Here is a 57,933-nt window from a genome sequence, read left to right on the forward strand (position 1 = left end):
AAATGAATGGCGATTGGATCTCCATGACTGCTATTTATCTTTTCTGGAGTATTCAAAATATACTGTGTTCATGTGGTATTTACTCCCCAAATCAGTACTGTATCCCAAGCTAATTGAAATAATAAACTGCTTAAACAGAAATATATTTTATTTATAACATAATACTGTAGGAAAAATGAAAGAGCCATTTTATAAACGAGAACATTAAACATACCTTTGAGGAGAGGTAAAATAGTTAATGCAGTTGTCTATGCTATTATCCCCTAGATATTTTGGGCTATAATTCTTACTATGTTGATCAAAAATAAAGATCTGGAGACTACTATGCTAAGTTGAGTTACTCAGACTCAGTGAGAAAAGCATCAAAGATTTGTTTCAGTTGTTCCTCAGGCAACTTGTTGAACTGGAAATCTGTAAATCCCAACCTAGATTTAGTTACAATTTTGAGATAATAAACTTGAAAAAAATATGGATAAATAGCCAAGAAACAGTACAGGAGCTAATGTAAGTTGGTATCCTGTTCCAAATTTATATCTGTAAAGACAGGGATTATATAGTTAATTGATTAGTCCTTCCCACCTTCATTAGGGCTTAAGAAATATCCTAAATCCACTAGGATGTTACTTTACAAATACTTAATATCAACAGGCCAAAATATTTTAAAATAGCAAAATAAACCTTCTGTAGCATAATCTTAAGCATTTCTTAAAATGTGGAAGTGAGACCCACTATGTTCTTCAAGACCTATTTCCAGATAGATTAGCATAAAATTGCAGCAGTTACATATTATAATCCCTATTTTGGCAGATGGAATTCTGAACCTGGACATTTATTCTGTAAATGCCAGAGTGATCACGTTCATTATATTCCAGTTACAATATATCAAAAAGTAAATCTGTTAGAATTTCTTCTGCTTCCTTTCTGGATTAGAAAAATATAAATGGGTGAATGTTTTGAACTGTTTGGCTTTCCAGATTCTGTATTCTACTTGTTTATGCTCAGTCTAGTTATAGCTGTCCACTATTTTCTGTAGTGTGTTGGGATTCTGCTAGAATGTTAGTATCTATATACATTAGAGAGGGTAAGTTCATAGGGAAACATTCATTCAGGCGTGTGCTGAAATGGAAGAAAAATGAACTAATAGAGGAAAAATGGGAACAGTGAGAACTATTATTTGCATTCAGAGTAGGAGTCTGAGTTTAAGTAACTTTTGATTTAAAAGATAAAAATAAAAACTTAAGTGCAATAAGTGTACTTTGAAATTTAAAGCTGTGAATGGTTAAAGAAATCCACCTCATTCCTTCCAGATTGTTTTTTCCTTTTGTTTTCTGTGATTAAAGTGGCAGTGATCAATATTATTTAGGATCATTCTCTCCCTTCTGGCTTTGAGGAGAGTTCATACATTCATGACAACCAAACTCCTTGGCTCACCTGTAATCCTTGCTTTTTACTTTTTTTATAAAACCAGTTTCTGTATGATAGCACCTATAGTCCCAAATAATTGCTATATTGTAAAGCTGACGTTGCCTGTTGGTTGTCAAGAATGTGCTGAACACCTAATTTTTACAGAATAAAATTGAGCTTATTGTATTCCTAAGTAGTGATGCTCTATATTTCAGTACAGAGCATATGAGGATATATTGTGACCGAATTACGTAGTCATTGAGACTGAGCACTAGATGCCCAACTACTGGACTGCAATAGCTCTTCTAACCTAAGCAGAGGAAGTTTGCTTTTGTAACCAGCACCTCTTTGGGTTATTAGGGACCAGTGATGGGTAAAAAGATAGTTTCTAAGTTGCTGAAAATCATAAATTCCCTGATTTTCTGTTGTATCTGGAATACAAAAAAGGCTTTATCTTCTTTACACTATTTTCCTAAAATAATTTATATAAACTGTTAAGTGCTTGATATGGGTTGACTTTTTTCCCTTTTCAACTGTGCTGCTTCTCTTCAATTAGGTAGGGAGAATTTCATTCCAATGACTTCTTACCACATGCACTAAATGTTACTCTCTGTGTATTAATCATCACTTCAGGGATTTGCAATCATAGAGAACAATAGAGTTGTTCATGATTAGGACTCTGTTGTATTGATAGGAAATGTCTATAAAGGAGTGTGGAGATGGTATAGATACTAAGTTCTTTCCATAGGCTTTCCCTTACAACCTTTAAAGTGATGAGCAGGGAACCTTTGTGTAGAATTTGTCCAGCCTAAAACACTGTAAAGTTAGATCCTATGGAAGTGACTGCAAAGATGAATCAAAAAAAAAAAAAAAAATGCTGAATAAGGTTATTCTAGCATTGTACTGAAATGGAAAAAATGTGCTTAATTAGTGCAGTGAAAATTTATTTCATCGTTGTATTCAAGATTTTTTCCCCCACAAATATTTCACCCTCCAAAACTCTGCAATTTTGACTCTTCCTCTTTAAGAGACAATATTTTTTTAAAAAAGTAACAGTTAAAAAGATGTTTATAAGGACTGCATTTATTTTTAATTCACAGGAAAATATATTTTCAACTTTGTTTTATTGATCACTGCGTTTTCCCATCACCCAGCCTTTCCTTTTCTCCAGTTGTTGACTGTAAAAGCTTATACAGATTTCAGTTAAAATCCTCTAGCATAAATTCCTTTCATTTGTATTTTGAGCTTTTTTCTCTCATGTAAATTTGTACAGTGGGAAATATTGTCCAGTTTGGTTTAGCGAGCATGGAGACATACAATTTAAAAAAAAAAAAGACAGCTGAAAATTAAGACTGAAGAACTATTTGTGTAAAGTTATTTAAAGAACTCTGTATTATAAAAGGTTAAAAGTTATATGTATTTGATGTGAATATTGCTATAATAAAGATTGACTGCATGGAGAACACTTTGCATGAAATCATTAATAAGAGTTATATTTGCAGCTACGTTACATGCTCTGCAGCTTCAGAGCATGGATCAGATTTGGAGAGATATTATTCAGCAGGTAAATGAGGAAATCCAGAGCTAGCAATTCTAGCAAACAACTGTCAGACTTTTTCTTGAAGAGCTCCAGCAATGAAATATTTTCTGCTATCCGTTTTAGGTGGCTGATTACACTACCAAATCAATCTTAGCTTTTACTGCCACCTGTAACTGAAACCTCTCTGACTTAATTCTGGTTTTTTAGAACATGAAATTTGTTTTTTGTTTTTAAATAATCTGGTTATCATGTAAGAAAGGGCAGAAACATTCTCATTTTTTTCCAGGGGTAAATGTACCCTGCTTCTGATTTGAAACCCCTTCCACTTTGTTAATATTCTTCATCACAAGTGCTACAGACCTTTTTTTTTTTTTTTAAGGATAAGAACTGTTTGCTGGGTTTCCATTATAAATAAAGCACAAATTCTCTCTTATTGCCACGAGTTTTGTCCCAAAGCCAGAATATTTCATTTGTGTACAGATCCTGGAAAATAACGTACTCATGTAACCTGGAAAAATGAGCAAACAAAGCTTGAAGAAGTTTGGCAATGCAGTTTGGTATAAGACTTTACTCAGCAATAAAAAAATGTGCTTTTTAAATTTTAATTTAATTTAAATTTTAAATTAAAGTCTTATACCAAACTGCATTGCCTTAACAAACAACAATTGAAGATAAACAGCTTGACAGTTCTTACTTGAATGTCTGTGGCAGTTTTTATTCCTCTTTTGTAAGAACTTGGCATAGAATTCTAGCAAACAGACCTCAGAGGGAAAAAAAACCCAGTCTGGATAACGATAGACTCATGTTCTGGTTTCTCCATAAGGAAAGCAAACAAAAGATGAAGCAAGCACATGGGAGGGGGAAGTTCCTGCTTTTAAAAGAAACGAAAGTGTTTCCCTGAAACCCTTCAGGCCTGATGACAGAGCCAGGACTTGAGGGACCTCGCAACATGCTTTGAAACAGTAAGATGCATAATGAACAGAAAAACAAGATATTAAAGTATAATGAGTGCATCTTAATTATTCTTAGGAATATTTATAATAGAGAAGCTACCACTATGTCCCCTTAGGGGAGGGGCAGGCAACCCTGGCTCTTTTATGACTCGTGGACTTCAACTCCCAGAATTCCTGGCTGGCTCAGGAATTCTGGGAGTTGAAGTCCACGAGTCATAAAAGAGCCAAGGTTGCCTACCCCGCCTTAGGGAATATGTCACTATAAATAAAATAAAAACTACAAAACTGAATTTGAAGAAATAGAGACTAGTTCTGAAGAACTAGTGAGACCAGAGTTATATACTGTAACTAATTTGAACAGCAAATATAAGAACCACCAGACTGAAAGATGACGGAGTTTTAGAACTAGAAACCAACACGCTAAAAAATTAAAATATGCCAACGACTCCACACTACTAAAATAAGCAACCCTTTGAAAAGCGTATTCACGTAAAAAAAGCAAAAAAAACCCTAGTTAAGAATATTAATATCAATTAGCACAATGACTTAATTTAATAAGGTAGGTTTTTTTCCTTCCTTGGGCTCAAGAATAAAGATAGTATGAGATTACCCATATGAAAGAATGATAAATTTAGTGAAGTTCATAACAGATGTTTCTATGACGAGACCCAAAGAGTTAAAACTGTTTTTACCAGTCATAATACATACACCTATGAAAGCTGTCCATAGAGAAAAACAGATCATCTTCACATTATGCTTATGCATTTGTAGATCACCTCTAACAGTACTGTAGTCTGCAAAGAGAACTGAGTATTTCATGAAAAACTAAGCTGTTGACCCAAGTAAAAATGAGTACACAAAGAGTAAAAAAACAGTAATTTATACAGTGAATGAATGGAAGAAATCTCTGGTCTGTAATTGAAAGAATTAGTTATAGTATTAAAGCCAAGGCAAGGCAAACATAGGAGGATAATATCTAATTACAGTAGTGGCCAAAATTGTGGAAACCTTTTGGGAAAAGTGTACAGTAGAAATGCCACCTTTGGTTAAGTTTCCACCAATTTTTCTTCTAATTTCTTTATAACTGTAGCATTGTTCACTTAATGATACTATTTTACATTGCTTTCTGGGCAACCAGTCAAGTCTTTGCACCATTACTTTAATTTTATTATGTTTTACAAGCTCACTAAATGAAAGGGGAAAAAAACCCAACCAACTTGATAGTGATCACATAACACACTGATAAATGTCCTCCTCTCAGCTTCAATACAGGACATCACTAACTGAATCCTACTGTGATCTGATCGACTCATTGCCAAAACAAGATGATACCTGATTGGCTCTCTAAACACTCATGCTCATTGGCTACAATCAGATGAAGGAAGGCTACCTGATACCAACCTAAGCAAGTTGTGCTTCCTTTTTCTGATTATTTGGCTATACCTTTTCATAGAATACAGTACAGATAATTGAACAAACTATGTTGCACTACATTCTTGATTAAATTTTCTTTCCATTGATATATAATTTTATGGCACTATTCCAAAAAAACCCTCAAAAATACACTTTTCCCAAAAGGTTTCCACAATTTTGGTCACTACTGTATATCAATGAAACAGTTCTTAAGCAGGAACTGGATGTATAACCAGAGACTTGTTGACCTCCAAGGTTCCTTCCAACATTATTATTATTATTATTATTATTATTATTATTATTATTACTAGCTCTGAATGTTTGTTTTTAAATGCAACACAGTGAAATATTGGGAAAACGTAGAGTGTAAAATAAAACACGTGATCTGTCTTTATAATTTATTAGTTAAAATTCATATTCTTATGTAAAGCAAAATATTTTCTATGTATATCCTTCCAGAAGTCTATAAGCAATGAATACAAATAATTTAGTTGAATCTGCTGTTTAAGCACATTTAAATAACTATTCAAACTACATTTGAACAAGACACGCAGTCTACCGTAACACATTTCCATCCTTGAGACCAAATTCTAAATACTGCTTCAAGTGCTTTTTTTAAGTCTACTTACTGTTATTTAATTTTTAAAAAATGTTGATGTTCCACATCTGAATAATTCCTACTATTATTAGGAAAATAAATAGGCTGAAACAAAATACAAGGTGAAACAGGATGGTGAAATATGCCCCTATAAGTGGGTAATAAGAAATAGCACTGCAGACATTTCTGGTGTAGTTCAATTTTAATGTGATATTCCTTGTTTTGCAACAGTAGAGCTTAATTAATGCTTTCTTATTAAGCAAATAACCTATTTTAAGAGTCACTTTGAAATCACATGTTTAATCTGGAGGAATTCCTAGCTCTTCATCTGTCCACAAAGAAGGATCTGGGTAAGGAAAGTGACCCTGTTAGGGAAAAATAGAAAGTTGAACATTTTAGGTTATTTTCCAAACAGAAAATTGTTTCACAGCCTCGAGTCAAGCACTTCTGCAAGCAGACAAAATCAGATAATCCCAGCTTTGGAGCAGAGCTGTAATCCAATAATACTTCAGGGACACATAAAAGTTTATATACAGCTTTCCTCCCCTTCCAAATTCAGCCTCCCAACGTTGATTTTTTTTTTTTTTTTTTTTAGAAACTGTCAAAAGCAGATCATTCAGTATGACAGAATTGGTGTTTTGAGAAAAAATAAAATAAATCTGAGTAGAATTTTGCATTCCAATTTTAGGATACCAAATAATCTTAAAAAGCCATATTCAGCATTATTAGAAGTATAACAATTCTCTAATTTGTCTTTAATTAAGAGTTCTCTCATTAACTATCTTCTTTAGTCAGTCTTGGTCTGAACAGGCTACATTACATACATTCTATGAAATGGGATTTTTGGCTGATTCCAATTAATCAATACTGCAAGTGTCTGAATATAGGATTACAAACAATTATTTAAATGTTCAAGTCTCTGAATCCTATCTGCTGAATTCTCCCATCAATAAAGATTAGCAAACACAATCCAAGCCATATTTAACAAACACCACAGAAGAAGCTAGAAGCCATCACTGTAGCAGATAGGAAGAATAAAACAAAATACTGGCTGGCATGGGAATAATAGTAAGAGGACATGCTGTGCAAGAGTTGGAAACATGCTTTGTCCAAGCTTTGGTATCTTGTACAAATTCCCAAAGAAGCAAGAAATAACCATGTATAATCAAGGACAAGAATTCTCTTTTCCTAAATCTAATACTGTTGGTAATACAATATGCAGGAAAAAGTAATCTTATGTGCACAAATCAATGTAATAAATTACTTGTTTGCCATCTCTAAGAGAACAGGTACAAAGCACTCTTCAGCTGGTTGGGATTTTTTTTCTATATACTCCAGGTCACTGTTTCTTCTACTCTTATGTGTACTACATAAGTGATCCACATTTAATGACCACTCATTCAGTGACCATTCAAATTTAAGATGGCGCTGAACATGTAGTAGTTATGACTGTACCTTGTACAGGTAGTTCTTGATTTATAACAGTTCATTTAGTGACTGTTCAAAGTTACAACAGCACTGAAAAACTTATGACCGTTTTTCATACTTAACCACTGCAGTATCCTCGTGCTCATGTGATCAAAATTTGGATGCTTGGCAACTGCCTCATACTTATGACAGTTGCAGTGTACAGGGTCAGGTGATCACCTTTTGTGACCTTCTTCTAAGAAAATTAACGGGGAGGCCAGATTCACTGAACAACTACATTACTAACATTTCAGTTAAAATAACCTTTCTCTGTTTGACTTCCAGAATTTTTGACAGACAAATAACAAGTCTTCAATACTGACAATCCTGGTTGAAGCTGACGACACTTGAATAGAACATCTAGATGGTTTAAGTTGGGGTAAACCTCACTAGACAGTCACTTGTCTGAAACGGTATAGGTTCTCCTGCTCGAGCAGGGGGCTGGACTAGAAAACCTCCAAGGTCCCTTCCAGCTCTATTCTATTCTATTCACCAGAAAATTGTCTTTAATGCCCTAAAAGTCCTCCTAAGAAAGACTGTTAATGAGGAATATATGGGATTAGGTTGGAGGTGCATAGGGATGATGGTTATTAGCTTGATGCTCCAGATAAGGTTAAATAGACATTGTGTTGCACTAAGTGAACTCTTAGTCTGGGCTGCAGGATTCTACAAAGCTCTTGCATCTTGAGAGATAGAACATGCTCCTGTGGTTCATGTGTTTTAAAATAAATATGTGACACAAGTGAAACAGAATGGCCTTTCACCAAGCTGTTGTATCACAATATATTCTGTGTTAAGAAAGCTATTGCTTTGCAGTAGTTTCCAATTTAACAGCTCTTACCAGCACTTCATCTGAGTCATGCCAGAAGCGCCACAAAATCCAGAACCACATGAAACTACTGGCTGCTTCACCAATTATTACTGAGAACTGTGGTGGTGGTACAAATTGGCGGTAGTGACTATTAACATGTACATCTTCACTTGCCCTGCAAGACAAATACAAAGCAGTGAGCAGTCCTTTAATTTCAGTTGTGTATGTTTAGCAGAATAACAAGGAAATTGCAAAATAAGGTACTGAATGCAGGATTTTACTAAATGGGAATCCCCACTGTACTGCTTCATGGGACAGATGAGAAAACAGAGTGGCATAAAGTAGCTTTCTGTGACAGATTTGACTGGAATTAAACAATTTCAAAACAACATATTCTGTATTTTGCCATTTATAAGCATACACCCAAAACACAATGCCACATTTCTAAAATGCTTTAGAGCAGGGGTTCTCAACCTTGGCAACTTTAAGACTTGTGGACTTCAACTGGCTGAGGAATTCTGGGAGTTGAAGTCCACAAGTCTTAAAGTTGCCAAGGTTGAGAACCCCTGTTTTAGAGCATTCAGTACATCATACATTAGCTAACTAATCTTTGCTACCACTTACAGATGGATTTGTATTTTTACTATGATGGAAGAAAGAGGAGAAAAAGGAGAGAATTTAGAGAAGAAGAAAGAATTATTTTACAAGTATTTACTTCTGCAAAAGGCACCAAAATAAACTTCTGTAAAGTAGGAATATCCATTCCCATTTCACTGAGGCAGTATAATGTTTCAGAACCTACTAAGCCTCACTTCCTTGTACAAACCAAGATCTTTCTTTTACTTTGTGGCTACCTTGGATGCATATAACTAGGCTTGATTGTTATTATCTGTGTGATAGGCAGGTATATTTTCCTCTATAACTTTGGCAGAGAAACAATTACCATGTATCTGACACCCAATACGTTTATGCCTTTTAATATTCTTAATGAATGTATTTGTGTATGTGCACCTTCAAGTCCAATTTTGATTCCTGCCAATTGCCTGGACTAGTTCCTGAAGACTTTTTGGTAAGGTTTTGCAGAAGTGGCTTGCCACTGCAGGCTCCATAGAGCTGAGAGAGTGACTGGCTAAGGTCAACCAGCCGGCCTCACGTCTAAGACAGGTTCTAGCTTGGTGCCTTAAACATGCACAAAACATGCACAAAGCTTGTTCATAGGAGAGTAAAAGTTTCCCTTCTTTCCAAGTTTGCATGTTTGCCGTCTACAATATATGTTTGGAATCTATGCTGTTGCTTTTTCCTTTCCCATCGGAAGTGTTAAAAATTAATCTCTTCAAATGCTTGCAAGAAACAAAAGAACACATAAAGCAGCACACTGATCTCTAGTATCATTGTGTATAACTCTAGGCCTAGTATGTATGTGTTTGAATTTATTTATTTGAATTCATTAACTGTCACCTCCCTTTTTCAACAGGGCTGGGCTCAATGTGTATTTATCTAGAGTCACTTCAGTGGGATAAACAGCATAGAAGCTTAATAAATTTATCTAAATTTATTAGCTGCCCAACTACAAGGGACTCAGGGTGGCATCTCCTTAACAGTCTTAGGAAATTTAAAAAAATAGTAGCAAAATTTATTGAAAGTGGGAAACAAGATATTTGAAATATTGGGTGTGTATAGAATGGGGATGAAAGCAAGCTTGCTGAAATTTTGCTCTGAGAAAACCACGAGGGCTTTTCTCAAAATTGTAGGTGGGAAGCCATGTTAGTCTATGGTGACAAAAATAATAATAATCAGGAGTCTACTAGCACCTTTCCCAGTGAGTTTCTTAATAGAAAGTTTTAAAGATGCCTTTTAATATTCCTTAGTGAAAGCCTTTATGCTTTACAAAATTTTAGAACAGAATAGAATAACAGAGTTGGAAGGGACCTTGGAGGTTTTCTAGTCCAGGGGTCCCCAACCCTCGGTCTGTGGACCTGCACCGGTCCACAGCATGCCAGCAACTGGGCTGCACAAACAAGCAATGCTCCATCCTTGGGATGCAGGGAGTATTCAAAACCACACCCCATCTGGTCCACAGAAAAACCTTTCTCCATGGCACCGGTCCCTGGTATCCAAAAGGTTGGGGACCTCTGCTATAGTCCAACCCCTGCTTAGGCAGAAAACCCTATGTCATTTCACACAAATGGCTGTCCAGTCTCTTCTTTAAAACTTCCAGTGTTGGAACATTCACAGCTTCTGGAGGCAGGTTGTTCCATTGATTAATTGTTCTCACTGTCAGGAAATTTCTCCTTAGTTCTAAGTTGCTTCTCTCCTTGATTAGTTTCCATCGCTTCTTGTCCTGCCTTCAGGTGCTTTGGAGAATAGCTTGCCTCCCTATTCTTTGTGGCAGCCCCTGAGATATTGGAACGCTATCATGTCCCCCCTAGTCCTTCTCTTCGTTAAACTAGACATACCCAATCCCAGCAACCGGTCCTTATAAGTTTTAGCCTACAGTCCCCTAATCATCTTTGTTGCTCTTCTCTGTACTCTTTCTAGAGCAGGGGGTCTTCAAACTTGGCCCTTTTATGACTTGTGGACTTCAACTCCCAGAATTCCTCGGCCAGCGTGCCTGGCTGAGGAATTCTGGGAGCTGAAGTCCACAAGTCATAAAAGGGCCAAGTTTGAAGACCCCTGCCTTAGTTAATTGTGATTCTGCCTTTGCGCCTCAGGAAAGTTTATTATGCCTTTGATGAAGTGTGCTCGCTGGGAAAGGGGCTACCAGAATCCCGATTTTTCCCTACAGCAGAAAGATGAGCTCAGGCAACTCCACGTTCCACCCCAAGCAACTCACCCTGACACGCCCGGGCCCAGCCTTTTCCCTTCTCCCACCTGCCCCAACCCGCCGGCTCGCCAAACTGCCTCACTCACCGCCGCACTCCCGGGCGTGGGCCCAGCTTGCCTCCGGGGCGCAGGAATCGACTCAGCAAACTCAGCCCTCCCGCCGTTCGGCACAAAGGCCCGGCCATCCCGGAGGCCGCTGAGACCGCCACCAAGGTTATTTACGGTTACCGGGTTGGCGGAAGCTCCCGGTAACCCGCGCTCTGATTGGCTGGAAGGTTTGCCTGTCTTTAGCGCGCTCCAATGGGAGCCCCGGAATAGTTCCTCTGACGGAACTGGGCACGGGTTCTTTTAGAGTCTGGTCCAGGAAAAAAAGAAGGTCGTGTTTGGTTATCGCTCTCAAGTTATCCGCGGAGTGGAACCGGAACGTTAACTGATAAAAAGTAAAGCAAAATTCTTCCAAGCTGGGCTGGATTCCTGGAACTGCAAGGACACAAAACTCCCATGAAGTCTACACCAAAGTCCAAGTAGTTTTATTGTAAATAATTTTTTTAAAGCCACCTCCTATCATTTTTTAAAAAATACAATTTCAGTTTAGCCCTGGTACTTCCTCCCATCCCACCACTAACTCAGTCCTATTCTGCTTTGCTCTTTTGCGATCCGCCGAGGCTGACTGCTGCGGGCGGGACATGTTGCAAACATGCAGCAGAGGGTTGTCCTCCCCAATAGAGGTGGCTAGAAATGGTTTAGTCCAGGGTAGGCAACCTCGCTCTTTTACGACTCGTGGCTGGCTCAGGAATTCTGGGAGTTGAAGTCCATGAGTCATAAAAGAGCCGAGGTTGCCTATCCCTAGTTTAGTCTGTGGTGCCTGGTGGTTGCTAGGCAGCGAGGTGGTGATTTGGATTCCGGTGAGTTAGGAGACAGGCAGAGGAAAGGGGTGACCGGGAGTAGCAGCCTACAAGAAGGTGGGAGGCCTGTGCAAATATGATGGGTGAACAGTAAGTACAGCAGAACAAGATACTGCTCTGTTTCTTAGAAATTAAAAAGACAAGAGATATATCATTGTTATGGATAGGGAAACCTCCCAGTAGAAACTTCCCATTAGTATTATCATTTGTTTTGGGGTTTTTTTTGTATTTTTGTGTTTATATGGTTAGTCTGGAGGAAGAAACATGCAGGAACTGGGTATTATCTAGGACTCTAACAAGAGTACTTTAACCAAGAGAAGGACTAGGACTACTTGAGAGCAGTCTTCCAATATTTGAGGAGCTGTCACAGACAGGAGGAGGTTGCCCTATTCTCCAAAATGCCTGAGGGCAAGACAAGAAGTACCAGATGGAAACTTATTTAGGAGAGTTCCAATCTAGAATTAAGGAGAAATTTCCTGACAGTGAGAATAGTTAAACAATGGAATGGTTTGCCTCCAGATATTGTGGGTGCTCCCACCGCTGGAGGTTTTCAAGAAGATATTGGACAGCCATTTGTCTGGAATGGTGGTATAAGGCTGGTGGTAGAAGGATCTTGTTTTAGCAGAGAGTTGGAGCAGAAGACCTCCAGGGTCCCTTCCAATTCTGTTATACGGTTACTGACTTAGTTAGCTAGTTAGTTGGCATGTTTGTATATTTTGAAATTATTTTTGGTGGCTTTTCAAAAATTGATGTCTAACTGTTTTTATCTTTAAATGGAAGTTACTTTGGGTAATCTACTTATAGGCCCTGATTTCCTTGTGGAAGAGATGGTTATGGATTATGGCATCGGTAGCACCCAGGACCATCAATGACTACTCTGTAGTGATTCTAAAAACATCCAGACAGGTGCCTTTAGATTAGAAGCTTTTAAACAAGACATGATAATGAAATATGAGCCCATGTTATTGACTCACAGCAGTCGTGCCCCTGACTCTAAGGTTCCACATTTGATTGATGGTGGTTGATTGATGAATGGAGCAGTCCTAACAAAGAATCAAGTGACAGATTCAGAAACAGTGGTGGCGAACCTATGGCAAGGGTGCCAGAGGTGGCACTCAGAGCCCTTTCTGTGGGCACGCGCACCGTCACCCCAGTCCTAGGCCTTCAGCTGGGTTTTATAAAACCTTTTTGCTTTAGGCCTCCGCTGCCGTGTACAAAAAAAAAAAGTTCAATCAGTCAATTTCAACTTCTCGCAGGAAAAAAAAAGATCTTGCAAAGTTGGAATTGATTGATTGAACTTTTTAGTCCCACCCAGTCTGCCGTTACCACTGCAGCCACGCCCACCCAATGGGCCACACCCTGCCAATGGGCCACACCCACCCAGCACCCAACGATGCATAAGTGTGTTTTGGGTTGCAGTTTGGGCACTTGGTCTCTAAAAGGTTTGCCATCACTAGCCTATGAGCTTCAGCTGCTCAGGACAAGAATTTCCAAACACAAGGAAATTAATTATAATAGTTTCAGAGAATGTGTAGAGGTGCACAGTTCTGGTCTCCCTCTTTAGGACCAGCAGATTCAAGGCTGACTTCATCCATGTTTCAGCATTTACCAATGGCAAGAAGCTTTATATCTGTGTTACATGAATGCACCAGATTTAAACCAATAGCCTTCTGTTCTGGCTCCCTAACTTGAAAATAAAACAGTATATAAAATCTTAGTGTCTTGTGGCAACGGATTTCAAAAGTTTATTTTATCATTCCATGATTCATAATTTATATAGATTAATCCAAAAAAGACAATTGTTTATCACTATTGGTATTACAAGTTACCTAACTTTTTTGATATTCAAAATGCTTTATAGGAATTCTTTCTTTTTTGGAAGAAGAAAACAAAAGCATGTGAATGCCCTTTACATTTGTAGAGAAATTATTTGGGGAAATTGGGAGAGTTTATACTAATATAAATAGATAGGAAATTTAGGAAAATCAGAAAGCAGTGATTTGGATTTAATCTTAAATTAAGCAGAGAGAAATGTGTCGGAACTAAGTTACATTTAAGTTAAATTCCACGAATTTCAACAGCTCTTGACTAAGCCTGGATTCATCCCACTGTTGAAAGCAAAAACATTGTGCAACTACTTAAAGCATTGATGAAATGTTTATGCATTTACAAATTTGTCATTAATTGTTATTTTGTGTGATTAATGTTTGTGATCTAGGATGTCTCATCTCTGTCACACTATTGTACCATTATTGGCTGGCATTCATGAACACAATGTGATTTTTGTCATGTATACCTCAGAATGTAATCCTTCCAATCCACATATCATGAAAGAACTTCTGATAAAAACTCTATATTCCCTGGGTAGCAGACTAATGGATTCCATGTTCAATATCATCTGGTGTTCCAGCAAGGTAATGAAAAAATTATGAAAGGGAACAAAAGAGCTATTTCACTCTAGAGTGCTTCCACATAATGAAGTTTGTGTTGATTGTTGTTGTTAATTGCGAAGTCATGTCCAACCCATCGCAACCCCATGGACAACATTCCTCCAGGTCTTCCTGTCCTCTACCATTTTCTGGACTTTATTTAAGTTCACACCTACTGCTTCAGTGACTCCATCCAGCCATTTCATTCTCTGTCGCCCCATTCTTCTATTGCCCTCAATCTTTCCCAGCATTAGGCTCTTCTCCAATGAGTCTTTCCTTCTCATTAAGTGGCCAAAGTATTTGAGTTTCAATTGTGTTGATTAGCACTCCAAATTAAAGCAATGCTATTTGTTAGTGCAGGGAGAAGGGGCCTCCGTTTAAAAAAGATTTTCAAAATATAGCAACATTTATTCAATGGAGTAATGTTTGAAAGATGCAATGTTATAATTGCATTTCTATTTTGATCCAATGAAGAGACAACCCATTTCTTCTCCAGGTGTTAAAATGGCAGAATGAATTGGTAGAATGTTCCCTCACCAACATCATGGATGCAGCTTCTTGGATCAGAACTCTGCAAATGAATAGCAAGGCGAAAGCCAATGCTTGGAATGCCATTGAAGAAGCAATAAAGGATCCCAGCTGCCAAGCAATATACCTGTTCACCAGCGGTTTGCCCGAAGGCAGAGTGGAAGAAATCTGTAGCCGCCTGAAAGAGACAAAGCAATTGTGTCCAGTGCATATTGTGCAATTGGTAGAAAATGGAGAGGACAATAAAATTAGCTGTCAAAAGCTATTGGTGAACATAGCCAAGATGTCTGGTGGTACTTTCCAAGCTATTGATGGAGCTTCCTGTGAGGTAAAATGACAAATGTCATTTTGAATCTGACCACTTGATTTGAGGGATAACTACTGTGACTCTTTGGTTAGCTAAAGAAAAGTAGTCTGACTTTGTTAAACTATATTCATTTGATCGCATGAACATTCAGTCTGTTAAGTTACTTTTACAAAGGCTCATTTTTTTCCTTCATTGATTTATTTTAATGCCTTTATGAGGCATCCATCTCGCAGCAGTTTTAAAGAACAAAAATAACCATTATTAAAGTAGAAAATAAAATCATAATTAATGAAACATTGTAAAAGCTATAAAATTCATATTTAATAAAAACATAATGTGTATATTAAAAGGTAGAAGGAAAAGAGGAGGACAAAACTGGTAATACTGTAGGAAGGTCTGGTTGAAGAAGTAAGTCTATGAATCATGATAGAAAATTCTTCATAAGCATCAGGGAGTTAATGGAGAGCATTCAGACATACTGAAAAGAAGAATTGTCTTGCCATTCATAGTATGACACTTTGATATTATTAATCATGAAGAAATGAACAATCTGTAAATCAACACATGAAATCAAATTGTTGGAAAGGACCCAAATACTATTTAGCTTTACCAGTCTAAATTTCCAGAAGAATGTCAAATTATTGCTCTCTAATTTCTTCCATCCTTTTAGGATAAGACTGACTGTAATTTAGGTTTTCATCATGCTGGTAGCATCGGCAATCATCTCAGCTTCCCTCCACTGACAGATCATTGCACAAAACAGTAAGTTTAGGCACCAATGGGTTTTAATGTTATTATTAATCATTTTACCAATGTTGGAATAAAGATGCAAGTGCCAATAAGGTTGATACTTATTATTAATCCATTTATATCAGTAATCCCAATTCTCTGGTGAGCGATCTTGTACTTCCTAATGCCTGTTGGTTTCTTCTCTTACAGGTTTCCTTTGGGAACATGGAGTCCAGATACTTGTAACACGTGTTTAAGAAGTTCCATGCAAGAGAATTTAGGAGACTGTTCCACAAACAGCCATCATTTGCTGAGAGGGATTCGAGTCCTTGCCAGAAAACAAACAGATGGGTATTACTATCTCAGTCATATTGTCCAAAAGGTGAAGGTAAGCTTTTTTGCCTGAATTAGTAATTTTTCACTAATCATCTCAATATATAATGGGTTGAGGATCTATAGATGTTGCTCTATTGCAGGGGTAGTCAACCTTGGCTCTTTTATGACTCGTGGACTTCAAATCCCAGAATTCCTGAGCCAGCTAAGCTGGCTCAGGAATTCTGAGAATTGAAGTCCACAAGTCATAAAAGAGCCAAGGTTGACTACCTCTGCTCTATTGACTTCTTCCACCATTGGTTTTGTATGTGCTGTTGGGCTGAAACAGGTAGATTGTGTGGGTTTCATCACATCTGATTTTTTAAAAAGACTGGGAAATTTTCCCATGTCAGCCAGACTTGATGGTTCATTTGGGTTGTGTCTTATACAAGAGTACCATTTTATAGATGTCTCTTTGAACCAGGGTGGTGTGATTTTGAAGGTCATGAATTAGCCATTATCTTACGGCATAACTTTCCTCATAGGGCTGTCCCTATGGAAATCAAATTGGAAATGGGAGTGCTGAGTGTACAGTCTGGACCATACAAATACATATTATAAAAGTTTTGGGGGACTGTATTTGTATTAAAGGCCAGGCTAAACAAAGCTTCTGCTACTATGGAGGAAGGTGCAGCAGGAAAGTTGCACATTGTCTCTTCCTCAAGCTGCCATGGGCCACTCATGAGAAGTAATCTGTCTGAAAAGACTGCAGGATAAAGTTATTTGCCAAGGCTCTGATGAAATGTCATCTATGGTACTCTGTTTACATTTATTCAGTTTGATGGTTCTGTTGTGCTATGGAAACCACTTTAAGAATAATTTACTGTAAAGAACAAGACAAACTTAGTGTCTTTGAAATGGAAATATAGACTTTTCTATATATTGGAGATGTGTGGTTCAAAATGAAGATGGTGAATATAAGATGACTCTATACAGATTTATGGGGCACAATGGCTCAGCGGTTAAAGATGCTGGAAAGCTGACAGCCTGGGTTCGAGACCCGAGTGCTGCATGACAGGGTGATCTCCCATTACTTGCCCCAGCTTCTGCCTCCCTAGCAGTTCGAAAGCATGCAAATGTAAGTGGATAAATAGGTGCCATTTCAGTGGGAAGGTAACCATGTTCTTTGTGCCTCAGCTTATAGTCATGCTGGCCACATGACCATGAAAGTGACAATGCTAAGAAAGGCTAAGAAAGGAGATGAGCATTGCCCCCTAGAGTTGGACATGACTGGACAGGTGAAACCTTTACCTTTATACAGGTTTACAGGGCAGGATTTCTGGCTTCATTTCACAGGATTCCAATGAACATGTTCTAGTTGAGTTTGAAAGATGCCAGCGATTACGGAAAGGTAAGCCTCCATTTCGAAGGCAAGAAGTGCCTCTGTATGACATCATCCATTACGATGATGCCAGGTGGCAGCCATTATCTGCAGGAGATGGGACCCTTGCTCCATGGGAGAAGAACGGCAGACGATATGGCCCAGGCATCGTTCTCCAAGTAGCAGAAACCAGGTCAGATTATTCAGGTATGGCTTAATTTGCTCTCTGTCCATCAAACATCTATTGCATTTTTACAATCTTTGCTCAGAAGACAAAGGGATACCACACTTGCCTCTTTTCAAAAGGGTAGGGGTGAGCTTGGAAAAATAAAGTAGAGGGAGGAGGGGAAATGGGGCTGCAACTACTACTTTCCCTCCTTTTAATCTTCCACGCAGCCATCCAAAATGCATTAGGTTTATAAGGGCATTCACAAAAAGATGGTGGTGTTTCTTTGCAAATATTACATGGATTTTAGAATAGTCAGCTGACTTTTCTTATTATTATTATTATTATTACATGTAATTAAGCATGTAATTATAAAAAATATCCTTAAATAGAAAATACCAGTGTTAACAACAATTATGCTCTAAAATAGTGGCAGATAGTCTCCCCCACCAGGGCAAAACTACTCAGCTGTATCTTGTTGGGGAGAAGGAGTTAGCAAGTTAATGACTAAAACGGTTGACTTAAAACTTGTGAAAACTTAATCAGTTCTGAAGACCACCCCCCCTTCCCTCCAAATTGCCCATTTATTCTAGGTGACACAATTTTGGGTAGAAAAAAAAATGTTGCAGTACAAGACAGTTGCCTATGCCTGGTTGCCTATCCTTGCTTTAAAAGACTTCCACAGAGGAGCAATATCTATTGATAGTGGTGGCTGGAGCCACCCCTAGCATAGCAATGAGACAGATGTTGTTTCCTTTTGAAATATGGCTCCCTTTGTGTTTCCCTTTACAGCTTTTCAAAATAGCAAAGTGCTGATTAACTTCTGGAATGGTCAGACCAAGACAATATCAGCAGATGTTGCTGTGAGGATCCCTCTTTTGTTGTATGAACGCATTGTTCTTGAGCTTCAGATGCCATTGACAGCCAGGCAGCTGTTGGTGGAGCAGAATCCAGATTATCCTTCTGTTGTGCCACCTGGATACCGAGCTTCTGAACCTTGCAGGCAAAACCATTTACCTTGGATGCCTTGGCCTCAGACTCCAAAGATCCATTGTATTGGTGTCTGTGGTAGCAATACCCATTTTTCTCCTTGGTCTTTCTGCTGTCCACTACAGAATCATAGTATATCTCCAATAAGTTCAACATGGGCAGATGATGCTTTGATACCAAGAGTCAGCCCATCAAAAGAGGAGTTGAGCAAGAAATTAGAAGACCAATTTTCAAAAGGCACACCTCCCACTTTGGAAAATGATAAGAATGCAAAAGAAGATAGCAGCAAACAAAAGACGGAAACAAATTTAGCAGATGCAAAATCTTGGGAAGAGAAGGAAATCAAAGTTGTAGAACCCAGTAAGGTACAAGATTATGTTGATTAGCTTATAGCTCACATCTCTGGCAAGAAATCTCCCCACGCCCTATTCCCCAAAGCAATTAGAAGCTATTGCCAAATGTTAAAATTTTTTCCTAAGCTGAACATCATAGGATAGTTAAGTATTTCCATCCTTATCATCTTTACTGTATTCAGTGGGGCTTTTTTCTTGATTTTTGGTAGGACCAGAAAGCGATGGATTCGGAAGATACAATGAACAATACTGGCACCATGGTTGATATAGCGACCAATACAGGCAAATGGACAACTCAACAAAAACAGAACTGTGTGTAACTCTATTTTTTTTTTTTTTTTTTTATTAAAAGTTTTATAAATTTTACAAAAAAAAACAAGAACAATACAGAACAAAAAACAACATATACAAAAGAAAAAAAAATTAAACAATACATATAAAAAAAAACCCCCCACCCCACACCCCTCCCAAAAACCCTCCCTTCCCCCCCCCTGAGCTTCCCAGAGCAGAATATAGGCTTAAGAAATAATAATAAAAAAATAAAAATAAAAATAAAAATTAAATTAAAAACTTTATATTTATATATATAAAAAAGATATCTATAATATATATAAAAATAAAACTTATGAAAAAGCTATATAATATTTTTGTATACCCAATCTAAATTGTATAAATTTTATCCATTTGTCCCAGATAGCAAAAAACTTCTCTTGCGTTTGTTGCTTTAAGAAAGCCGAAATCTTTGCCATTTCTGCCAGATAAGCTACTTTAAAAAACCATTCCTGCAATGTAGGCAAAGATTCCTTCTTCCAATATTGTCCAATTAACAGCCTCGCGGCTGTGATCAAGTTTAACATCAATACAACCTCCTTTGTATCACAATCTGTAACAATACCTAACAAAAATAATTGCGGAGTAAATTTTACCCTCCTTCTAAAAATTCTCTGGATATTCCACCATATTTTGATCCAAAATGCTTTTATCTCTCTACATGACCACCAAATATGATAATAGGAAGCCTCCTTATAACCACATCTCCAACATTTAGGTTGCACGTCAGGGTACATGTAAGACATTTTTTGTGGATCAAGGTGCCATCTATAAAACATTTTATAAAAATTCTCCCTTAGATTCTGTGCTTGAGTAAATTTGACATTTCTCACCCAAATAGTTTCCCAGGTGTCCAATGAAACTGGCTCACCAAAGTTCTGCGCCCATCTAATCATACAATCTTTAATTAGTTCCGTTTCTGAGTCCAATTCAACTAAAACCCCATAAATTCTCTTAATGTGGGTTTGTCTTTGATCCTTCAGTTGCTTAATAAGATTTTCATCTTCTCTAAGAAAACCCACCTTACAATCCATCTTCCATCTATCTAGTAGTTGCCTATATTGGAACCAAGAATAAGTAAAATTTTCTTGTGCTAATTCTTCCCGTGATTTTAATTGCCAGTTTTGTCCATCCCATTTAAGTAACTGTCTGTAAGACACCATATCCATTTTAACCCCTCTTTTTATTCCTTCTATCGCATGCCAAGGTATAGCCCATAATGGTACTTTAAAATCACTTTTATAATATTTTCTCCAAATCCTAAGTAAAGAAATTCTTAAAATATGAGATTTAAAAGCCCAATCTATTTTTTTATTAAATATTAAATAGGCATGCCACCCATAAAGTAAATCCCATCCCTCTAGATAAAGTATCTCAGAATTTGTCAAATTTACCCAGTCACTAATTAATGTTAAAACCACCGCATCATAATATAATTTCAAATTTGGTACCTTGAGTCCGCCCCTCTCACGGAAGTCTTGCATAATTTTGAACTTAACCCTTGGTTTTTTCCCTGCCCAAATAAATTTATTGAGACCCTTCTGCCACTCATTTAAATTAATCTCATTTTTCAAAATTGGTAACATTTGAAACAAAAAAAGAAACTTGGGTAGAATATTCATTTTTATCACTGCAATTCTTCCCATGAGGGATAATTGCAGCTTTTCCCAATTCTTCAAGTCTTTCTGTACCCCGACCCACAACCTTTCATAATTATTTTTAAATAGTTTTGCATTAGAAACAGACAGCATCACCCCCAAATATTTTACCTTATTAACAATCTCAAAACCCGTCGAGTTAACCAAAATCTGCTTCTCCTGACTCGACAAATTTTTAGGTAAAATTTTAGTCTTATTTACATTAATCTTAAAACCCGAGACCAAACCATAATGGTGAATCAACTGTAATAAGTTTACTACAGAATAATCAGGTTGCGACAAAGTAACAACCAAGTCATCCGCAAAAGCTCTCAACTTATATTCTTTTTTATTAACATATATTCCTTTAATTTCCTGAGACTCTCGAATTTTAATCAATAATATTTCCAATGTTAAAACAAACAACAATGGCGATAAAGGACACCCCTGTCTAGTACCTTTCTCTATTGTGAAAACCTCCGACAAACCTCCATTAACAATAAGTTGTGCTGTTTGTTTTTGATATATTACCTTAAGGGCTTGTAATATGTTTTCACCAAAATTCATTTCTTCCATTACTCTTAGCATAAAATGCCAATTCAGTTGGTCAAATGCTTTTTCAGCATCTAAAAATATGAGCCCTGCAGGAACTTGGTTGTTCTTATCTAAGTATTCTAATAAGTTAATAATTTGTCTAACATTGTTTTTCATATACCTTCCTGTTATAAACCCTGATTGATCTTTATGCACAAGATGATGCACCACCCTCATAAGCCTATTTACCAAAATTTTTACAAATATCTTATAATCCACGTTTAAAAGAGATATAGGCCTATAGTTTTTTGGTAAAGTAAGATCTTGATCCTCCTTTGGAATCAATGATATAAAAGCACTACGCCATGAAGGAGGAATCTCTAAACCCTGTAAGATACCATTAAAAAGATCATTTAATGGTTGAATCATCTCCTCCATTAAAGCTTTATAATAAACAGCTGTTAACCCATCCGTACCCGGTGCTTTCCCTAATTTCAATTGTTGAATTGCTGAGGCGATTTCCTCCTTAGTAATTAAACCATTAATTTCATATTTCTGATCCTCAGTCAGTTTAGGAAAACTTGCCTCAGCTAAATATTTATTTATATCTAACAGTTGTACATTAGTAGATTTGTATAGGTTTTGATAATAATCCAAAAAAGATTTTTTAATTAATTCCTTCTGAGAAACTAGTTTACCCTTATAATTTATTTTCTCTATTATTCTCAGTCTCTGTTTCTTTCTTAATTGATAAGCCAACCATCTCCCCGGCTTATTAGCATTACAAAATGTATTTTGTTTCATAAATAATAAATTGGTTGCAGCTTGATCTGCTATCAACATATTAAATTGTGACCTTAATAACTTTACAGATTCTTTAGTACTTTCATCAGAAGGATTTAGAATCAAAGCCCTTTCTTTTAGTTTAATTTCATCTTCAAGTTCTCTACGTTTCTGAGTCTGATTTCGCTTATAAAAATTATTCATTTTTATCAAAACACCGCGCATAAATGCTTTACCTGCATCCCATACCATTGACATTGAAGTCCCCTTATACATATTCAAAGCAAAATAGTCCTTTAAACACTCCTTTAGTTTTTGAACATTCTTCTCTTGTCTAAACAAATTTTCATTAACTCTCCAGGATCTTCTTTCCTCTTTCTCTTGAATCAACTCCATCCAAACTGGACTATGATCCGTCAGTGATCTAGGAAAAATCTTTACATTCTTTACTTTATTATACAAATCCGTGGTAATCAAGAAAAAGTCAATTCTTGAAAAAGATTGGTGTCTGTCAGAAAAAAAAGTAAAGTCTCTCTCCTCTTGATTACGTTCCCGCCAATAGTCCCTTAATTCCCAGTCTTCTTTCATATCAAAAAAGGCTTTAGGTAGCCTTGCTTGTTTAAGAAAAGGAGAGGAACCTTTCTTATCCCTTTGTGTATCTAAGACACCATTCCAATCACCCATTAATACCACCGATCTATAATCAAGCAAAGTTATTTTTTGGTGTAACTGTTTATAAAATTGTTCCTGTTGTTGATTTGGAGCATAAAGTCCAACTATAAGTACTTTCTTACCATAAATACCAAGTTCAATCATCACATATCTCCCCTGGGGATCTGATTCTACCAGACAAGCTGGCAGGTTTTGTTTGACATATATAACAACTCCCCCTTTCTTCCCAGGTGCAGGAGATATAAAATGAGATCCCAAACGAGCATTAACTAAATATTTCTGATCTTTAAGTAGAATATGAGTTTCCTGTAAACAAATAACATCATTGGTATGTTGTTTCAAATAATAAAAGATTTTTTTCCGTTTCTGAGGAGAATTCAATCCATTAACATTCCAGGTCAAAAACTTTGCCATCTCCCTTGGCACGCAGCCTGGAGAAGACACCATCAAACTCTGACAGAGCTGCGTGTGTTGCATAACTCTTGGGTCTTGCTCCTCCCACCGGCGGTGATGCACTTCCAGGAGAATTCTCTTTGGGCTCTTTTTTACGTTGCTCTTTCTCTTTACGCTTATAAGCTGCACGAGTCATCCTCTGCTCTTTAGCCTCCGTTTGGCGTTGCTTTGCCACTTCTATCATCCCTGCGGAAACCAAATCTAGTGCCTCAGATTGCTGCTCAGGTTCCTTAGCACTCAAAGATTTCCGACCAGATGAAGTTGAGCCTGCACTCAGGACCGAAGTATAGAAATCTCTAGCTTTGTCAACTGTGTTCAATCTGTAACGTGTCCCAGCATGGCTCAAAACGATACCCATCGGAATTTCCCATCTGAATGGCATCGATCTAGCTTTAAGCTCATTGGTTAAAAAAGCAAAGTCTTTCCTACTTCTTAAAATTTTAGATGGGATTTCCTTTAGAATGATGACATCTTGGGCGGCAATCTGAAATCTTTTGTTGTAAAAAGCTTGTATAATCTCATTCCGCAGGGACTTCTTTGTAAAGTAAATCACCACATCTCTGGGCAAATTCTTCTGCTTAGCAATCCAGGAGTTGAGTCTATAAATTTTTTCTACTTCTCTCTGTAATTCTCCTTTATCCATATCCAAAGCCAGCGCCAGATCACTAAGAACCACCTCCATCAAATCTTGATTCATATCTTCCTTGAGGCCTCTAATCCTCAGAGCATACTCCATTTGTCTGTATTGAAACATCAAAATATCTTCTTGTGAGGAGTCCACCTTCCTTTCCACGTCTTGAATTTTGTCATCTAAAGAGTCAACTTTGTCTTCCACTTCCTCAAGCCTTGCATCGAGCTTAACCACCACAGTAGCCAAACCTGAAACAGCTGCCAGTATATCTTGTCGTAATTCATTATTATTTTCTTGCAATTTAGACTTTATCCCCGTTATCTCTTCTTTGAGATCAGATTTAATTTCTGATTTAATCTGTGAAACAAATTGAGTCATTTCCTCTCTCATTTGAACTACAATCTCTCCCATTATGCCTCTAACCTCTTGCACTGAAAGTCCAGGTAGAGGAGGGGAGGGTGGTGGCTGAGCCGGTGGTGCATGTTTAGATTGTTGTTGTAGCTGTGCAGTGGAAGTTATAGGAGAAGAAATAACCTTGGGTACTGAGGAAGGCTGCTGCCTCTTTGAAGCCATTTTAAAAAGCACAATTGTCACTTCCCTTTCCCCTCCAGCCAAAAAGGGAGGAGGAAAAAAAGAAAAAAAGAATTTTTAAAAAGAGACAAACTATAATCATTAAAAGTCCAGAATAAATCCCAAGAATAAGTAATAAAAGAGCAAACAATTCAAAAAAAAAAAATTCTAAGCCAAAAGCAAAAGCAAAAGCAAAAAACAATCCTTAAAAAGGGAAAGTAAAACAAAAGAGAAAGGAAAAAAAAACTCCGACACTTTCAAAACGCCATCTTAAGTCCTTTCACTAGTATAACAAAGAAAAGGAGGAAAAATAGTAAAAATCAAAAGATAAAAAAATAAACACCTAAAATATAAGAAAAAGTCCTTTAAACTGCTCCGTCCGTTTAAAAATTACTCACCAAAATGCTGTAAACACGGAGATAGAAGCGGCGGTTTCTTTTGCTTCCAAGGAAGCAAAAACAGCTGGGAGGCGGAGATCAGCAAGAGCTCCGAGGGAACACTCCTTTCACCCCCTCTAGAAATAAATCCAGAGGGGGTTCAGGGGTTCTACCTCTACTCTTGCGTTCTCTATCCCTTCCCTTTGCCCGGGAAGGGATTTCCGAGCCGCGGGCCAGCTGATGCGCGCTGCGCTCCGCGGCTCTGACACTTCCCCAGCTGGACGGCTAAAAGCTAGCCGCCATCGCCGTCGCCTCCCACCGGAAGCTCTGTGTGTAACTCTATTAAAAGAGATGTGGGGTGTTTTGGTGACTTGCTCATAGACATTGAAACTAATGTATTAGCATATTTTACCTTAATCTTTTGGGCACATTCAGCTTCTTTCCGCTCTCAATAAAGAGGAGGTCAGGAGATCTGGTGATGTCACTGATCAGCAGAGGGGCCTCCATTGCCCTCTCTCAGGAGAACAGTATTTCTTGTTTCTGGTATGAATGAGGCTCCAGGGATCCCTCTGTCTTTGGATTTGTACATTTACAATATTGCCATGGCTACATCGCATATTGTGTCATTATGATACAGATGTGATTCTTTGTACTCATTTTCTTTTCTGATGAATTCTAAGTGCAATTATCCTTGAGAAAAAGGTTATTGTCCTTAACCTCAATGTTTTTAGAGACATCAAGTGAAGGAAATTGCATTAAAAACATAGAACATAGAAGAACAATCAATAGAAGAATCCTCATTTTTTTTTTTTTAAAAAAAGGGGGAACTACATTAAAGAGATCACTGTAAGCAAGAGTGAGGGACACATAGCCTTCAATTATCAACTAAATCCTGAGATAGCAAAACCAAACAGGAGGAACACTGGTGGTTGCACCAGAGTAATATCTGAGGAGCCAGATTTTTCATTTCTTCAGAGACATCAACCACATAAAAGGAATGTAACTTAGGGCAAGTAGCCATCTATAGCTACATGATGTTTCCCCTTTTCAAATCAATGACTTCATTATATCTATACCATTATTATTATTATTTACCTCTGCAGTGAATGTAATTATCTCATATAACAGGTTTTTTACAGCCCAACCTGAGTGGATCTTTAACCCAGCTTTCCCAAAGAAATACTTCTCAGAAAACTTACTTTGCTAACAATTCCAAACTCCAGGATAAGCTTGACTGGGTGGACAGGTCACTGAAGAAAGATCGTTTAGCTATTGAATCTGTTTTGCACATGAGAAGGAGCTACAGTGCACCACCATCTGGACAGGTGAAAATATTCCTCCTCTCATCTATATAATATTACAGGGAAAGGCAGCTTTTGAAGACCACAGTTGTGCATAGTTCATTTATGAAGTACTAGGCCTAAACCATCTGAGGGGCACTTCAGCTTTGCTTTGAGGTGAAAACTAACAGACAGACTTGGAAAAAACTTACCCTGATATAAAGGGATCTTTTTTCCCCCAGAGATTAATAGAGAAGGAAGCCCCTTGGGATGGTCCCAGAGATGTGGATGCCAACCCAACTAAGATAAACTTCAAACGGCAAAAGTGGGAGCAGAGACAGCTTAAGAAAGAGCAACAACAACAGGAAAGCCATCACAAAAGAGAGATGCGGCTTGAAAATAAGAGGTAATGGAGTGCTGTACCCCCAGATTGGTTAGAAGAGAATAAACTGAAGCTACAGAGTTCTTCTGTGACTTTTGCTTTCAATTCTTGTTACTTATGGGAGATAATATTCAAATAGAATGTTCTTGCTTCAGCCACAGAATGAGAGATTAAGTTCCACCTGTGTCAAAAACTTGAGATCTCGTAGTCCTCATTGTAAAAATTGAAATAGTATTTATCACACATCATTCACATGTTGATAAAATATATGAAAATGGATCATAATTGTTAAAAGAAATGGTAACAATTCCTTTTTTTCAATTGCTGTCCATGAACATGGTGATGTTAGATTTCATCTGTTCCTATTTAGTATTTTCCTATGTATGCTTTCCCTGGGATTGTATGAACCCTGATCATGTGAAAAATTAAACATGCCTAATTATTTTTTCTGAAATGATCTCATATAAGCCTAACTCTACAAAGGCTTGCAAACTTAAAATGTGAATTCAGAAGTAAAGTTTTGTTGCTCATTGTTTTATTTAGCATACTGGGATATGCTTATAAAGAAATAGGGTCTATTTTTTAAAAAAAACAAACAGGTTAAAAGCTGAGCTCATTCTTTAAACAGGCAGCAGTTTCTCCAGCGGACATTGCAAGGCTCACAAAAGCTGCAGGAGCAGAATGACAGGGCTGAGCGGCACCTGGAGCAGCTGCGGGAGGCAACAGCAGAGAGGAGAAGGCAGGAGTCCCATTTGTGGGAAGAAGAAGGAAAGAAAGATAACCAAAGGAAGGAATTCTTAAAGGCACAGCACAAGCAGAGGGAGAAGCAGCTGGCAAAATATAATCAAATGATTGATGACCAGGAAAAAAAGAGGCTGGTGAGAACATGAGTCTGTTCTACTTTCCTCTTTTCCAAATTTCTGAAAAAATTCTTTGTACGAGAGAAAAATAGGGGAGATGAGGCATTATCAGGAAGAGTTGCCACCTCCGCCAAAGAAAATGTAACTTTCTGCTGAGATAAATGTTATGAGGTCAACATATGGCAGATCAGAGTCATTTGCATGGATTATTCTGACTGCATTTGAGGGATCAGAAGTTGAAAGTGGGATGGATTACAAATGTAGGAAAGAAATTATAGATATGAATATTTAAAGAAGCAAGTGTTTTCTTCATTTTTAATCAGAATTTCTGCTCAGAACCCTATGCTTGGAAATGTTGAGGGTTAATTATTCAGAATTAAGCAAATTTCATGTGTGTGTGTGTGTGTGTGTACCCACACATGCACATATATACCACTACAAATATGTATATAAATATCTGTATACAGTTAAACTCTAATTCTTGTGAACTTTAACTGGACAAAATAGTGCAACATAGAGCAACAATTTTTGAACCAAGCTACCCTAAATTAACCAATGGATTAATTTAAAGAATACATTCAAAATCCAGGACCCATGACCCCCAAGGGATTGAAATTTGAGGAAGTTGTGGCTGCTTCAATGCTACAGGCTGCTGCTGGGCTGCTACTGCAATCAAGTAATCTTCATTTTCAGTGACAGTTTCCAAGCCAATCTCATAATACCTGCTGGGGATAAACCCCTTCTGGGTAGGGAAAGGAAAAGGAGGAAGGGAGGGAAGAACAGCGAGGTAAGCGTAATCAAAATCCTGCTTAATTACTACTCCAAAGCCTACCTTATTACTGAAATTTGCTACTCTATATATTCTAGCAGTATTTGAATTAGTTGGAACTTTGAAGCAACTTGGCCAATTTGGGGGAAATTGTCTTCTTCACGAGTTAAAACTTCCATGCTATATTTTTTTTCCATTTATTTTTCTTTCAGTAATTTTTTTTAGATTTTTAGCCTGCCTTTTTTTCATATGCAAATCAGTGTGGCAAGCCTATCAATACTCCTTCCTCTTTTCCACAACAACAGCAGGGATTATGTGAGATTAGTTGGACTGAGAGAGAGTGACTGGCTGAAGTCAACCAGTCAGCTTTAATGCCTAACATAGGACTAGAATTCACAGTCTCCTGGTTTCTAGACCTTAACCACACCAAACTGGCTCTCATAGAATCGCATTACTATTTTGTTAACAAGTTTGATGCAATAAAATGTCTTTGCAAAGAAGAATTGGTAGAAGAGCTGTAAACATGCAGAATAATCAAGTAATTTTATCTTCTTTTTCTGTAGGCACTTCTCAGGAATAGAAAAGAAGTCATGCAAAAGAATGCAGAAATTGCCCTGAAGGAACAGGAGGCAGAAAATAAGAAGAAGGAAGCTGCCAATTGCCAGAGGTCCCAAAAGCGAGAGCAGATTTTACAAAATAACGAAAAGGAGAGGCAGATGCAGAAAGGACTCCTACAGTATCTCAGGGAACAGGACCTCTTACTGCTCCGTGCTTCTATGCTACCATAGAATAAAGCAATTTCTGCAGCCAAGGCACTAAGAGTGTTCACAGATAATACCTTGTGAAATGGTTCTTCTGAGTCGGAAACCGAGTGCTTACCTGAGAACTGGAGATGGTGTAGCACAGTGTTTCTCAACCTTGACAATTTTAAGGCATGTGGACTTCAACTCCCAGAATTCCACAGCCAGCATTGCTGGCTGTGGAATTCTGGGAGTTGAAGTCCACATGCCTTAAAATTGTCAAGGTTGAGAAACACTGGTGTAGCAAGTGATCACTGCTTATCATCCTTGTTTTCATTTTCATCTTAGTTGCGTTCAAGCCACTTTTTCTGATTTTCATATTTCATTTCAATTTTGCTTCAGCTTATTTCTTGAGAAACTGCAAAACTTCCTGGTCTTTCCAATACTCCCCGAAGCACCTTTGAAATGTATACTAAACTTAGAAGTGGGATTGCACCAACCTCTTGAAATGTGGTCATGTCCACAAATGTATCCCAATATATTAAAAAAAAAAACCTTCAGATTTATTTAACTAGATCAAAATTTGCTATCAATACAGTTTTAACTATTTTCTCCTTTTTAATATTCTTCGGGAAGAATGATCATATGAGCATGTGCAGGTAGAGTTTTTAAAAATGTATTTCCTTTTCCATTCTCACATTACATTAAAAGTTCTTTCTCCCGTTCAGATTATCCTTTTAATCATCAGGATATTTTAAAATAACTTGGCTGGAATAAAACTGGGTGATTAAAAGATATTCACTTCCAATCACTAAGTGCATTAAGCAACGTTAAGCTTATTTCACCCTCTCTCAGCCAAACAGCAGATAAAAGGGAAGGATAACCTTAAAATGTACTAAAACTAACAGTGTAGGCCAGGCCATATGCTTGATGTTAACCTACAAAGTTCTTAATGGTTTGGGATTAGAAGCACCTAATGGACTAATTTCATCACCAGTCAAGACATTAATCTAATGCTGCTGCATTTTGGAGATCACTCAGGCTGTTATTGGCAACAAGGCTTTACGCTACCTTCTGAGTTGGAATTGCCTTTATTGTTACAGATCTCTAATGATGTTCATCTTGTTCTCTATTTTGTAGGCCAGTCGTTCTCAACCTGTGGGTCGGGACCCCATTTGGGGTTGAACGACCATTTCACGGGGATCGCCAAACAACGAGTCCGCCATTTTTTCCCCTCTTTTCCCTGGCTGTGCTACTCCCTTTTATTCTCTTGGCTTTTGAAAGCCAATAGAATAGACTCTCTTGAATAGAGTCTAATTCTATTGGCTTTCAAAAGCCAATAGGAATTGTCCAGGCTGTCTCTGCCCTGCTGAGCCCGCCAAAAGTCCCATTCTGCAAACGGTGCTGCACCAGTTGAGTAGTCCTCAACTTAAGACCGGTTGAGTAGTCTTCGACTTACAACCGGTTGGGGGTCGCGGCATTAAAAAGGTTGAGAACCACTGTTGTAGGCTAAAAGTAAAATCTTCTCTGCTGCAATGACACAACTGTCAGGGAAGAACATGCTATACTTGTGAGCAGGATCATCACACACACAGAATTCTACACAAATCAGATTGACTGTGAGCAAAAAGACATAGCCCTATCCCTAATTCTATAGGCCAGTAACTTTTCAGTAACTTTACAGAATTCCCCAGCCAGCACTGAGAGTTTCCTAATAATTAGGGAAACTATACTGCTCTGGTTGTTGTCTCTCTTATGAGTAATAATAGTCTGGACTTAACAGTGTGTACTTCGGGCCTTTTGAGTAGTTTCCTGAAAGCCCAAATTCAGATTAAGGACCTCTAATATGATTACTCCCCTAAGAAACTTTTAGTTGTGCACTGTTACAATAAAGCCACCTTTCCCCAAATTTCTTTTATACTGTTTGCATTGTAGATTTGTATTCATTTTGACTTTTTAGGGGAAGTGCAATGGTAAAAAAGTTTAGGAATCCCTTTTCTAGGGCCCCCAAGCTGTGTATCTGTATTGTTAATGTTTGCAGTGCAGTTTACTATACTAATCTTATTTTCATGGGTGCACATTTTTAGGTTTCTATTGTCCACCTGAAATGCACATTTGGCAGAAAGATGGAATATTCATTGCCATATGTCTGGGACTTGTTTGTAATGTCATGCTTTTGATTTGAACAAGCAAAATTTCAAAAGGAAAAATTTAGAAAATCTGTTTCTTTCACTTACACAAAACCAGTACAGAAGCAGACTGAAAAACCATTTCTTGCCAAAAGCTTTTTATTAATTCATCCAACTTTCCCAACATCAGTAGTTAGAAATAAATTCTTCTAAAATATGTCTATATTAGTAAAAAGAAATGTGGTTAATAATATTTTGGAACATAAATGACTGCATATTAATTCACTGGAAATTACAATAATCATTTTAACCATGTTAAATCCTTGATGCTTTCCAGAGCAGTCTCTCTACAGCTAAGAAAGCTGTATGCTGATAGAAATCTGAGAGAGAGAGAGAGACAGACAGACAGACAGACAGAGACAGAGAGATGCCATCTTTGTTTCCCATTGTCCATTTCCATTGTCTTGACATGGGAGCTCGACAAGTACTGAAGCTGTAAATGGGTTTGGTGTAAGGGATTTTTTTTGTATACCAGGAAACAGAACAAATTATGTGTTGGCAGAAAGACTAGAATGTATCTAGAGATGCATTTAATATCAGCATTCTGAATCAAACTCTTGCGGTTCTTTCTTATGAGAATAGTCCTATTCATTCTAACTGAAGCAGATGAGTACTCCTTAAAGCATTAGACCTTAATTTCCAAATTCAAAGGTCAAAGTGCATAGCATCTGAAGAGGTTCTCAGTTTTCAAATGTAAACTCTGACAACAAGCTTCTCACTAAGGGAAGGGTTCTTCCTAATTTGGTGGACTGATGAGAAGAGGTTTAGCTGCCTTCAGAACATCCAGATCAGGGTCTAGGGAGCGACTGAGACCTTCCAAAACCATTATGGCAAAAACAACACAGGCAAAGTTGCTTTCCAATTTTACCTAAAAGCACAAAGATAATAAAACAGGTGAAAAAAATTCAGCTATTTGTTATAAATAAAAATTATATTCACATTTTCAGATTTTTTTAATAAAAATGTTTACAATAGGAATTAAAACAAATGCAATAGTTTGTAATTGACTTTCTGAGGAAACTGGCAGAGAAGGCTGCAAATAGCAATCATATGATCATGGGGTTCTTAGCAACTTTATAACAGGGTAACAGAGTTGGAAGGGATCTTGCAGGATCATCTAGTCCAACCCCCTGCTCAAGCACGAGACCTTGTACTGTTTCTGACAAGTGGTTGTCCAGTCTCTTCTTGAAAGCCTCCAGTGATGAAGTACCCACAACCTCTGAAGGCAAGCTGTTCCATTGGTTGATTATTCTCACTTATTTCTAGGTTGAGTCTCTCCTTGATCCGTTTTGTATCTATTTTCTACTTGCTTCTACTTGTTGTAGATGCAAACAGGTTCCCAAGCACCCGGACAGCAATCATGTGACTATGGGAAGTGGGCTGTAGAGTGACATTTTATGTCAATCAGAAGTACTTTATGGCCCTTAAAGCACCTTTTTCCAGGCCATTGTAACTTGGAATAATCATTAAACGGCCAGTCATAAATTGAGGACTACCTATATTGACTATTTTCAGCAGTCAAAATTTTTTGGGACTTTGTTTTTGTACTACAGCATCCAGAAACACTAGATATGCAATGCTTTACATGAGATACACATCCTGCTTGTTACATGGCTTTAAGCCACTGTGAAAAAGTTCTTACACGTAAATGATCTCACCTGATGGATCATAAGTAACCTGAAAACACTGGATAATAAGCTTGCAACTTGAAACTGCAATAGAAAAAAAAATACAATTCAATTGATCAGGGCATCATAATAAGGAATCACGAATTCAAATATAGCTTAGAATCATGCCAAGGACTGGAAAACAGATTTTTAACATTACTGAAATGTGTTTAGAATTAGTGTGTATAATTTCTGTCAGATGAAGAGCCAAATAAGGCTTCCTGCATCATTCTGAACAACTGAACTCAACTCCCAGAGCAGGACCCAAAATAGGCCTGATTTTCTTTGGGGGGAGGGGAGTGCTAACTTTGCCCCTTAAATTCCCCTCCTCAAATGCAAAAAATGGATTCTAAAGCTCTGTAGTGGCAGCCCCTGGCGTAATACTGTTATATCCCAGACTTGGATTATAGGAAGCAGTATACTTTTATCAGATCATATTCTGTGTACTCCTGCGTTACTGACACTGACTGGCAACGATCCTTCTTAAAATATTTCTATTGAAGTTTAGAATTACAGTATGAAGATAAAATTATGAAGCTGCAGTATACTTTTATCAGATCATGTTCTGTGTACTCCTGCGTTACTGACACTGACTGGCAATGATCCTTCTTAAAGTATTTCTACTGAAGTTTAAAATTACGAAGATTAAAAAATACAAACTAAGAGGATTATAAATAAGAATAAGTAGAAAGTACAAAAAGGGAAAAAAAGATGGAGAGGGGAAAATATGAAAAATGATGGAAAAAAACAGGAAATCAAATTTACCAACCCTAGGCAAAATGAGGATAAGACTTGGCACCATCTGAGCTTATCTCTGGCTCCCTGGGAAGCCCAAACCTAATTATATAACCAAGTCTTGAGGGACTTTCAGAATATCAAAAGGAATGGAGCTAATTTGGGAGGAAGGCATTTCGCCTGAGAATCACCAAATATACTGTAGGTCTCTGGCTGATTGTACCCAGAGCATGGCTTCTCTGCCCTATGTCGTGGGGCAGGCCATGCATTGTGCTCAGAGCACACTGAAACAGAAGCTGACCTTCTCCAGGGCAACAGCACTGCTTCTGGCCCTTGTCACCAATTCTGCCATGTCAGCCTTGAATTTCTCAACATCCTTGCACTGGTTAGCTCTGGAGTGATGAAGAATCAATTCAGCCACTTTTTCTCCCTATGGAATAAATTAGATTTTATGGAGATGGATTCAAGGCATGATGTTTGCTAAACAAACCTCCCCACTTTCAAGGAATTTCTCCCCCAGCCCCTGCTGTTCTCCAATATTTGTCTTTATTGGAGTTCTTATTCCAACATAGTTAAGATCAAAATATAACAGGCCAAGTAGAACCTAAAGAGTTTTGGTGCAAACATATAGCTACCCCTGATTTTTTTAACCATGGAGTAAATCCTGATCCAAAATTCATGATTTCTAACTCTAGTTAAAGGATTTCCAGTTAGTTCAACCATAATTAGTACTCATTGAGATTGATGATGATGACGATAATGATGATGATGGAAGGGACCTTGGAGGTCATCTAGTCCAACCCGCTGCTCATGCAGGAAACCCTATACCATTTCAGACAAATGGCTGTCCAGTCTCTTCTTAAAAACTTCCAGTGTTGGAGTATTCACAGCTTCTGGAGGCAGGTTGTTCCATTGATTAATTGTTTTAACTGTCAGAAAATTTCTCCTTAGTTCTAGGTTGCTTCTCTCTTTGGTTAGTTTCCATCCATTGCTTCTTGTCCTGCCTTCAGCTGCTTTGGAGAATAGCTTAATTCCCTCTTCTTTGTGGCAGCCCCTGAGATATTGGAACTATCATGTCACCCCTTGTCCTTCTCTTCATTAGACTAGACATATCCAATTCCAGCAACCATTCCTTGTATGTTTTAGCCTCCAGGCCCCTAATCATCTTTGTTGCTCTTCTCTGTACTCTTTCTAGAGTCTCAACATCTTTTTTACATCGTGACCAAAACTGGATGCAGTATTCCAAGTGTGGCCTTACGAAGGCATTGTAAAGTGGTATTAACACTTTACGTGATCTTGATTCTATCTCTCTGTTAATGCAGCCTAGCACTGTGTTGGCTTTTTTGGCAGCTGCAGTTGTTGGGTCTTCATCTTTTAGTAAATTACAACATGCCATTATTTGCTTGATTTTCATTAGCATGTTTGGAAACCCAACCAATGATTCTGGAATTCAGGAATTATCATGTGCAAACCCTGCAAAATATAATGTATTCAAAAACCTATGTCTCAATACAATGTATGAACCATGTCTCTAACTCAACATAATAGACCTTTTATGAGGCACAACACTGGAGAGATGAATCATGAAAAGCACGCTATACTTTTCAAAGAGCAGATGTTTCTTCTGAACTTTTGAAAATATGTAAGTCACAGCTTAAACTCAGGACTCACCTGCCCTAATACAACAGCAGTGAACACTGCTCGGAAGTTCTCCAGATCTCCGCTCTGCAACTCAGCTACAATCCCTGCATCCAGAAGCACTAGACGGAGTGGTGAGGAAGAGGGTTGTAATTCTACAATTAATGTATCCAACAGATCCACTATGACTGCCCCATCTTCAGGATGATCACCAAACTGTTCTGCTCCCTGTACCAGGATATTCCCAGGATGCAGATCAGCATGGACAAAGTTATCAACAAACACCTGAATGATTGAAAAACACAGTTTGTTAAAAAAAAAGTTACACCTTCTCCTGGCAAGTAATTCATATTAAGAAGCCATTATCTAGTATAGGATCACTGTTTTCAACAGCCTCCAATGCCTTAGAATGCAGTTGATTTGGCAAGCCCCCTCTTAAAGATTTTTGCTTAAGGATTTTTGCTAAATATTTTATGTATTTAAGCATATTTCCTGGGGAAAATCAAGCAATTTCCCTCAGGCCTCTAGCCTCTATCTCTTGTGGGTGTAGGTTTAAAAGGGGTTATTTTAGCTACATAAGCAAGACCACACTTACTTAAGCAAGAGTAGCAGTGGAAACAAATGGGAGCCACAAAAAATGTCTGTTTTCATTTGGGATTCCAAAACAGTTTTTAGTCCCTGTCCTTTCAGTTTCTATCCCCACCTAGCAACATGTTCCATTTTCACTGGGCTGTTTCTTTAGGAAGGCTTTACCATTTAGTGTTTTCCTTCCCAAATAGGGAATTATTGCTTTGTCATTCCAGCTCCCAGACAAGATCTATCATGCCTGGTTTTCACTTGCCAGCAATTTTAAGAGCAGAATTCATTATGTAGTATAATTTATTCAGATTGCACCATTGGGATTACTTGGTTTTAAAAAATAATACTCCATATGATTTTATTACAATGTAAGCTAAATTGAAGAAACTGGCCAAGCACAGCTTAACAATGTTCTCTTACCATCTTTAGAAGCATATCCATTCCCATCTTGGCTATTTTTTGCCGTAGTTCCATTTTGGTATCTATGTGCAAATACTGGGATATGGGTTTGCTCTCCTTAAACAAAGACCAGGAAAATCAGGAAAATCGGTATTCGCTTGCCAACAAATCTTTCAAGAATATAATGTATGATGAAACATGAGGTCTAAAAGTCATATCTAGTATAAACATTATCTAGTATGGGCTGCAGACTATGACCAGGCTTCTGCATTAAAATATAAGCCATTGTCAGCACTGCAAAGATGCTGCCTCTCAACATTACACCTATGTAGTCATAATAGCATTCATGTCCAGTGTAGAAATACAGTGTGGTTTTGTAGCCTTTAAAGCTTAAGCACCTTTAATGAATGCAGTTATCTACAGATCTGCTTCTGGAGACGTGTTTTTCTTTCATGTACTCCTAGGTTTGTGATCCTCTTTCAAGGGCTAAACCAGTGATGGCGAACCTTTTAGAGACCAAGTGCCCAAAACCTGCCCCCCCCCCACTCCACTTCCCGCGCTGCCTGCTCTGCTCCCACCCCCCCGCCCCACCTACCCACAGGGTCATGCACGTCCATGGCCCGCCGCAGATTGCCCAGGCAGCCCTGCAACGCCACGGCAGCCACGCCCTCCACCCACACCCCTCAGCATCATCTGCATGCTATGGGGGTGTGAGGGTGGAGTCTTGTTCCTTTTGCCCGGCTATGTACTTGGCTGTGCTGCTCCGTGCGGGCCGTACCCAGGGGCGACTCTCCTCCAGGGGGGCTGCTGGTGAGGAGGGAGCCGTGGGGGGAGGTGGGGCTGGGGCGATGGTGTGCGTGCCCACAGAGAGGACTCTGAATGCCACCTCTGGCACCCGTGCCATAGGTTCGCTAAACCATTATTTATTTCATCCTGAGTAAGACATCCAGCCCTCAAATCCCAAATTACACATAATGAAAAGTCTATGTAAGCCAAGAGTGTGCCGATGTTTGTGGAGATTCTCAATCATCCAGGTCATGGTGCTTTTTTTCAAAAGGCAACTGGACTTTCCTGATGTTTTCTTTGAAAACATTTCACTTCTCATCCAATAACTTCTTCAATTCTTCAGAAAAAGCTTCTTGGATGAGAAGCTAAATGTTTCAAAGAAAATACCAAGAATGTCCAGTTGCCTTTTTGGAAAATAAAAACATCTTTGGGCCAAAGGTGTACCCTTTGAGGCCAAGGATACCTTGCTTCCTTCAAAAGCTTAGGTACAACACTGATGATCTTTGAAAAGGTTGCCACTGAATAAGCATCAAAGTGACAGAATAAAAAAAGGATTAAATAATGTAAGATAATATTCATATTTAATAAAACTTAATTTAAATTAAATATTTTCTCTGTCTTTTTTACCATTTTGCTGTTGTTATTTTTCTGGCTCTGCCTCTATTTTTTGGAATAGTCTCCAGCTTAGGGAGATCTTCCATCAAACAAAGTTGAACATAGAACTACCGGTAGTTAAAGTATTTAATCAGCGCTCTTGTATTTAAATAGAGGGAAGTTTTTAAGTTTTTCTCAACTTTTTTCAATCCTGCCAAACTTTACCCTCAGGCCGGTAAAATTTAGGGGGAAGGGAAGTGAGAATCCATTGATACCGATGAAGTGATGAGCTTTCCTGACTCATGACATTAACAGTTTCTAACTATTCATAAAATCAGTTAAGATATATTTTTGTTAACTGACAGATGGAAAAGTCTCAGTGGAAATTCCAGATGTTGCTGAACCGGAACTCCTAGCATCTCTATTAGGCTGCTTCATCTAACCAGTATTCTTACCTCAAAAGTTTCCACCAGGATATTTTTTGTCACAAATGGGTGAATAGGAAGGGGAAACCTCACATAATCTGTACCTTGGAAATTCAGATGGAAGTGTTCTAGGTTTTTTGCTTCATAGCGCAAGTCAATCTAAAAGAAGTGAAGAAAAAAAGGATATGTATAAGGATCACACATTCTTACTACACTAAGATAACCATATTCAAATCCTTATTTAGTCATAAAACTATTCAAGAGCTCTGGTCTAATGCCTACCTAATAGCCTAAACTTCTTTAGAACATTGTTGAGTTTCCTACTTAATAATAATAAAATAAATAAATGAAACAATCTTATGAACAAGTATTGTCTTGTGCTACAATCGGTAATAATATGGATGACAAAACTGTTCAGATTGCTGAACAGAATACATCTTGATAAAAGATTCCACCTGGAATAAATCACCTGGATCACAGGCTTCTCTTTCCATCTACAGCAGAACCAAAATCACTTGATGTGCATCATGATGTCACAACAAAAAATCTGCCTTGTGACACATCTGGATTACAAGTGTCAAATTGTCCAAATGTCTTCCCTTCTCCTTTCTAGAGATATTTATAATTGTTTTTGGTCTCACACAACAAACTAATACTGTATTTGGTCATATTTTCTTACTGATATCTTAAATATGCTTGCTCCTGGGGAGGAAAGCTATGGCAAATCTAGACAGCATACTAAAAAGCAGAGACATCACCCTGCCAACAAAAGTGCGTATAGTCCAGGCCATGGTTTTCCCAGTTGCAATGTATGGCTGTAAAAGTTGGACCATAAGAAAGGCTGAGCGCCAAAGAATTGAGGCCTTTGAACTATGGTGCTGGAGAAGACTCCTGCGAGTCCCTTGGACTGCAAGGCGTTCAAACCGGTCAGTCCTACAAGAGATCAACCCCAACTGCTCTTTAGAAGGCCAGATCCTGAAGTTGAAACTCAAATACTTTGGCCACCTGATGAGAAGGAAGGACTCACTGGAGAAGGGCCTAATGCTGGGAAAGATGAAGGGCAATAGAAGAAAGGGACGACAGAGAATGAGATGGCTGGATGGAGTCACTGAAGCAGTAGGTGTGAACTTAAATGGACTCCAGAAGGTGGTAGAGGACAGGAAGACCTGGAGGAACGTTGTCCATGGGGTCGCGATGGGTCAGACACGACTTCGCAATTAGCAACAACAACAACAAAAGGACATGGAAAATTTAAAACATGAAAGTCACATGAAATAAAATATTTGGTAATAAAATCAATCGGGGGGAAGCTATAGGTTTGCAGGAGGCCAAATTTGTATTTATTTACTAATAAAAACCCAATAAATAGGGATAGAAGGAACAGCTAAAAAGTTGATACAAGGTACAGGTTGATGGAGAAGATACAGAAAACCAAAATTAATACCAAACATTAAATTCTTCTAAAACTTTATAGGCCCTACTTATTTAGAAATATTAATCCTATCTCAGTTGCAATAATGTGAAATGAAATTCCACAAATTGAAGGCTGTGAAGTATAAATAATGCTTCCCATAGTGCAGTGTTTCTCAACCTCAGCAACTTTAACACATAGCTGAAGTCCACACACCTTAATGTTCCTGAAAATGAGAAACACAGGCTTAGAGAGACATGAGGGTAGAAAATAAAATAATAAAACAAAACTATAAGCCAAATTTCAAGGCAAACTGTTTCTACCTGCTGAATCATGAGTTTCTCAAATTCTTCCACAATCTCAGTCACACTGAGCCACCTAATTCCAGGGAAAAGCTCAAGAAATCGACTGCCAATTTTCATGAGAAATAAATCCATCTGGACCTGCTGAACTAATCCAGGATGCAGCACCTAAGCAAGACACAAGACAAACAATCTCTTATGAACAAATACCCATCACTGTCAACAATTCAGTTATTGTGATGATATGGTCCATACTTCCAGATTTTATTATTTATTGTATGGGGATTGAAATACTGTCAGGAAGCTTCTCTGTTCTTATGAATACTGGTCTTTATTATCTGTGGGACAAAGTCTCTCAAACTTGGCAATTTGAAGATGTGTGGACTTCAACCCCCAGAATTCCCCAATCGAAGGTTGAAAAACACTGTTCTGGGCTATTGAAATAGATTTATAAGTTTAATAATAATAATAATGATAAAGTTGGAAGGGACCTTGGAGGTCATCTAGTCCAACCCCCTGCTCAGGCAGGAAACCCTATACCATTTCGGACAAATGGCTGTCCAGTTTCTTCTTGAAAACTTCCTGTGTTGGAGCATTCACCGCTTCTGGAGGCAGATTGTTCTACTGGTTAATTGTTCTTACTGTCAGGAAGTTTCTCCTTAGCTCTAGGATGCTTCTCTCTTTGTGTAAGGACCCACCCCACTTTGCATCTTAAGAAGACAGAACTCTTGGAATAGCTCTTCCAACAGGAATCCTTTATTAAGAGAAAATGGTTGCAGGCATGCTAGACAGGACTTGGGGTTCAAGCTCTCCCATTCAAGGTTTTAAGGGGTTCCCCAGTAGTCCCACCCAATCAACCCCCCTTCCAGTGATAGTTTCAAGTATCACAATTCCATCCCCTTTCTTCTTCCGTCTGGATGGAGACTTCAGATAACTACATGAAAGGCAATTACTCTTCTTTGATATGTTAAAGCTTAGAGGCCACAATAAACACACATTCAGTCCTTTGAAGTGTGCTGAAGGAAGTGAGGGCCATAAAGCCCCTTTGCTCTCCCCCTTTTCTCCCTCTTATGGCAGAATCCAGAGAAGGCAGAATTGGGAGTTTCTATGTTTGATAATTAAAGATGAAATATAATTGGATTCTGACATCCGGCCCCTCTTAACAATAAGAGAGATCCACCTGAAAGAAAACACAAGTAAAAAATTTAGTTAGGCTTGTTAGGATACTCTGTGTGAAACTTCTTCAATAGCTTCGGGGCTCTGACGTGACGTTTATGGACCCACTCATTTTGTGAGGCAGGGAGGTGTTTCCAGGCAACTAGGTACTGAGTTGTTCCACGATATCTCCTAGAGTCAAGGATCTCTTTTATTTCGAAGTGTTGTTCCCCCTCCACCATGATTGGAGGTGGTGGGGGGGGGATTTTTGGCCGTAGAGGTGACTGATGCTCTCTTTTCAGCAAGCTGCAATGAAAAATTGGGTGTATTTGCCTGAGGTTTTTGGGTAATTCTAATTCTACTGTTACTGGATTTATGATCCTTTTAATTGGAAAAGGTCCTATATATTTTGGTCCAAGTTTTTTACAGGGCTGTAGGGACTTTAGGTATTTTGTAGATAAGTACACCATTTCTCCTATAATGAATGGTGTAGGCTCAACCCTTTTTTTATCGGCTTGTGCTTTGTATGCCCGCCTAGCTTCATCTAGTGATTTTCTGACTATTGGCCAGGTGTTTTGTAGGTTTTCCATCCATTCTTTCAGTGAAGGGATCGTTGGTTCTTTTGGGGTTAACTCTGGCATAGGGTTGAAACTTTGGCCGTTGGCTATTTGAAAAGGAGTGTAGCCTGTGCTGGAGTGGACTGCATTATTGTAGGCAACTTCTGCAAAAGGAAGTAAGTCCGTCCAATCACTCTGTTGGAAATTTAAAAAACATCTCAAATATTGCTCAAGTACCGACTGGCAGCGTTCCGCTTGTCCATCTGTCTGAGGGTGATGGCTAGATGTCAGTCCCTGAGTGGTCCCTAAGAGGGATAAAAATTCCTTCCAAAATGTAGACGTAAATTGCACTCCCCTATCAGAGATGATGCGTTGGGGTGCCCCGTGCAATCTGTAAATGTGCTGGATAAAAAGTTTTGCTAAGGCCTTTGCAGTGGGAATTTTTTGGCAAGGGATAAAGTGCACCTGTTTGGAAAATAGGTCCGTGACTGTCCAGATAACAGTATTCCCATTGCTTTCAGGCAATTCCACTATAAAATCCATGGCTATTTCCCTCCAGGGGGCTGAGGGACTTGCCACTGGTTGTAACAGCCCTGGCGATTTCCCTTGCAACCTCTTTGCTGATGCACAGGTTGGGCAGCTGGCAACATAACTTTCTATGTCCTTTTTTATTGATGGCCACCAAAATTGCCGTTTAATTAAGTGTAAAGTTTTTACAAATCCAAAATGCCCTGCTGATTTTGTGTCATGGCAAAGTTGCATGAAAGTTAGTCTTTGAGTTGTTGGTATATATAACTTTTCCCCTACCCAAGGCAATCCGTCTCTCATTGTGCACACATGTTTGTTTTTCTGGAACCAATCATCTGTTTCCAAACTTTTTCTGAATTCAATCCCAGTTTGGCTGTCCAGTTGTGGTTTTATTTTGGCTTGGGTTCTTGTGGTTACTGGCGCTGCCAGTTGTGATTCTGCCATTATTGGTCTAGAGTCTGTGGTTCGTGCGCTGTTATATTGGGGCATGCGAGATAGTGCATCTGCCAGGAAGTTCTTTCTTCCTGGTAAATGTTTGAGCTTAAATTGGAATTGGTGAAAATGCTGGGACCAGCGGGCTTGTTTGGGATTGAGTTTCCTGGAAGTTTTCAGGGCTTCTAAATTTTTGTGATCAGTCCATACCTGGAAGGGGATTTTGTTGCCTTCCAGGAACTGTCGCCACGTGAGTAATGCCCAACGTATCCCATAAGCCTCCTTCTCCCATACGGGCCAGCGCTGTTCTGTTTCCGTGAGTTTCTTAGATGTATATGCACAGGGTTGCAATACTGCATCATCATTTTCTTGTAATAGCACAGCCCCCACTGCCACATCACTTGCATCTGCCTGTATTATGAAGGGCTTGTCCATGTCTGGGTGCCTTAGTACTGGTTCGGCAGAAAAAAGTCTCTTTAGTCTCTCAAACGCTGCTTGGCACTCCATTGTCCATGTTAGTGGCTGGCTAGGTTTTACTGAGGATGTTCCCTTCGTTTTTAGTAAGTTAGTGAGGGGCAAGGCTATCTGTGCAAATGAGGGGATGAATTGGCGGTAAAAATTTGCAAAGCCCAGGAAACTTTGTAGTTGCTTTCTTGTGCGGGGTGGTACCCATTCTAATACTGCTCTGACCTTCTCTGGGTCCATTTCAATGCCCTGTGGGGATATGCGATAGCCTAGGTAGTCTATCCTTTCCTGGTGGAATTCGCATTTTGAGAGTTTGGCATATAGGTGAGCGGCTCGCAGCTTCTTTAAAACCGCTCTGACAAGTTTGACGTGTTCTTCTTTTGTTTCGGTAAAGATAAGAATGTCGTCCAAGTAAACAAGGACCCCCTTAAACAGGTGCTCCCTTAGAACGTCATTGATTAATTGCATAAAGACTGCAGGGCCCCCTTGTAATCCAAATGGCAAGACTTTGAATTGATAGCACCCCATGGGGCAGTTAAATGCAGTCTTCCATTCGTCCCCTTCCTTGATTCTCACGCGATAGTAAGCTTCCCTTAAGTCTAGTTTAGAAAAAATTTTCCCTTTCGATAGGTGTGACAGCATGTCTTTCATGAGGGGCAGCGGGTATAGGTTGCTTTCACTGATTGTGTTCAGGGCCCTATAATCCACGCATAAACGTAAAGAGCCATCCTTCTTCTCTCTAAAAAGGACCGGGGCAGCCACTTTAGGCTTAGCTGGTTCAATGAAACCTCTCTCCAGGTTTTTTTTTATAAATCTTTCCATTTCCTCCTTCTCCTTTGGGCTCATGGAGTATAATCTGGGTTCGGGAGTTTTGCCCCAGGCTTGAATTCAATGGTACAGTCTGTGGGTCGGTGGGGGGGAAGCTCATTCGCCCTCTCCTCACTGAAGACTTCAGCAAGGTCCCTATATTCCTCTGGTATTTCTGTTAATCTTTTTCCTCTCCTATGGATGCTTTTTCTATTCTTGATTCTGGTAGCCTCTCCTTGGGGTTTTAAGTCCATAGGGTCCCCCTTCGGGAATTTGATTTCTGTCGTCCTCCAATTTACCCAGGGGTTCCATTTTTTCAACCATTCCATCCCTAGAATCATTGGGCATTCCATACCTGGGGTCACCACAAACGTTAAGTCCTCTTCATGGTTGCCCAGGGAGAGGTGTATTGGCAGAGTGGCTAGGGTAGCTGGCACCCCCCCTGCTATGGATCCATCTAGCTGGCCAAATGAGATTGGTTGTTCCAGTCTCCTGGATGGGATGCCCAGATTCCCCACTAGTGTTGGGCTAATGAGGCAGCGGGTGCAGCCAGAGTCTATTAAGGCTTTCACCTTCACAGCTTCGGGCATGGGGGGGATTAATATAGTCACTGTTTTGAAGATGGGTGTGATGCGTCCACTTACCAGGGGTTCGCCTTCCGAGCTGTCATCTGAGGCATCCACCGTCCCTGTGGTGTAGGCTGGAGTTCTTTCCCCTTGGTGAGCAGAGGTGGGGTTTTCTGCAATTTCCATCATTTTCATGGCTGTTTCTTTTGGCTTAGCTGAATACCTCTGGGTTTGTTGATTGGGGATCTGTCTGGGTTGTGCTGGGGGGCCTTTGAGCGGCATTCTACAGCTCGATGCCTTCTCTTCCGCACTTGAAACACCCCATTGCTTCTTGGCTGTATCCGATGATTTCACCGGTTGGTGTGTCAGCTCAGGCGGGGGGCGGCTCCATTGTTTTCCTCGGCGATGCCTCTTCAATATGTCGATCTCTGCTTCCTCTGCCAAGACGTACCATTCCTCAAGTCGATGTGGGTCTCCTCGGGGCAGGCAAGCATCATATAGATCATAGTTTAGTCCGTCTTTGAAACGGCCAAGGAGGATGTCTTCTGGCCAATTCAGTTTGCTGGCAATGGCCCGGAATTCTTGTGTATACTCAGCCACTGGGCGTTTGCCCTGCCTCATCGTTGTTATTCTTTCACGGGCTTTGCGATCAGCCAGGGGGTCTTCAAATCGTCTTCTCAACGAGGACATGAAACGGTTGAAGTTACTGAGTTCTGGGGCATTGGAGTCATGCAGGTTCACCACCCAATCTGCAGCTGGTCCATCCAGGGCAGATTGCACGATCCGGATGCGGGCTTTGTCGCTGGGGATGTCCTGCCCATATTCCTCCATGTAGCTGAGGACTTGGGTTAGGAAAAACCCCAAGCGTGTTGGCTCCCCTTTGAATTTCACCTCCAACGGTGGACGTCTTGGAATGGATCGGTGCCTCCATTGTGGGTGGTAGTGTCTTCCGTCCAGATTTCCATCTGTGGTCCGGTAGGGGGTGGGAGCTCCTGGATCAGTAAAGTCCCTGGGGTTGCAGGTTCCACGTCCCCCTCGGTGTCTCTCCCTTTGTGGCTCCAGGAACTGGGGCGGGCGTAGGGCTCAGGAATCTCCTCTCCTAGGGAGCTGAGAGTTCTCTTCATCAGGTCAATAGCTCTCTCGAGGATCCAGTCTGAGTACGGCATACAGCTTCCTCCCTCTTCACTTGCGTGCAGGGATTTCTCCATCTCCTGCTTCCATTCTGGTTGCTTGGTTCCCCGTCTCAGGGTCACTTTTCTTGATTCCTTTCCCCACTCGCTGTTCTTTCCAACGCCCATCGACCAGCGAGGCTTGTGGTCCTGTGTCTCCACCACTTCTTCTTCTGAGAAATCTGGCCTCTCGGATCCCAACATCTGGCAAGGTTCCAACTGGGTCAGCGGCTCTCTGTCCAGGGAGTTTTCTCCCTCTCTTGCTTCGGTGTCTGACATGGTAAATTTTTGCAAAATCCCCCGGCAAGGGTCTACCTTCCAGGTGGATTAATTTTGCAAGTCCTGTCTAATGTAAGGACCCACCCCACTTTGCATCTTAAGAAGACAGAACTCTTGGAATAGCTCTTCCAAAAGGAATCCTTTATTAAGAGAAAATGGTTGCAGGCATGCTAGACAGGACTTGGGGTTCAAGCTCTCCCATTCAAGGTTTTAAGGGGTTCCCCAGTAGTCCCACCCAATCAACCCCCCTTCCAGTGATAGTTTCAAGTATCACAATTCCATCCCTTTTCTTCTTCCGTCTGGATGGAGACTTCAGATAACTACATGAAAGGCAATTACTCTTCTTTGATCTGTTAAAGCTTAGAGGCCACAATAAACACACATTCAGTCCTTTGAAGTGTGCTGAAGGAAGTGAGGGCCATAAAGCCCCTTTGCTCTCCCCCTTTTCTCCCTCTTATGGCAGAATCCAGAGAAGGCAGAATTGGGAGTTTCTATGTTTGATAATTAAAGATGAAATATAATTGGATTCTGACACTTTGGTTAGTTTTCACCTGTTACTTCTTGTCCTGCCTTCAGGCACTTTGGAAAATAGCTTGACTCCCTCTTCTTTGTGGCAGCCCCTGAGATATTGGAACACTGCTATTATGTCTCCCCTCGTCCTTCTCTTCGTTAAACCAGACATACCCAATTCCAGCAACCGTTCCTTATATGTTTTAGCCTCCAGTCCCCTAATCATCTTTGTTGCTCTTCTCTGTACTCTTTCTAGAGTCTCAACATCTTTTTTACATTGTGGTGACCAAAACTGGATGCAGTATTCCAAGTGTGGCTTTACCAAGCATTGTAAAGTGGTATTAATACTTCACGTGTTCTTGATTCTATCCCTCTGTTAATGCAGCCTAGCACTGTGTTGACTTTTTTGGCAGCTGCAGCACACTGCTGGCTCATATTTAAATGATTGTCCACTAGGACTCCGAGATCCCTCTCACAGTTACTACTATTGAGCAAGGTACCCCCTATATTATACCTGTACATTTGGTTTTTCTTGCCTAAATGTAGAATGAGCTAAAAAGGTGCCTCTGAATAAACTGGGGAGATTTCAAGAACATCTTATTTAAAATCAATACCACCACCAATGAGCACAAAATTTTTAGAATAAACTACCTGCACAAATACAGTTGCTTTGCTGGCCTGGCATTCAGAAAATAGTGAAAAAGATATTGCTGGAGTGATCAAGTTTGGAGAAAACAATAAAACATACCAGAGGACCAAAAAAAAAGATTCTCTTTTTTCCTCAGCCATCTTGTCATTTTACTCATATGCATATTTAATTGATCCTCATTATGCTGGGATAATAAATCAAGGCTTTATTCCTGTTGCATCAATTGTTCTGGGCATATAAACTCCTGAATTCAACAGAACATAGTTCCAAGTACAGACATGTAGAATCAAATTATAACTTGAGATAGGTATTTGAAATTGCATCATTTCACTAAATACATTATTATAATTCTAGAACTGTAACATTTATTTTAGTGACAGAAGTATTACATTGCCATTTTTGGAGACTTCTCAATCCAGTCTAACTCTGGGATTACTAACTCTGGGATTACCATCAACTAAGCCCCACCAGACACCAAACAGGGCCTGACCGTGTTTAGTTCTTCAAGTTCTGCTAAAATAGATTGGTTACTACAGCTTGCATTTCAGAAAAAAATTGTAAATTGTTTTTATGCTTTAAATATTTTAACTTAATCCATCTATCCATTTTGTTATGTGCTGCTAAGTAGGAATGAACAGTTCTGCATGATATTACCTTAATGGCTACTGGGAAAATATGGTTTTCCTTGCAAAATAAGGGTGGGCTTAGACTTCCAGAACTGGAATTCTGTACAACGCTTTCATAGAAATCATATTTGTGAAGAGGTTGATGGTCACCTTCCAAAACATCTTTGTGCTTCCTCCACCAGAACCATCTTAAAAGTTCTTTAAGACCTGAGGTCTTCCACACCTCCAAAGCAGCATCAAACACAGAAGTCTTTGCACGTTCACTCAGCACTGGGTCTCTTAATATGGAATTATCTACATAAGCTTTGTATACTTGAGCCACACAACCAGATCCAATAGGTTCTCTGCTTTCAAACATGAATATCTTCTCCCAGACTTCTCCAAAGGCTTTCTCCAAAGAGTGTTTGGTGTAATCCCAAGAGTGAGGAATCACTTTGATATGAAGCTTGGAGAACTTCACACAAAACTCTTCCGAAAAGAGGTCCCGTCTGGTGCTTGCCCACTGTCCCAATTTTATGAATGTGGGACCACAGGATTCTGTAATCTTAAGAAGCACATGGAACCAGAGTGAGGCAAAGCTCGGAGAAAAATAGGTAAAAGGATAAAACCAGATCAAAGGGCTAAACTTCAAAAACAAGATGAAACCTCGGATAACTGCAGAGAAGGCAAATCCAAGACTCTGAAGAAAAGCCACTGAAGAAAGCCTGGCTTGACTAAGAAAACTATCAATATTGGTTTGGACAATTTTACTAGCTACACCTTCACATTTTGCCTCCTGTGACAATCTTTCAATCCCCCAACATACAAATAGGATCTTGGCCACTGCTTGGCATTCAGACCAATTCTGAATGTTAACATGAGTCGCGTGTGTCTTCCTCCATTTTCTTATAAAGCACAGGGTTTTCTTCCCAGTGAGGATTCTGACACTGGTAAAGAAGTTCCGGGCAGTGCAGTAACAGAAAATACTCATCCTTCCTGAAGTGGAGATATTAAGGCTCTGAAAAAGAAGAAGGATTCATCTCGTGGACTTGAGGAAACCATCTGAGAAGGTAAAGGTGGAAGTGCTCAGCTTTCCAAGAGGGAGGCCGTGTAATACGGGAGGACCCCTCGGAGAGCCTATTACGACGTTTGCAAGAAGAGGCATCAGCCCTCCACTCTCGTGCATCCTTGAATCACCCAAGCAGAGCAAGGCGGCATGTTTTGAGATGCAATCTCCTCCGTGTTTTGGTAATTACGGGGCACGCAGCGGAAATCCTAGCCAGCTGTGGCTAACGTGAATTCGCCTGCCTCCGACTGCTCACTTAGGTTGGGTTTTTTTTTTAAATTGTCGTTTCCTTTTCGCTTTACAGTAATTTGCAAAGCGACGTTGCTTTCATCTCCGGCTTCTTTCGAGAGAGAGAGAGAGAGAGAAAACGATTCATCGGCCCTGCAAATTTTCATCTACGATTGCTACCGTGAATTTTGCCCGGTTGGATTGGGGAGACCGTCTGTAGAACGCCCAGGTATCACCTTCAATGGGACGGGCGTTTCATCGAATCCGGCGGGAGGGCAAATGGAACGAAAACAAACGACAGCGTTCCAATTCCAAAGGCTTCCGGAACGCCCTCTCCCCGCCGGCCGGGGTGAAATTCCCGCCTCTTAAAGAGACAGGCCGCGAATAAGCTCGCAGAGCTTCTGTATCAGCTACACAATAACATCCTTCAAGATGCAATACAGGGACTTCTTTTATTGCCACCCCGAGTGGAAAACCTGAGAAAATTGGGAAATGTCTAGAAAACGTAGAAATCTTGAGCAGTGGATTTTCGTTTTAAAAATTGAATGCGTATCTTATGAACAGGATATAAACCCTCCTAGAAGCCAGAGGATAAAAACCGAGGGAGGGGGTGGCGGAGGTGGAAATAGGTCATTTAAGGATATAGTAAAATGCAAGTCAAGTAGCTCTGGTATCACAACAATGCAGACATTGGGTTCTGGGGGAGGGTGTCACATAGTACATAGTACAAGTTTAGCCTCATGTTTTCTTGACAAACCCCAACCTTCCCTATGCTTAGGGTTCCCCGTGTCCCAAGAAGTCAGAAAATAGGGCTGAAGGAAGAAATTCATGGTTGCAGATAAGCCTATCAGAGGAGATCAAGCTAAGAAAGTTTAGGCCATCATAAGAAGGATTATTACTTGCAACCAAGGCAGATAGCACACTGGAATTTGTGCTTTTTTTAAAAAAAGTATGTTTCTCTGTGGAAATTCTACACGTGGTCCTTGACTTACAACATTTCATTTAGTATCCTTTGAAGTTACAACGGCATTGAAAAAAGTGATTTATGACCATTTTCACACATAGACCATTGCATCATCCCCATGGTCATGTGATCAAAATTTAGACAGCAACTGCCTTGTATTTATGATGGTTGCAATGTCTTGAGGTCATGTGATCCCCTTTTGCAGGCTTCTGACAAGCAAAGTCAATGGGAAAGTCAGATTCACTTAACTACTGTGTTACTAATTTAACACCTCCAGTGAGTCATAACCATGTTAGAAGGTGAATCAGCTGCAGTAATTCACTTAACTGTGGCAAGAAAGTTCGTAAAATTGGTCAAATGTCACTTAACAACATCTCGCTTAGCAACAGAAATTTTGGGCTGAGTTGTGGTCATAAGTCGAGGGGACTTCCTATATTGACTTCACCGGGAGTTTGGCAGGATTGTACAGTCCAAAACCCACACTTAGGCTCTGGATGTTGTCCAGGAACAAGCCCTTTTAACTTCAATAATTGTAAACACTTTTAATTTTTAAAAAGACATCCTCAATTTCAGCTTAGTTCCTACATGGATCCATACTTCATGTCTTTTGGCAATAATATAGAAGTGAAATTTCCTTTCCCTTCTTTTGTTTTTTAGCTATCCCACCTACACCTATTCTACAGCTCTGGATTTTCTTGGTAGTGCTCATTCAAGCACACTCCCAAGATTGGCTAATATATTCCCCAAATTAGAATTTGGCAGATAGTTGGAAAGACTGCCTTCTATATTTATTTACAAGATTTAGAACAGTGGTTCTCAACCTTTTTAATGCCGCGACCCCCAACCGGTCGTAAGTCGAGGACTACTCAACCGGTCGTAAGTCGAGGACTACTCAACTGGTGCAGCACCGTTTGCAGAATGGGACTTTTGGCGGGCTCAGCAGGGCAGAGACAGCCTGGACAATTCCTATTGGCTTTTGAAAGCCAATAGAATTAGACTCTATTCAAGAGAGTCTATTCTATTGGCTTTCAAAAGCCAATAGAATAAAAGGGAGTAGCCCAGCTAAGGAAAATGGCGGACTGCGTTGTTTGGCGACCCCCGTGAAATGGTCGTTCGACCCCAAATGGGGTCCCGACCCACAGGTTGAGAACCACTGATTTAGAAGGTTGTTCAACTCCAAAATAACTCTGGGCAACCTGCTCAATTAAAAGACAAAAATTGAAAAATGCAAATAACACATAAGTCTGGATTTGGGTTTTTTTTTTTAAATCAAATATCTAAAAAATTGCACCAACATTGCCAGGGGCTCACAACCTAATCCAGGCCTGGGAGCAAAGGCATGTTTTTAAAGATGGGAGACATACACTTTCCAGGGCATAAGTTCTTATTATCGGAGAGGCCACCTGTCTCCAAAGGTTTCCCCTATCGAGTCAGATCAGGCAGAGGTGTTCCAGGTCCTTTCTATTAAAGAGTGTCATATAGTGGAGCCCCAAAAGCGCACCTTCTGTTATAGCACCTGCCCTCTGGAACAGCACATCTCTCCCACCCCCCATGAAGAATGTTATAGGTGACAACCAGCACTTTGAATTACATCTGGAGGTCAAATGGCAATCAATGCAGCTCACACAGCAGTGACACATGGGCAAATTGAGGCATGCCCGTTCCTGCCCATGCCACTGCATTTTGAATCAGCTGTAGCATCCAGACAGCCCTATGTAGAGCACATTGCAACAATTCAGTTGTGAGTTGACTAGGACATGAGTAACCAACTGAGGAAATTCCCAGTATAGGGAGATTACAGTTGACTGCAAAAGATGGACCTGTGCAAGGTTGTCCTGGCCAAAACTGCCACTCTTCTTTGAGCAGTAGCTGTGTGTCCAGGAGAATATCAAGGTTGTACATTAACCTCAAATGGAGAAATGCAACATCCTCCCCTTAAGCCCGCTCAGGTTTAGGTTACACATGCCAGGTCAGCACTCTCATCCATCATACAATCATTATTGTAGGGTAGACATATTTCAAAACCAACCTGGTATTCACAAACAGAGAGACAGAGACTAGGGCCCTCACAGATCCAGTCACTTTGGTACCAAGGCTGAATACTGAGGGTCAGATCTCAGGATCAATACTTTGCAAAACAAGCACCCTAATATTAGAGCATGTCCTGCTGAACTCAAATAATTTACTTCTGAATAAGCCTGTATATAGAATTATAGACCTATTCTCATGTACCTAACTGCAGATAAAGTGTAATTATCTGGATTAACCTGCTCTGCTTCTTAAAGTCTAATTACACTGATTTCTCATTATGCCTCTTTTCTTTATTAAGAAAATGCCACATACTGCAGTTGCCTAATGAACTATTTTTACATATATTTATAATATAATCTCTTGATTCTCTTTTTAATCTGCATGAGTAAACAAAGTTAGGTTAAGGAGACATTTTTCTTATTAATTAAATATAAAAATTAGCTGCTGGAGCTTGAAGAGAAGGATTTTTTAGTTAGTTTCAGGCAGCTGATTTTTCTATTTGGGTAATTGCAATACTTACCATATCACAAAGCTTTTAAATGTTCAGTGTTTGAAGAAAATTGTTTTATAATTCTTTAAAATATTAAAAGGAAAGCCAGTGTGACTAGTGGTTAAGGCACCAGACTAAAAACCAGGAAACTATAAGTTCTAGTCCTTGCCTTAGGCATGAAAGCCAGCTGGGTGACTTTGCACCAGTCATTCTTGCTTAGTCAAATCCACTCATAGGGTTGTTGCTGTGGGAAAAATAGGAGGAAGAAGGAGTATTACGTATGTTTGCTGCCTTGAGTTACTTAAAACATAATAAAGGTGGGGTAAAACTCTAATAAAAATGAATACAATTATCCGTATATAAATATTCTGTTTCTCTATCCACTTTTGCTAAAGTCTCTTCTAGTCTGATAGTATGACTGACATAAATTAAATTGCTTTCAAATTCTCAGATTATACTTGTTTGAAAATCTCTGTATTACATGAATGTAACCATTAGGACTTAATGACAAAACTGAATTATGTAAAATCATAGTTTAGGGCAGTGGTGGCGAACTATGGCACCGGTGCCAGAGGCGGCACTCGGAGCCTTCTCTGTGGGCACATGCACCATCTCCCCAGCCCCGCCTCCTCCCATGGCCCCTTCCTCACCAGCAGCTCCTCTGCAGGAAAGTTGCGCCTGGGTGCAGCCCACACAAAGCAGTGCAGCTAAGGACATGGTAGCCGGGCAGCAGGGACAAGACTCCGCCCTTGTGCCCCATCGCACGCAGATGATGCTGCGAGGCATGGACAGAGGGTGTGGCCGCCATGGCGCTGCTGGGCTGCCTGGGTGATCTGTGGCAGGCTATGGAGGTGGTGGGTAGCCCAGTGAGCAGGGCGGAGCAGGGACGGGGGTAGGGGGTGGTTTTTGGGCACTCGGTCTCCAAAAGGTTTGTCATCACTGGTTTAGTGCAATGTACAAATCCGCTCCAAGAAAACTTTTGTACAGTTCAGAAAACCAATTCATGTTAAATTTGCATCGGGTAGCAATTTTAAAAAGGGCTCTTCTAGAAGCAAAGTCTATTATCAAGCCTTTCCATATCAGTTGTATAATATGGAAGAGGGTTGAAACTTCGTTTTTGCATCATGATATTGCCAATTTTATCCCTTTCCATTGTTGCAGTTTGTGCCAAATTTCTATACAAAGTAAACACAATGGAAATAACTGTTATAATATTCTTCTCAAACAACTGTTAGTCAATTTGAGTCTAAATATTGCTTACAGTTTAGCATATTGTAGCATATTGTGATTTGTAAACTGTGTTTCTTGGCTTGGCATGTAGCAGGACTCCAATTATTCTGTTTATTTTTGAAAAAATTCTGTTTTTTATAAAAGGCTAATTAGTTTATGTTTTATAAAACTCCAAGGCCCTTGGGGTAAAAAATACTACAAGTGACACAATGAGTTTTTGTCTACGATGTTTAATGTTGTATCCTAAAATATATCTGAAATGTTGTTAGGCTGAGCTTTAAAACCATCTAGTCATGAAGGAATGCCATCACGCTCCAAAAACAGGATGGCCACAATCAAACAAACATTTTCCAATCCAGCTCTTCCTACTCTAGCAACATCCAGATAACCTGGATCTATTATCTAATGAAGTCTGGCGGTCCAAATTAGCAATGAGGGCAGCTATCCTGTATTTGTCATGCATTTTTTAAATTAACACCTGGAAAAGAGTCTTAGACAAGCTAACTCTATTTACTGTTGTAAGCTGTGAGATAACAAGTTTTCTACTCTAATCCCAATGGGATAATTATTTCTCTCTTTTGTTTTATTAGGCACCCAATGCCTGCTAGATTCTTAATCCTCTGGAGTTTGTAACCTTCCCTTGTTAATGTCTAAAACTGAGCAGCTTGGGGGGTGGGGTAGAGGGGAAGACAGAAGGTTGAAAAGCTATAATAAATATTGCCCAGCAAAAGTGTCAGGGAATTGCTCAGCTGGTGTCCAAATGAAGTCATAGACACTGACACGAGCTTGTAATTTTATATAAATACATATATTTATATCAAACAAGACAGTCAGGCAAACAAGAGCATTGACAGGTAAATCAACACAGTAGGAACATCACAGGTAAATTACAGGGCAAACAGAAGAAAAAGGTGGGGGGGAAAGGGAAACTCCCCCTCCACACCCACAGAAACCAATCACAGCGTAGATTGCCTCACATAGGAGTCAGCCCTCTCCAGCCAATCACAACTGTGTGTACTGGTTCATGGCACAATTCACTGTTCCAGCTACTAAATTTAAACACCTTAACAAAAACAAAAACACCTTTGTGAGTTGAATTCCAAAGACTGTCCCCATTGCTCAGGCCCACTGCAGCAGATGGGGGAAAGACCCCTGGTGCTGTTAATAAATGGGACAATTTTAATAAACATTTCAGTTTTATGGTTTCTGGAATCTCCTTTCATGGCCTTCTGCTTCAGTTTGCACCCTGAAAATTCTGAATTAGCTGGCTACCCAAGAATTTTAGAAAACAGCACTTGTAATCTAACTAGTAGGCTCCATCTTGAGAAAGCTGTCCTGGACTTATATAAAGAAATACAGAATCCACAGGTTGGCTATGAGTTCAGGAGAATCTGTGCAAAAAAAGAATTGTTAATCATATCTTTACTGTCCAATATTTCCCAGGCTTGAAATTGGGAACACCTCATGGAACAAAGGAAGAGATTTTATAGTCCTCCTCCATCAGCCCTAAATGAAACTTCTGCTCAGCCTATTTTAGGCTGAAATTGTTTCCTCCGCAGTCATTTAAAAAATTAAAAACAAGTCATCAGAAGTCAAGCTTTAATCTGCTGGAGACTTTGCCTTTTTTTCCTTGCCAATCCAGTGGAATGTTGGAAATTATGTAAAACATTACATTTTGGAATATATAGCATCTTATACTGATGCATTTTTATGTGCCAGATATTAGAGGTGAGAAGCATTCATTCCCCAGTAAGAGATTCATTGTAATATTCTATGCGTGTTGCCTTAGATACAATGCAAATGCAATGTAATTCTGTCCAGTTCAAACCCTAACATGCTTGGAAAAAGATTATAGACCCTTGCAATAAATCCTTGTTTAACATTACTACTGTATTTTTAATCACCTGCATGCAAGGAGGCTTTTCTGGACTTTGGTGACCGAAGTTATTGTGTGTTCCGTGACACAGGAACAAAATAATTGTCAATTTTTCTTGAAAAAGAGGCCAGTTGGTCAGCCCAAATGGGAAGATACAGGTCCTGATTATGTAATTTATTCCTTGCTCAGTAGGTGGCAGTCAGAACTTACATGGAAATGGTTCAAGCATCCTCTTTCACTGAATAGAAGTAACCTACAATGCTCCTTTGGGTCAGTATTTCCCATTTTAAAGAACAGCATTTCTGCAAGTATTGAGGACCCAATTGGCAAAAGAAAACTCAGGACCATATTGGTTGAAAACATGTGGAAGAGGCCTTCATCCTGCAGTGGTTAGACAGACAATGGCTAAAATGATTTCTACTTGGGCTGTTGGTTTGATCTCAGCTTGGCAATTTGGCTGCAAACATTTTGTCTCCATTGGGGGAGGGGACATCTTCAGTGCACTTTGAATTGTGCTCATCTGTTTGTATTATCTAAAATGGTGTGGATGTTATTTGTCCGGATGTTTCTGAGTCATAGTCTGGGTTCGGGCTGTTTGATGTCTACTTAGTTGTCCTGATAGTTGAAAAAGGCAGTATGTAAAAAAACAGAAGTGATTACAGGTAATCCTCAGCTTATGGCCACAATTGGCACCAGAATTTCAGTTGTTATGCAAAGTGGTTTTAAGTGAGTCATGCCTGATTTTATGACCATTTTTGCCACAGTTAAGTGAATCACAGCAGTTAAGTGAATCATATGGTGTTAAGCAAATCTGGCTTCTCCCATGACTTTGATTGTCAGAAGCTGGCTGAGAAGATTGCAAATGGCAATCACATGACCCTGGGATGCTAAAAATGTCAAAATACATGCCAATTGTCAAACCCCTGAACTTTGATCACATGACTATAGAGAGGCTACAATGATTCTAAGTTTGAGTACTGGTCGTAAGTCACTTTTTCAGTGTTGTTGTAACTTTGAATGTCACTAAATGATTGGTTGTAAGTCAAAGACTACCTGTATTTTTTTTAGTCCGGGTGAATTGGATGGGATTAGGTCATATGTCCCTTTGGCAAGGCTGTGAGATTATATGAATAAACTGTGATAATTAAAATAGAAAGCAGTGAAGGTTAAAACATTATAGCTAGTGATAATGAGGGTGAAAAATGTGCTTGATGTATTTGTACAAACATTTACAATCGACAGATGGTTTCTTTTGCTCCCACAATAAGCGATAGAGAAGAGAAACAGTAAATCTTGTAATTCCCTGAAACTATTAAAGCAAAAGTTTTTAATCCATTTCTATAGACACACAAAATGTTATTTGACATATGGATAACATTATCATCATCATGCACTCACAAATTTGTCCAGAAAAGAAAACTATGAGGTCACCTGGAAATGAATTACAAATATACATACTACATATGTTAAATCTTAAATCTGCAAAATGACTGACAACTTTATATAGATTCTAGTCCTATTATATTAACTAACTCTTGTACTTGGACTCATTATTTTGTCTAGAGGCACAGATGTTAGAAATGAACTGAAATTGATGTTTCCATGTGACAGTATCTCTATAAAATTCGTATATTTGAGAATGTAGAAGTGACTTGAAATATTTCCTTATTTCAAAAAATTCCTCTCCAGATATTCCTAAACTAAAACACCAACAACCTAAAATAATAGTCAATGATAGTGAAGAAAATTGAGGGAACTATAAACACCCCATCCTTTATTCTCTGAAAGATAATAGACAAAGTTACTCCACTCAAAAATATAGTAGGAAGGTAGATACAAATGTCTATGGAAAAGAAAAAAAAATGAGGATTATCACTTACCAAGTGTTTATGTCCCAAGAGAGCCAGTTTTGTGTAGTGATTTAAGGCATCAGGATTAAGGCATGAGCCTAGAAACTGGTAGACAGTTCTGCCTTAGGCCAGCTGATGACCTTGGGGAAGGTCACTTTTTCAGTCCCAGGAAAAAGGCAAGTCACCTCTCAAAAATAGCCAAGAAAATTGCAAGCATTAGATCAGGCAGTTGCCAAAACAGTTGTCAGAAGTCAAAAACTAACTCAAAGGCACCAACCCTCCCTCCCCCCAACTTTTTTGATAGGATGTGTGCAATTACTGGGTAGATATATATCTTTATTATATGTTCGGAGACACACAAACAAAAATATTTCTCACTGTAGCCAACAGCAACAGGGTAACATTTAAGCAATTATTATAAAAGGACTGGACACAAACATCTAGAAAACAAAACAAAAAGACCCTAAATTAATTCAGACATACCACCTGGTAAATTAATTGTCCTGCAAGACAATTTGAATGAGCCAAATTCCCTCCTTGCATCACCAGGTTTATTTATTAAACCTATTTCTATGCAGCCACAATCAAAACAAGTCTCAGCAACTCACAAAGAAAACAGCAGAG

The 57,933-nt window shown here is 39.3% G+C and overlaps 3 protein-coding genes across 11 annotated transcripts; 1 reads left to right on the forward strand and 2 right to left on the reverse strand.

Moving 5' to 3' along the window:
• Positions 1 to 5,696: 5,696 nt before the first annotated feature.
• NDUFB2 (NADH:ubiquinone oxidoreductase subunit B2) lies at positions 5,697 to 11,261 on the reverse strand. The gene is made up of 3 exons (XM_039361881.1): positions 11,097 to 11,261; positions 8,217 to 8,361; positions 5,697 to 6,273 (listed from the first exon to the last, which is right to left on the reverse strand). The coding sequence occupies exons 1-3, from the start codon at positions 11,192 to 11,194 to the stop codon at positions 6,208 to 6,210; spliced, it is 309 nt and encodes a 102-aa protein (XP_039217815.1). The 5' UTR covers positions 11,195 to 11,261; the 3' UTR covers positions 5,697 to 6,207.
• Positions 11,262 to 11,403: 142 nt separating this feature from the next.
• LOC120316337 lies at positions 11,404 to 29,221 on the forward strand. Of its 8 annotated transcripts, none has more exons than XM_039361817.1 (13): positions 11,404 to 12,004; positions 12,719 to 12,820; positions 14,133 to 14,328; positions 14,840 to 15,199; positions 15,849 to 15,940; positions 16,118 to 16,295; positions 17,576 to 17,807; positions 18,559 to 19,121; positions 19,319 to 19,421; positions 26,225 to 26,421; positions 26,619 to 26,782; positions 27,387 to 27,636; positions 28,951 to 29,221. In XM_039361817.1, exons 3-13 carry the CDS (start codon positions 14,134 to 14,136, stop codon positions 29,173 to 29,175), a joined length of 2,559 nt encoding a protein of 852 aa, XP_039217751.1. In that variant the 5' UTR covers positions 11,404 to 12,004; positions 12,719 to 12,820; position 14,133; the 3' UTR covers positions 29,176 to 29,221. The 8 variants fall into 8 exon arrangements, with proteins under 8 accessions (XP_039217751.1, XP_039217774.1, XP_039217742.1 ...); XM_039361840.1 differs by having other exon boundaries at positions 11,404 to 11,544; XM_039361808.1 differs by lacking the exon at positions 12,719 to 12,820.
• A 2,052-nt stretch (positions 29,222 to 31,273) lies between these two features.
• On the reverse strand, positions 31,274 to 49,850 carry ADCK2 (aarF domain containing kinase 2). Of its 2 annotated transcripts, XM_039362004.1 has the most exons (8): positions 47,624 to 49,455; positions 39,874 to 40,020; positions 38,170 to 38,298; positions 36,356 to 36,451; positions 35,390 to 35,641; positions 34,020 to 34,148; positions 32,975 to 33,028; positions 31,274 to 32,184 (listed from the first exon to the last, which is right to left on the reverse strand). In XM_039362004.1, the coding sequence occupies exons 1-8, from the start codon at positions 48,563 to 48,565 to the stop codon at positions 32,053 to 32,055; spliced, it is 1,881 nt and encodes a 626-aa protein (XP_039217938.1). In that variant the 5' UTR covers positions 48,566 to 49,455; the 3' UTR covers positions 31,274 to 32,052. The 2 variants fall into 2 exon arrangements, with proteins under 2 accessions (XP_039217938.1, XP_039217948.1); XM_039362014.1 differs by lacking the exon at positions 34,020 to 34,148 and having other exon boundaries at positions 47,624 to 49,850.
• Between the last annotated feature and the right edge of the window lie 8,083 nt (positions 49,851 to 57,933).

The sequence above is a fragment of the Crotalus tigris genome, unplaced genomic scaffold (assembly GCF_016545835.1).
Source record: "Crotalus tigris isolate CLP2741 ecotype Arizona unplaced genomic scaffold, ASM1654583v1 scf7180000017588.1960692, whole genome shotgun sequence".
Classification (NCBI taxonomy): domain Eukaryota; kingdom Metazoa; phylum Chordata; class Lepidosauria; order Squamata; family Viperidae; genus Crotalus; species Crotalus tigris.

What these genes read in the sequence shown, in the direction of transcription:
- NDUFB2 (XM_039361881.1), bottom strand. Translation starts at nt 11,194, where the DNA reads ATGGCCGGGCCTTTGTGCCGAACGGCGGGAGGGCTGAGTTTGCTGAGT. An exon ending in CCACGCCCGGGAGTGCGGCG is followed by an intron (nt 8,362 to 11,096) that starts GTGAGTGAGGCA and finishes TTTGTCTTGCAG; the next exon opens with GGCAAGTGAAGATGTACATG. An exon ending in ATGACTCAGATGAAGTGCTG is followed by an intron (nt 6,274 to 8,216) that starts GTAAGAGCTGTT and finishes TTTCCCTAACAG; the next exon opens with GGTCACTTTCCTTACCCAGA.
- LOC120316337 (XM_039361808.1), top strand. An exon ending in TCATCTGGTGTTCCAGCAAG is followed by an intron (nt 14,329 to 14,839) that starts GTAATGAAAAAA and finishes TTTCTTCTCCAG; the next exon opens with GTGTTAAAATGGCAGAATGA. An exon ending in ACCAGGAAAAAAAGAGGCTG is followed by an intron (nt 27,637 to 28,950) that starts GTGAGAACATGA and finishes CTTTTTCTGTAG; the next exon opens with GCACTTCTCAGGAATAGAAA.
- ADCK2 (XM_039362004.1), bottom strand. Translation starts at nt 48,565, where the DNA reads ATGAGTATTTTCTGTTACTGCACTGCCCGGAACTTCTTTACCAGTGTC. An exon ending in AGAAACTCATGATTCAGCAG is followed by an intron (nt 38,299 to 39,873) that starts GTAGAAACAGTT and finishes CACTTCTTTTAG; the next exon opens with ATTGACTTGCGCTATGAAGC. An exon ending in TCCTGGTGGAAACTTTTGAG is followed by an intron (nt 36,452 to 38,169) that starts GTAAGAATACTG and finishes TCTTTGTTTAAG; the next exon opens with GAGAGCAAACCCATATCCCA.